Here is a 72,089-nt window from a genome sequence, read left to right on the forward strand (position 1 = left end):
GCAGCGGACTAAACCGGTCAGGGCCCGCCTTAGAGTGGGGGACTAAACTGGGTGGCGCCCGCTTTAGATCGAGGGACTAAAGAGGGTGGCACCTGCTTATACCAGTGGTGCTTCTAGTTTGGTTTTCCAAACACACTCCTACACTCATTTGAAAATTCCTAAACACACCCAAGATATACTTTGAATAATGCCGATCATGAATCAACTCAAAATTAACGTCTCGAGGTCAAGAAGACCAAAATAAAAATCATCGAAGTTTAGGGTTCTTGAAAATGACTAAGTCCTCAAACCTTAGTGAAATTTCCAAGTCTTTGACCCCTTAAACATGCAACTGTAAGCTGAATTGAGATAGGATCTTATGAGGTATTACAATTCTTCAAACTGTTTTAACAAATATTCACGACCTCTATCGGTTCTTAATACCTTTATACTTTTGTCCAATTGATCTCAACTTCAATCATATATCTTTTGAAGCATTCAAGTACTTCAGATTTATGAGATATCAAATAAACATAACCAAAGCGCATGAAATCGTCTATAAATGTAATGAAATATAAAGCATCGGACCTTTTCCTTACATTCATTGGACCACAGATATCATAATAGATAAATTGCAATGGGTATTTAGCTCTTTTATCCTTCCCAAATAGTTTACGTGTAATCTTTCCGACAAGATAATTTCATAAGTTGGTATTTTAATTTTGGAGAAAGAACCTGGATGTCCCTCTTTTGCCAATCTATTCATTCGATCTTGCCCAATATGACCCAATCTATCATGCCATGTAAGTATATCAACATCATTATTACTAGAATAACATGACATTATACAATGGTCAACATAAAAATCATAAGTTAAAGGATTATAATCTAAAACAATAAAGTGATCATAACGATGTCCTAATAATTAAAAAAATATTATTTAGAATTATTCTTACACAATTGTGACTAAAAAACAAATAAAAATCAACATCAAAAAAAACAGACACATGCACTAAGTTTCACCAAATCTCTAGAGCATATAGGATGTCATGCAACATCAGAGACCGGCCTCCCCGCAAATATACCTAGTAAGTGTCAATCCCTTTGACTTCAAGTCTTGCATTATTTACTATATAGATTTACCTTGATCCAGGTGAAACTCGATGGAACTCCATAAACACTTCTCGATCTCAACTCACATAGTCAGTGGCTCCTGAGTCTACAATCCATATAGGATAAGATTCAATTTATAAAGCAATGCTAGAAACATAAGTAGCACTTAGAATTGTGCTTAGAAATGCTACCTTTTTCTTCTTAGGCATTCATGAGAAAAATTCCCCAGAACGGCAATTGTAGCACTTCATCTTGCTCTTGTTTTTCTACTTGAAAAACCTTTTTCCCTTCTTGGAATTTGACTTGTTCTTTTTCTCAGAGGGTCCTTCTTCGATCTCTTTACCCTTTCCGTTCTTTTTCCACTTCTTCTTACGCTTGAATTCTGAAGACTTATTACCACTTGATTCGGCCATAAAGGCATTAGAAGTAGCTTTAGCAGCACCAAGCCGCTCATCTTTAAGTTCAACATGACGGGCAACATTAGAAAAAGTTTTGATGCTATCAATGTGGGTTAAGTTGACCTTCAAGTGTTTCCAACTGTTAGGAAGCTATTGAATCACTATCTAAACCTACTGTTTATTCGAGAGAACATGACCAACACTTTTGAGTTGAGCTATCACATTGGACATAGCCCTAAGGTGTTGTTTAATATTTTGATCATGGCAATTCTTGTAAGTGTCAAACTTCATAGTCAGTTGTCTGAGGTGGGTGACTGAAGTACCCACATATTCTCCTCCCAAGTGTGCCCAGATAGCATTAGCAGTAGGAAATTTCTCACACTCATGAATGAGGTCATCAACCATAGAACTCACAATAATCCAACGTGCAATGGAGTCAGACTTTTTCAAGTCGTATAAGCTTCAAGGTATCTTCTGTGTTGTGCAGTATTACCCCTTTCTGGTAGACATAAGACATGGTTAATAACTTCAATAGCATTTTGATCTTCCAGTACATACCATATTTTACGACTTCAAATATCGTAGTTATCTCCATTTAGTTTTCTCCTTTGTTCAAGTCGACAATTATGCTTTTTGATGTCATGTCTGTTATTAAGAGGCAATCGAGAAAGTATTTTATCAATTATGCATGCAAGTTACAAATTCAATCAAATCATTTCACATAAAGGTTTCATGTTTAGTGTATAATCGAAAGGACATTTAAGAATTCGATCATCTTTTACGAGCCAAATATTTGACAAAAATTAGAAATTAATTTCTTAATGTGTATTAGAACGATAGCTTTCAATTAATCCGTTATAAACTCAAGTAAATGAATGAAATTCATAAACAACTTAATATATTTATAATATAAAGTTAATAAAGAACTTCATGTTACAAGTCAATCTAAAGATAAAAGTCATCCCACAAATATTCGAGATGACTTATATTCACCCAAAAAGGCTCGCTAGGCCAAATCTCGTGGTAAACATTAATTAATCTCTCATCCCAAGAATCACGGAGAGAATTTGCTAAAATAGCCAAAGCTTCCCAATACGAGATTTCTACATAGTTTTCTAGTTCTCGATGTTTTAATTCAAAAGAAGGTATAAGACTAGCAACCATAATACTAGGGGACATCTTAAAAGACTAGAACTCTTTCAGTTTCTTCTCTCTTTCCCTTCGCATATCCCTTTCATTTCGTAACACATTTTTTGTCGCTCTGGGGAAATCATTTCGTGTGATCTCACGACCTCAAAAATATATCCTTTGACGATTTGCTCTTCCACTTTGTCTCTTTGCTCGACATTCATAACTCTCACTTGGAGTGATTTGAGTTTGTCCCCATTCAGCCATGTCTGAAAGAGGAACCAAGAAACAATAAAAATGGTTGAACCATTCAATGTGACCTTTTATATCACAATTTATTGTAGAAGGCAAAATCTGTTTTTTTTTAAATCAGGGATTAATTAAAAAACAAAGATATAAAGATCAATTTTAACCACACATAAAAGCATAATCTTGATAATAAAATTAGATAATTAAAGAAAGTAATTACACTTTCAAACAAAAATATATATCACAATTTCTCAAAATTAATAACACTATTATAAAATAATAGGCTATATTTCAGAAAACACTGTCACAAGTAGTACTATTCTTTTTTTCATTTAAAGATAACTAGTACAACATTTATTTAAAGAACGTAATAATTACTGTTCCTTTTCAATATAAAAGAAACACGATTCCCAATATTATTAAAGGATTCATAGTGCTCAGAACTTTTTAGAGGGTAGTGTAAGTCATCAAAGACTAAAAGTCTCCAACACAAATATTTTTCTCACAACACTTTCTTTCCTTTTCATAAAACTCTTATTTATTAAATTTCTTCTCCACCCAAATGTCCCATTTCTTATCTTCTTCAAAGAACATCAACGGCAGAAAAATAAACACTTTTTTAAAAAAATAAAATAGGATGAACATAATTCTTTAATAGAATTTTGAGAAAAGAAAAAAAAATACCGGATTCAAAACTCAATTATGGGCGTCTGACGGAATCCATAACGTAATTGTTTTCTCACAGGTATATTCATACACAATTTAGAGTTTATCATACTTAAACTTGAGATAATACATGTAAAATTAGGGTAATAAACCTGTCTTCGATTCCATCAAAAGCAAATTCAGAGTAAAAATAGTGTGTATACCTTAACATGTTGTAGGAAAAGTCATTGAATTTGCTACTGACACAATTACCTCAAATCGATCTTTGTCTCTCTTGAAAATGGAGTATTGTTTCACAAACTAAATGCTTTCTTTGGTGTTCTTATTTTTGCATTTTTAGTTGCTCCAGGATTTGTTTTTCTCATCTGTTTTCTTTTCAAGAAGAAGAAGTAGTATATATACAGGATTAGTGGGCGGATAAATAGTTACTCAATAATTGTTCTTCTTATTTTTCAAAAAATAGATTGCTCCTTTCTTATATTCCTTTTATCAGATCATTAAAAAAAATAGGTCGGATCGGATTGGGTCAGTCTACATGGGCGACCCATGATCCATAATCTAACAGTCTTTTCGAAATTTTCTTTAAATTTCTCAAAGAATCAATCCAAGATGCTATATTCTCATAATCAACCAACGCATAAGTCAATGGTAATATGACCAACTTACGCACGCAACAACAAATGATTTAACTAAATTTGATTTTAGAATAAAATATCAAAAAATAATATCAGTAATATACCTATTTCATACTTTAAGTCATAGCATTATATTAATGCAATATATCCTATGACTAGAAACTAAAAAATAAAATACTATTTTACCTCCTAGATTCAATGAGCTTGCAAATAGTATTGTCCCACCATAAAGTGATATTAGGTCAGCACCATCAACAACAATAATTGGTCTACAATATTTTCATCTATGAATTGAAGCATCCAACGAAACAAAAGCATACAAGAAATGATTTTTCTCTATTTTCTCTCAACTTATGACTGATTCAGGATAATATTTTTTCAAAATATACAAATAACCAGGAAGTTTTTGATATGACTTGGCAGGATCACCATGCAACATTTTAACTGATTGGTCTCTTACACGCCATGCTTGGTTATAATTTAACAACACACCATATTGTTTCAACATGTCAAGGCAAGATTATTTGGTTTGTATGTTCTATTTGTGTTTACAAAATTTAGCAATACCAATCAAGCAATAACTTTTTTCATTCCTTGACATCTTGCAAGTTATGATCTCTTACCGAACATGTATGTATTTTACAATATTTTCTTATTTTAAAAATCTTTAATTTGTTTGTACATGAAGTTCTAAGAAATCATGTACAGTCTTCCACAACACATACAAGGTAGTAGTTGTTCAAATATTTTCAGTTGAATCAGAAAGGAGAAAAGGGTCTATTACCCCTCCAACCTTTAGTCGAAATCTCAACTACACACTCAACATTTAAAGGTGACCTATTACCCCCCTAAACTTATTTTTACCGAATTTATTACCCCCCTGAACTTTTATTTTTGATTTTTTATGATCCTAAAATGCTGACATGTCCAAGAAAGTGTATTTACTTCCCTTAGGCGCGTAGGAATTGCCTACAGTACACAAATCTGCATTTTTTAAGCCACGTGTAAATTTATTTATTTTTTAATTTTCTTTTTAAAAAATCCTCATTTGTTAGCCATTAAATCTTCCATCTTCTCCATCTTCTTCCTTTTTATTTTTGCCATTTTCAAAGCTTGAAGTTTGGATTTTGTTGTCTATCATTTCAAAACTTTCAATAGTAACCTCCATTCTAAAATTGAAGCTTTAGGGTTCATAATCGGCTTCAAAAGGATTCAAAACAAAAAGGTTTTGTTGCCTTATACGTTTTGTTTCTTCTTCTTCTTTTTCTCAAGAAAAAAAGATTCAAGAACTCATCAATGGTGTCCAAGATTAATTTCTCATCTTCCTCATCTCCAATTCATTTTCTTCTTCATCTTTCTCTATTTCAATTCATGGATGTGTCCAAATATAAAACCCACAAAAAAAAATCCATTTATTTCACTTTAAAAAGGAAATTCAAAATTTCATAAGAAATGATACAAAGTTACAAAAGTCTGAAGCACTAAATTGATTGTACAGTAATTTGTTAAGTTACAAGGAGTGAGGTTTGTTCTTTCTTCTCAGAACAAAAACCCACACCAATAAGCCTAAAGCACTAAATTTTCTTGAAACAAAAAAAAAATAATGAGAGAGAAAGAAAGAGCTTCCTTCTTTGCAAAATCAACAACAACAACAATAATTTATTTCTTCTTCAGAAACAATGGCATCAAGGACATTCAAGAACTCATCAATGGCATTTTTCTTTCTTCCTCTTTAATTCTTCTTCTTCACAAACAATGGCACCAAAAACTCATCAATGACATTTCTTTTTCTTCTTCTTCTTCTTCTTCTTCTTCTTCTTCATTTTCTTTCTTCTCTTCAACAAAACAGAAAACACCATGATTGCTCCACACACACACACTAGATTCTGAAAGTCCATAAAAAATAACACACCATGGTTGCTCCACACATACACCCCAAATTTTGTAATTCCATCAAAAGGCAACTCAATTAATCATTATTTCAACACACAAACACTAAATGGGTCATCTTCAATTCCATCAAAATAACAAAATTAACAATTACTTCTACCAAAGACTCTAAAATCACCAAATTGGTCATCTTCAATTTCATCAAAACCACCAAATTGGTCATCCCCAACAGTGACACTCACTTGATTAAAATTGATTTTGGCAATTTAACTCAGATTGTTGATCCTAAAAGAGAAAAATTGTTATCGACTTAGCATTAACTGAGGTAGCAAAAGCTATTATTTTTAGCCTTTTTATCTCCATCAAGCATTTGATATAATTCCTTTTTTTATTGAATTTTTCTCAAAGTTATGGCTAAGATTGCTATCTGAACAATGGAAAGAAAAAAGAGAGAATCTGGGAAAGAAAAGAATAATATTAAAGGGAAATGAAAAGGGAAAGAAAAGAAGTGTATATATATATATATATATATATATATATATTAAAGAATAATAATTAATTTTTTTATATAAAAAAAATAATTTTATGTGGAAATTAGGTGGCATTACATGGCAGGTACGCGTTGCTCACTTTCCATTACGCATCTGGGCGTCAGCGTTTGGGGGGTATATATTCCATTTTTAAATAGTTCAGGGGGGTCATAGGACTCCTTCAAAGTATAGGTGTGTAGTTGAAATTTGGGGTAAAGATTGGAGGGTATTTGACCATTTTCTCAATTAGAAAGTGAACGACATACCAATTTAATACCAAAGTCATGTATAAATAAATTTTCAATTCTAAAAGAATGATTACAAAATCAATATCTGGTGGCATTTAATCTCTTCGTACGAAATGAAAATTGATGTAAAAATATGTGCAGCTTCATAACTTTGAAAAATATTTCTTTATTTTTGTAAACCTGTTTTACTGTAATTTTTGAATTTGTAGCTTCTTTAATTATTTTAACTTTATCTTCATCCAAAATTTCATCCCCTGGAGATAATCCAAACAATCTAACTGGATTTGTTAAGTACAAATTCTGCTGATCTATATTTAAATCCTTGCATATGTTGTTACCAACACAAACAACGAATTGTTCAAGTTGTTTTGTAACATCCATTGACATATCATTTGTTGTTACATTTAATGGATATTTAACAAAGAAATCAACAATACTTTTTTTTATCTAAATACACCATTACTCCTGTATCATTGTGTATGAGCATTAGTGGACGTCTATCACTTATCAAGAACTTTATCTTGATTTAAATTAAGTTTAATGTTAATCTTCAATGCTTTTGCTATTGCATTAACCAAATCTTTATATTTTTATATCTGCATCATACATAATCCTATGTACAGCAAAATCTTTAGGTCTCCCTGTAAACATATTACATATTTTATTAGTAGTAATTTTTCGATATTTGATAATTTGACAATATGAAATTTCAGAATTTCAACATAGTTTAATATTGAAAAAAATACACATAAAATAAATTAAAAAATATCAAAAATGAATTTGCAAATGTCAAAATTATTTCTGCTCAATTTAATCAGAATAGAATTACATTAAATGATTAATCTATGAAAAGGTTATGAACAATGTTATTGTTACATGTTTTGGTATGTTCTTCATTACTGAACTATTGATTTTCTGATAGAACAAATTAAATAAAAAAATACTAATTGAATTAAACAAATTAAATACCGTTAACACCTTATCTTTCTCCATGTCTTACTAGTAGTGAATATAATCTATCACCATCCATTAGATCGAATAAAGAACAAAATTATATTTATATCAGGATATTTTTCAAAAAGAAGAAGAGAAAACTTTGAAGAAACTATAATTCTGCTGAAATAGTAAAAATCGCAAGTTGAATATTTTTTTTTTTAAAATCATTTCAGAGAGAATTAAGGAGATGATTGATATCCTGACAATGTAATCCCTATTTTTTTCTTTATAATAATTAAAAAAATATTTTTTCTCCTTATTAAATCATTTTTTGTTGTAACTTGCAAAGTTAAAAATATTGCTATAAGTTGTAATTTTCAATCTAAGGAATGTTATTTGATTTTTTTTTAATTTGCGTATTTTTAGACCCTTGTTCAGAATTTTATTTTGATTTTTGTCTTTAATTTCTGTCAGAATTATTTTTATGTCAATTTTATCAAACTCATTGAATACATCTCCCACAGATATTTATTGCCATTATTTCTATATGACATTTTTTAAAATATATGAAATAATTTTTCTATATGATATTTTAAAAAGATATAAAATAATTTTTTCCACGTTTTATAAATATATGCGTCTATTTATGAAATATTTTAAATCAGTTTTTTTGTTTGATGAGAGCATACTTATAAATAATTTTTTGTTCAACTAGAATAAGATAAAATTTAACTGTCTAAATAAGAGTTTTGAACAAAATTAAGGGTCATATATGCGTTTGACCATAATTTTTTCTTTCCTAACTCCCAAGAAATTTGTCTCTTTTAAAATGGCACCGCAGCCAACGAAGTTTCGACTGCTCTTATTACTTTTTGAGATAAGAGACAAAGACCAAGACAAGCAATGTCGGGAGGTATAGCTCGTGGCCGTCTTGCTGAGGAACGCAAAGCTTGGCGCAAAAATCACCCCCATGTTTGATTTCTTCTCCTCTTTTGAACTTATAAGCTCAGTTTTCTTGATTTTGTATTTGGTTTTTGATGTTTTTTTCGGGGTTTTGTAGGGGTTTGTGGCTAAACCGGAGACACTTGCAGATGGGTCAGTGAACCTGATGGTGTGGCACTGCTCTATTCCTGGTAAAACTGGGGTAAGTTTTCAATTTACTATCGACCCCATCACTATTTAGTTAGTTTCTTTTCTTGGTTTTTCTTATGAGGATTTAAAGATTTCAAATTTCCTACAAAATTGATGATTAGAAAGGCTGATCAATTAAGCACCCAAGGGGCAGCCTATTGGTTAATTAAGTGGGCAAAAACTGCGAGGTCTCAGCTTCAAATCCCAGTAGAGATAAAAACACTACGATGATTTCTACTCGTCTGTCCTACCCCTGGTAGATAGAGTTATCTGATACTTGTTGGTAGATGGAGTTATCTATACCTGTTGGTAGATAGAGTTACATGGTACTTGTTGCTGGTGGGACGTGTCACAGATATCTCCTGGAATTAGTCGAGGTGCGCTCAAGCTGGCACATACACCTCACTTATCACTAAAAGAAGAGAGTGACTGATCAGTTAAAGGGCCAGCCAATTTGGTTCCTTTTATTGATATTACGGTTTCTTATGAATCTTTGTTGAATAACATCTGTTTTTCCTTATTTATGGATTGAAGCCTTTGGAAAGGCATTAATTGTAGCTTCTAGTTTCCAGGGTTTTGTTGATTTGGTAAGCATTATGCTCAATTAAGACCCTGCAAGATTTTGGATGTATATGTTGATCACGATGCTTCTCGACATTGGCTAGGTTTTTTGTGATTATGAACCATCTATGTATACCCTTAGTAGTTCACTAATGGAACTTTACCAATGCCATTATGACTTTTGGAATTCACAACTTTTTCTTGAATTTCTTAGTAGCTTTAAAGAAATGGTTTCTCATTGTTTTGTAAATCTCAACAAGTATGGTATACTTGGGGTGCAACATACAGACATTGTACCATATTGGTGTTTCGTCTATCATAGTTGTGAACAGGAATCTTGAGGGTTTTAGATGTGGTTTCAATGAGTTGCTGCTGTTTCTACCACTGGGCTATGCCTCATGGTTTTCTAATTAGTTTGAAATCTTTACATCACGTCAATATACGACTATCACCTTATGATTAGGATTTGTGTTTTCTTCATACTTAAGAAACAAGTTCTGTTGGCTGCAAATTGAAACCAAATCATTTGGAGGGTTAGCTTTATTTCTCATTTTCATTTGACGGACATGAACTCATTTATTGTCTGAAATGGATGAGTCAAGTTTTAAAAATTATCTACCTCATATGTTTGTAGAACATGGTAGTAGCAAGTGTTTTAAGATGCTTTAAGCTGTGGCATGAGATCTTGAAACTTTACATCTGGTTGTTCATTAGCCTTATTCGGTAAGAAGTGTATAAACTGCATTTAGGGATGAGAACATTGTGGATGCATTTACTGTTACAATTCTCAAAAAGAAATCTTTGTGGATGCATTTGCATGACTGGTTTGAAATCACATTGTCGATGCAACTAGCTTCATTTTCCTTACCATTCTAAGTGTCTTAAGTCCATATGATGCTTGTTACAGAATTTTGCCCAACACCAACAAATCATTTACCTTATGAGGAAAAAAAAGGAACCATATGATGCTGGTTAAACATCCCATTTTCTGATTCTTAATTGTGCACCTTTTTAGTAGTAGTTTTTTGGGTCATTAACATTTTTTGAGTACATGCAGACAGATTGGGAAGGTGGATGTTATCCAGTTACGATTCTCTTCAGTGAAGATTATCCTAGTAAACCACCAAAGTGCAAATTCCCACAAGGCTTCTTCCATCCGAATGTGTACCCATCAGGAACTGTTTGCTTGTCGATCCTCAATGAAGACAGTGTATGTGGAGTGTAACCATTTTTCTGTACTATTTTATTTCTTGTTTTTTGTGGTTACACTAATATGAGGGCTGTTAATTGTGTGTTTTATCATGGGCAGGGGTGGAGACCAGCCATTACAGTGAAACAGATACTAGTTGGCATCCAAGACCTGTTAGATCAACCAAACCCTGCTGATCCTGCTCAAACTGAAGGTTATCATCTCTTCATTCAGGTAATTTTTGTTTCCTCAAATCAGTAAAACTAATTAAGCGTATAAATTCCAAAAAGTTTCTTTTTCAAAGGAGTGAATAAAGGGTAAATTAGTAAAACTACTCATCTTATTTATGATTTCTTAGTGGGAAGGGAAATTGAGGTGGTGGGCATGTGAAGAGATGTGCGGGTGTCCCAATGAGGAGGTGTGAGAGGTTGGATGTAGTGGGTACGAGGAGAGGCAATGATAGGCCGAAGAAGTATTGGGGAGAGGTGATTAGTCAGGATATGGAGCATCTTCATCTTATCGAGGACATGACCTTAGATGGAGATGTGGAGGTCCCAGATAAGGGTAGAAGGTTAGTAGGTAGTTGTGTGTTGTCTTAGTACTCACCTATTCATGTGTTTGACTTGATGGTAGTGCAGAGCATCGTGTTTTCATTGTATTAGCCTAGTCATGTAGTCTTTAGCTTTTGGTATCTTATATTGCCGGTTGTTTACTATGTTTAGATGATCGCACCCTGTTGTGGATGTCCGTTTCTTTGATATATGCTCCGCATTGTTTTGCTATTAGTTGTCATATTTCTCTCCACCACCATTTTTTTCGTTCAATTACTATGATCTGCTTCACTTGAGCCGAGCCCGAGGGTCTTTTTGGAAACAGCCTCTCTAATGCCAGGAGGTAGTTGTAACACCTGCGTACCCTCTACTCTCCCTAGACCCCACTTTATGGGATTTCACTGGGTATATTTTGTTATTTATGATTTCTTAAGGGGCGTGTAAAGGGGAAAGTGGACAACTAATTTAGGACGGAGGGAGTACAAGGCATCCCAAAAAAGGTGGTAAATACACTTTTAAGCTTCAACCATGGACCAATATTTCCTTAAAATACACTAATTTTCATATTGATAAGGGATAACCGTGGTGGATCGGATGAGACAGTTTAATAGGGGACAATTTAACCAAGTCGAGTCAGTGTAGGTCATGGATATCCTCTCTGGCCAAGCTTTTGGAATGCCAAAAGTGCTTGTTTTAGAAAATACTACTTATCTAAAAGAAAAGGGAAGAGAGAAAGCCAAGCTTTTGGGAGAAAATAATTGTGAAGCTAGTAGATTTCAGAAAAATACTTTTGAGAAAATTATACTTGAAGCACTTTAAAAAATTACTTTTTGAAAAGCACTTCTCAAAATAAGTTGATTTCAAAAGCTTGGCCAAAAAGGCTATTGCCTATTAGTATGGGAGTAGTGTTGTCATAACTTTTATTGTTGGCACTATCAGCTAGTGTTGTAGCGCCATTATGTCTCAACAGTAGTCCCCTCTGCATTGGGTATAAAAGTGTACTTTTGGCTTTTGTAGGTGGTTACTTGTTAGGGACACTAATGGTTTGACTACTATATTATTGAAGGAATTTGGAGATCCTTGGAGCAAATAATTGTCTATCTGAATTATATCACATGGAAAACAAAGACTTACTATTCATTTTGTGCTTACACTAATTGTTTCAATTTCAAATTCTCAAACTGTTTGATGGAAATTAGGAGTTTGTTACTGGCTATATAACGTTGAAGACAACAATATTAAGCAATTAAAGGTTTGTTCATCGTAATAGCTTAAACTTTTAAATGGGATAGTCACACATTTCTCAGGCCAAGATCCTACTGTTGGGTTCGAGTGTCATCACCTATCGATTATCAATATAATAATAAAAATAAGAAGAATTTCATGTGCTTGGTCCATGAAAATGGAGGATGCGATCATACCAGCACTAACGCACCGGATCCCATCAGAACTCCGAAGTTAAGCGTGCTTGGGCGAGAGTAGTACTAGGATGGGTGACCCCCTGGGAAGTCCTCGTATTGCATCCCTTCCTTTTAAATTCTATTCCTTTATCTGAATCCACCAGATCCTCTCTCTCTTTCTCCCTACCCCCTCTCTCTAACGGCTCTCTCTCTTTCTCCCTACCCCCCCTCTCTCTCGCTCGCCCCGGCCCCCGGCCCCCGTCGCCGTCGGCGCCGACCTGACCCGACCTCCGGTCCCCAGCGCCGACTTCCGGCGCCGCTCCGACGGCTCTCTCTCTCTAACGGCTTTCTCTCTCTCTCTCTCTCCTTACCCTCGCTCCCTTTTTCTCGCCCCGGTCCCCAGCGCCGACCCGACCCGACCGTCGGCCCCGACCTCCGGTCCCCGGCGCCGACCCGACCCGACCGCCGGCCCCGACCTGCGGTCCCCGGCGCCGACCCCCGTCGGCCGCTCCCCGCCACCCTCCGGTTCCAGGCCGTTCCCCTCCCCCCCCGCTGTTCATACCCCCCACCCTTTTCTGTCCATACCCCCTCCCCCCGGCGGGGTACACCAGCCCTCCCCTCTCCCTCCCCACCTCGGCCGCCGGCCAGCCGCTGCCCGGTCTCCAGCCGCCAACTCGGTCTCCAACAGCCGAAGCTCGATCTTCAGCCGCAGCTCCATCTCAGCACCGGAATCCCCCGGAAGCCGGTCAACACTGGGATTGGTTTCCAGCTTGGTCTACAAGCGTAATCCGGTGACTTCTAACCTTTGTTATTTCGTTATTTCATATTTCATTTTATTTCATTATTCCATATTTCATTCGTCGTATTATGCTAGTAGTAGCCCCTGTGTCTTGACTTGCGTGGGATTTGTGGATATTGTCTGTTGTTGTTGTTGTTGTGGTCGTTTCTTGCACTGCTTTGGATTGGGTTATCGGCTGGGAATCTGTATTTGGGGCTGTGGGTGTTGAGTCCAGTGGTGTTTGCCCCCTAATTGAGTATAGTTTTGTTTCGGGAGTATTTCTTTGAATTTGTGTGAGCCTTGTATTTCTTGCTGCTGCTTTGATACTACCACCGTGTATATCTTTATATTTTCTTATACTTTCGTGTAATTGTGGCTGTGGGCGGTAATGGGTGGATAGGGTCATGTCCGAGGGGGTTGGGGCGTGGGGCCGTGGTAGGGGCGGGAGTGGGAGGGAGGCCAAGGTTTGGAGGCGGGGGGGGGGGGGGGGTAGTAGAGGGCGTGTGGATAGTGACGGTACGCTGAGGGTTGGGTCTTGGAATATAGGGACCCTTCAGGGTAAGTCCATAGAGCTTGTGAAGATTCTTAGGAAGAGGAGGATCAACATTGCGTGTGTTTAAGAGACCAAGTGGGTAGGGTCTAAGGCTAGGGATGTGGATGGTTACAAGCTGTGGTACTCTGGGAGCGAGAGGCGTAGGAATGGAGTTGGCATCTTAGTAGATGAAGAGCTTAGAGGTCAGGTAGTAGAGGTGAAGAGGATCAACGATAGGTTGATGACTATTAAGTTGGTCATTCGGGGGTTTACCCTGAACGTATGTAGTGCTTATGCGCCGCAAGTGGGATCGGAGGGGGAGGAGAAGATGCGGTTTTGGGAGGCTTTGGAGGAAGTGGTGAGAGGCGTGCCCAGTTCGGAGAAGATTGTTGTAGCAGGGGATTTCAACGGGCACATCGGGGCGTTACCGGGAGGCTTTGGTGATTTGCATGGTGGTTTTGGTTTTAGGGAGAGAAATGAAGAGGGGGCTACCCTATTGGAGTTTGCGAGGGAATTTGGGCTGGTGGTGGTGAACTCGGGCTTCCCGAAGAAGGACGAGCACCTGATCACCTTTCGAAGCGCGATAGCCAGGACCCCGATTGACTTTTTGTTGCTTCGGAAAGGAGATAGGGCGTTATGTAAGGACTGTAAAGTCATCCCGAGTGAGAATCTTTCGACCCAGCATAGGCTCTTGGTTATGGATCTGGGTATAAAGAAGAATAGAAAGAGGAGGAGTAAGGAGTGTAGGCCTAGAATTAAGTGGGGCGGCCTGACGCCAGTGAATACGTGGGAGATAGGGGAGAGGTTGGCGGGAATGGGGGTGTGGGAGTGTAGGGGGGACGTGGATAGTATGTGGGATAGGGCGGCAAGGTGCATCAGGGAGAATGCAAGTGAGGTGTTGGGTGTTTCTAGGGGCCAGGCCGGGCACTATCGGGGGATTGGTGGTGGAATGAAGAGGTGGAGAAGAAAGTGGGGATCAAGAAAGGGGCGTATGCTAAGTTGGTGGAGAGTAAGGACGAAGAGGAGAAGCGGGTAAATAGGAAAGAGTACAAGCTAGCGAGGAAGGATGCTAAGTCAGCAGTCACGGCAGCTAAGACGACCACTTTTGAGAGCTTGTATGTAGGGTTACAGGGGAAAGGAGGGGAGAAAAAGTTGTTTAGACTCGCTAAGGCTAGGGAGAGGAAGGGTCGTGACCTCGATCAGATGAGGTGCATTAAGGGGGAGGACTGTAGAGTGTTGGTGGAGGACGGCCACATTAAGAATAGATGGCAGTCGTACTTTCATAGGCTCTTGAATGACGAAGGGGACAGAGCTATTGTGTTAGGGGAACTGGAGCACTCAGAGGAGTGTCGGGATTTTAGCTATTGTAGACGTTTTAAGGTAGAAGAGGTTAGACAGGCTGTTCGCAGGATGCGGAGGGGTAGGGCGATGGGGCCGGATGAGATACCGGTGGAGTTTTGGAAGTTCGTTGGAGAGGCTGGTGTAACGTGGTTGACTGGATTGTTTAATGAAATCTTCAGGACGGCAAAGATGCCCGAGGCTTGGAGGTGGAGTACCATGATCCCTCTCTATAAGAATAAGGGGGACATTCAGAGTTGCAAGAACTATAGGGGGATTAAGTTATTGAGTCACTTTATGAAGATCTGGGAGAGAGTGGTCGAGGTGAGGCTGAGACGGATAGTGTCTATTTCGGAAAACCAGTTCGAATTTATGCCCGGCCGCTCGACGACGGAGGCAATCCACCTGGTACGGAGGTTGGTGGAACAGTATAGGGAAAGGAAGAAGGATCTGCACATGGTGTTTATCGACCTGGAGAAGGCTTACGACAAAGTCCCCAGGGAGGTGCTTTGGAGATGCTTGGAGGTGAGTGGAGTACCGCTGGCATATACCAGAGCAATTAAGGATATGTATGATGGAGCGAAAACCCAGGTGAGGACGGCGGGAGAAGACTCAGAGCATTTCACTGTCCTGACAGGATTGCACCAAGGATCTACTCTTAGTCCCTTTTTGTTTGCGTTGGTGATGGATGTGTTGACGCGGCGTATTCAAGGGGAGGTGCCGTGGTGTATGCTTTTTGCAGACGATGTAGTTCTGATAGATAAGACTCGAGGGGGTGTGAATGACAAATTAGAGGTGTGGAGGCAAACCCTTGAGTCTAAAAGGTTCAGGGTGAGCAGAAGCAAGACAGAGTATGTGGAATGCAAGTTTAATGACGTGAGACGGGAGAATGAGGTAGTAGTGAAGCTGGAAGCACAGGAGGTATGTAAGAGGGATAATTTCAAGTATCTTGGGTCCGTGATCCAGAGTAACGGTGAGATTGACGAGGATGTCTCACACCGTATTGGGGCGGGGTGGATGAAGTGGAAGCTCGCGTCGGGGGTGCTGTGTGATAAGAAGGTGCTGCCCAAGCTTAAAGGCAAATTCTACAGGGTGGTAGTCCGTCCGGCCTTGTTGTATGGAGCGGAGTGTTGGCCAGTTAAGAACTCCCACATCCAAAAAATGAAGGTGGCAGAAATGCGGATGTTGCGCTGGATGTGTGGGCTGACTAGAGGGGATAGAGTTCGGAATGAGACTATCCGGGAGAAGGTTGGTGTGACTTCAGTGAAGTGCAAGATGCGGGAAGCCCGATTGAGATGGTTCGGACACGTGAAGAGGAGGGGCATGGATGCCCCAGTCCGTAGGTGTGAGAGGCTAGCGTTGGATGGTTTTAGGCGGGGTAGGGGTAGGCTGAAGAAGTACTGGGGTGAGGTGATTAGGCGGGACATGGAGCAGTTACAGCTCACCGAGGACATGATCCTAGATAGGAAGGTCTGGAGGACGCGAATTAGGGCAGAGGACTAGGGCCAGTTTGGGTCGCTATTGTAGGGAATTACTTGGTGGGGGTTTTATTCCTGTTATGATTCCGTGGTCTGTGTTCCATGTTTTATTACGAACCTGTGTGCTTTCCTCTGCTTTCCTCTGTTTTATATTACTTATGGGTGACGTATTTATGTTATGTAATCTGCTTCTGTGCTCTACTATGTGTTTGTGTGATATCTCGTGCCTTGAGCCGGGGGTCTATCGGAAACAACCTTTCTACTTCTTTAGAGGTAGAGGTATGGACTGCGTACATCTTACCCCCCCTCCCCCAGACCCCACTAAGTGGGAATACACTGGGTTTGTTGTTGTTGTTGTTGTGGTCCATGAAAATGGAATCATTCTTGCATGTCAGGGGACATTTTTGAAGACAACATAATAAAGTATTAATAGTTTGATCTCTTTAAAAGTTTAAGCTCTTTTAGTTTAGATAATCACACTCTTTTGATATCTATCTTCTATGATATGATATTATTCTCTCCTTTCCTGAATGCTCCTTCTCCTTTAACGTTCCAATCTAACAGTCACTTTTGACTGCCGGCGACGGTGTCGACGTCCTAGAACAGGTAAGGTCCACTCTCTCTCCTTCGATCTCTCCCTCCCCAGCCCCCAGTTCTCCCTCTCCCCGGCACACTCCCCTCCGAGCCCCTTTCTCACAGCGGCACTGAGGGCGGCACCGGTCTGAACCGGTGAAAATAGTTGGTTCGACGACAACCGGTGGCCAGCGTCCGGCAACTACAAAGAGACACGCCGGCGAAATGCTGGCGACATTCCGGTGGTATCTTTTCCAATGAACCTATTCCGGCAATAATTTTCGACTCCAAAATTGTAATATCCAGCAATAGCAGTAGTACTCCCGGTGACTTCTAACCCTTGAACTTGATTTTATTTTATTGTATTGTATTCGTGTAATTTTTTTGGTATTTGCGTTGCTTGTAATTTGTGTGGGATTTTCTATCTGTTAAGTGGGTTTCTAGTAGCTATCGTTCTTAAAATTTGGATTTACTGTGTGCTTTGAGGGTGTTTTTACTATTTTGCTGTTTTTGAACCTTTCTGTTACATCTGGTGAGTAGGGGTTGGGGTGGTAAATGGTGAAGTAGGGTCATGTCCTTGGGGGCCTGAGGGGCTGGGGGTAAGGTCGGGGCCTGGTGTTGGGTTGAAGTTGAGACGCGGAGGCCGGGGTTTTAGGAGAGGAGAGTCGAGAGATGATAAGTTGAGGGTAGGGTCATGGAACATAGGGACCCTTCAGGGTAAGTCGATAGAGCTAGTTAAGATTTTTAGGAAGAGAAAGATCAATATTGTGTGTGTCCAGAAGACTAAATGGGTAGGTTCTAAGGCTAGGGATATGGATGGGTATAAGTTGTGGTACTCAGGTAGTGAGAGGCGCAAGAATGGAGTAGGTATCTTAGTGGACGAAGAGCTTAGGGGGCAGGTAGTGGAGGTTAATAGGGTTAGTGATAGGGTGATAACTATTAAGTTGGTCATGGGACGGTTTACGGTGCACGTCTGTAGTGCTTATGCGCCTCAGGTGGGCCTGGGCGAGGAGGAGAAGAGGAGATTTTGGGAGGTTTTAGACGAGGTGATTCGAGGCGTGCCTAGTTCGGAGAAGATTTCCATAAGAGGAGACTTCAATAGGCACATCGGGCATTTGCCGATAGGGTATGATGATGTGCATGGAGGCTTTGGTTTTGGGGATAGGAATGACGAGGGATTTGCTCTTTTGGATTTTGCGAAGGCCTTTGGGTTGGTGGTAGTGAATTCTAAATTTTCGAAGAAAGAGGAGCATCTGGTTACTTTTCGTAGTAGGATAGCCAAGACTCAAATTGACTTTTTGCTGCTTAGAAAGGGGGATAGAGCTCTGTGTAAGGATTGTAAGGTTTTATGAGAATCTTGCGACCCAACATAGACTTCTAGTGATGGATTGGTTATAAAGATGGTCAAGAAGAGAAAGGGTGGGGAGGGTCGACCTAAAGTTAGGTGGGGTGGCCCGACTCCGGTCAGTGCTTTAGAGATAGAGGCGAAGTTGGAAGGGATGAGGGCGTGGGAGTGTCAGGGGGACGTGGATAGTATGTGGGATAGGGCTGCGGGGTGCATTAAGGAAACTGCTAGAGAGGTTCTGGGTGTTTCGAAGGGCTGGTCTGATCAGCATCGGGGGGATTGGTGGTGGAATGAAGAAGTTAAGAAGAAGGTGGAGACGAAGAAGGCGGCTTATGTTAAGTTGGTTGAGAGTAAGGATGAAGAGGAGAAGCGGGTTAGCAGGGAGGAGTACATGTTAGCTAAGAAAGAGGCTAAGTTAGCAGTTATGACTGCTAAGACAGCAGCTTTTGAGAGACTGTATTCGGGATTAGAGGAGAGAGGCGGGGAAAAGAGGTTGTATAGGCTTGCCAAAACTAGAGAGCGTAAGGGTTGGGATTTGGACCAAGTAAAGTGCATTAAGGGGGAGGATGACAAAGTTCTGGTGGAGGACGTTCTAATTAAGGAAAGATGGCAGTCGTATTTTCATAAGTTCTTGAACGATGTGGAGGACAGGGGTATTGTGTTAGGGGAGTTGGAGCACACCGAGAAATCTCGCGATTTCGGCTACTGTCGGCGTTTTAAGGTGGAGGAGATCTGTAAGGCTATTTGCAAGATGCGACGAGGCCCGATGAGATTCCAGTGGATTTTTGGAAGTTTGCTAGCGGAGCAGAAGTGAGGTGGCTAACACATTTGTTTAACAACATTTTCAAAACCGCTAAGATGCCCGAGGCGTGGAGATGGAGCACGATGATTCCTTTATATAAGAACAAAGGTGACATTCAGAGTTGCAACAACTACCGTGGTATTAAATTGTTGAGTCATACGATGAAGATTTGGGAGAGGATGGTAGAGCAGAGGTTGAGGAAGATAGCACCTATTTCAGAGAATCAATTTGGTTTTATGCCTGGTCGCTCGATGACTGAGGCAATTCACCTAGTGCGGAGGTTGGTAGAACAGTATAGAGAGAAGAAGAGGGACTTGCACATGGTGTTTATTGACTTGAAAAAGGCATATGACAAGGTCCCTAGGGAGGTTCTTTGGAAATGCTTAGAGGCGAAAGGGATCCCAGTGGCGTATATTCATTCGATTAAAGACATGTATGAGGGGGCGAAAACTCGGAGAAGGACGGTGGGAGGGGACTCCGGACATTTTTCGATTTTGACAGGGTTGCACCAGGGATCGACGCTTAGTTTGTTTTTATTTGCCTTGGTGATGGATGTATTGACGCGGAATATACAAGGGGAGGTACCTTGGTGTATGCTTTTTGCGGATGATGTAGTTTTGATTGATGAGTTTCGCTGAGGTGTTAATGATAAGCTGGAGGTTTTGAGACAAATTCTGGAGTCTAAAGGATTCAGGTTGAGTAGGACCAAGACGGAGTACTTGGAGTGCAAGTTTAGTGACTCGAGGCAGGAAGACGATGTGGTAGTGAAGTTGGAGTCGCAGGCGGTTTGTAAGAGGGATAGTTTTAAGTATCTTGGGTCTATGATCCAGGGGAATGGAGAGATTGATGAGGATGTCTCCCACCGTATTGGGGGAGGGTGGTTGAAATGAAGGCTCGCCTCAGGAATTTTATGCGATAAGAAGGTGTCTCTCAAGCTTAAAGGTAAATTCTATAGAGTTGCAGTCCGGCCGGTCATGTTATATGGGACGAAGTGTTAGCCTATTAAGAATTCTCATGTCCAAAAGTTGAAGGCGGCGGAAATGAGAATGTTGCATTGGATGTGTGGATTTACGAGGGCTGACAGGGTTAGGAATGAGACTATTCGGGAGAAAGTGGGAGTGGCTTCGATGGAGGATAAGTTGCAGGAAGTGCGGTTGAGATGGTTTGGCCACATGATGAGGAGGGGCACGGATGCCCCAGTTCGTTGGTGTGAGAGGCTGGCCTTGGAGGGTTTCAAGCGAGGTAAGGGTAGACCAAAGATGTACTGGAGAGGAGTCATTAAACGTGACATGGAGCAGTTACAGCTTACTGAGGACATGACCCTTGATAGGAAGGTTTGGAGGAAAAGTATTAAGCTTGAGGGCTAAGGTGTGTGGTCGAGTGGTAGTCTGTAGATGGGAGGGTTAAGAATAGCTTGGTGGGTAGTGCTAGTTTTGGGGGAGGGGGATCCTTGGTTTGTTGATTATACTTCATTTTTGTGGATGTTGCTTCTTTGTTACTTTATCATGTTGCTCTTCTTTTGATCTACGGTCCTTTGTCTTGGGCCGGGGGTCTATCGGAAACAGCCTCTCTACTCTTTCGGGGGTAGTGGTATGGACTGCGTACATTCTACCCTCCCCAGACCCCACTGTGTGGGAATATACTGGGTTTGTTGTTGTTGTTGTTGTGTATAATCACACACTTCAACATATATTGCATGCTTATGGCGAGTTTTATGCAGGATGCTATTGAGTACAAGAAGCGGGTTAAGCTGCAGGCCAAGCAATATCCACCTCTGGTGTAGTCTAAATAATGTTCGTGAAATCGTGTCTGTGTGTGTTCTAATGCTACTTCAAAGTAAGCTGTTCATAGCCTGCTGATAGCTGACACTCTTCTGGCAAAATGATGCTGAGTGGTTTTTGTTGCAGCAGCAAAGTAAATCCTTTATAGTTGGAATTTATACCTGATTCTGCTTTTCATTGTTCTTAGTCATCTTATGTGTATTAACATGCAAAGCTACAATTGGTTCAGACGATGGAGACATGTTGACATTGTTATTTTGTTTTGTGTTATCAGAGTTCATCTACTATACCTAACTTTTGTTCTGTATTGATCTCATTATGTACTGTGTGCTTTGGGTCCTAAGTCAGCTTCCTTGTTCATTTTACCTTTTTATGATAAGAAACTCTCCTCCCATAGTTGCCTTTGTCAGTGTAAACTATCTAGAACCACTGCTAACTTACGAGTCCGTTGCAGTTTGCATCATATTACAGCGCTCATTATTTCTTAATTTATTTTCTATTACACCGAGATATCATGGAACGGAAGCTGGTGCAAGACTAAGAGTTGCTGTGATTCATGCCATGAAAATAATTTCTATAGAAATGCAAAGTTAAGTGGAGAACCTAGTGTGTTCTTGTCATTCTCCGGGCATACAGCGAACAGCGGGATTTAATAGACGGACTGGACTTCTATTTTGGGGAGATCATGGAAGGAGAATGAGGAAGTGAAATATTGGGAAAATTGTTAGCTTTGGTGGTGAACTCAATCTCTTTTTTTTGTTGGGTTGTTTAATAAAATCCTATAACGTTTGAAGGCTATTGGTTGTTTAATTAGATCTTATAAAGATGAAGGCTAAATTGAGTCTATTGTTAATGGTGTTTTATTAGTCTAAAGGAGCTACATAACTGCGTAATCTATCTTAAGATGATGTTATATGAATTTTTTCTACGCAAGCGTTTTCTTTCAATATGTTGGACTATAATGGTACTTATATTACTGTTGTTTGTTACAAAGAGTCCAACTGTTTGCACTAAAAAGCGTATCTTTGAAAAATGGATTAAAATCAATTTCACCTCCCGAACTTTACTGTAAAAGTCAAAACACTCATAATTTTGAACAATAATCATTCCTTCTTTTTCCTATTTGATTTTTAAAATACTTATTTTACCCTTATATTTATATCAACATTTGTATCTCTTTTAAAAAAGAAAAATTTATAAAAATATTTTTTTTATTTTTTAATCTATATAACATATTTTCTATAAAAGTTAGAAATTATTTTTAAGATAAAAAAATAAAAGTGAGAAATATTAATTGAGTATATAATTTAACGATAAACTATAATGAAATAAATGAGCAAAATAGTAAAAATTAATTTTATTAAAAATCAAAACTCTAATATATATTTATACGTGAAAATAATAGGTAATTATAATTTTATAAATATATTTCAATGTAGGTATACAAATTCTCAAGCCCACCTTTTAACATTATCAATAAATTCTCTTATAATTAATTACAAAATCTAAAGGTATTTTTTACATTCAAATTTTTTATATTATATGTATTAAGTATGTATGTGAGTATGTAATTACGTATATAGATGCATATTTTGATTTTCTCTTATTCGTTAATGTCAATATACATAAATGAGTTTTGATTGTTAATATGAATTATTTTCTAAAAATTTAAAATTCATCAACAACAATCATTTGATTTGTAACAAATATACATCATATCTAGTGAAATTTTTTAAGTGAGGTCTGAGGAGGGTAGGGGTATACAAACCTTACCACTATCTCGAAAAGGTAGAGAGATTATTTCCAAAAGATCCTCGACTATTAATTATTTTGTATACCTACAATGAAATATATTTATAAAATTATAATTACCTATTATTTCACGTATAAATATATATTAGAGTTTTGATTTTTAATAAAATTAATTTTTACTATTTTGCTCATGTATAATATTATAGTTTGTCATTAAGTTATATACTCAATTAACATTTCTCACTTTTATTTTTTATTTTAAAAATAATTTTTAACTTTTATAGAAAATATGGTACATAGATTAAAAAAAAAGAAAATATTTTTATAAAAAAAAAATTTTTTTTTTAAAAAAAGTACAAATGTTGATATAAATATAAGGGTAAAATAGATATTTTATAAAATCAAATAGAAAATAATAAAAAAAAGAATGATTATTGTTCAAAATTTAGGAGGGGTTTGATCTTTACAGTAAAGTTTGGAGGTGTAAACATTTTAACCCTTTGAAAAACACTGTTGAAGTCAAGATACAATATAAGGATTCTTTTTATGTATTTTAAGTTTTCTATAAAAAATGTAAATAATTTTACGCTATTACGGAATTTTAACTTGCTCATCAGTTTAAGTGGATTAGCAATTAATGTTTTCCCTTATTTTAATTCCATTAGTACCTGGTACATCGAACACTTTTCATAATGTCGATTTGTCACCCAAGTAAAAAGCCAATGAAAAGATATCTACATGTTAAGTAAGGGTCTCAAGTGGCTCGGGCTGATCCGGCCCGAATCAGCCCGTCTAAATAAATTAGTCCGATTTGATCCGACTCGATAAGTCCAAGGGTTTTAGAATATCAGGTCCTGGGCCAATTTTTTTAAAAATTTGGGTCCAATTAACTCGGCCCGAACCAAGCCCGGTCTAGGCCCTCCGGTTAATCGGCCCAACCCGGCCCAAAATAATTTTTTTTCTTTTTTTAAAAAAAGTTTTGGATTTTGGGCCAAACTAGTCGTTGGCCCAACGGCTGTATAGCCGTTTTGGATCCAAACGGCTAGTTTGGGCCCATTAATTAAAAAAAAATTACTTTTAAAATAATTTTTTAATCCAAAAAAAAAATTATAAATACCCTACACCTTCAAATCATTTTTCACACAATTTTTCACTCTCTCAAATCTCAATTCTCAAATATTCAATATATTTAATTTCCTAAAGTGCTCACTTTAATTTTTTAATTTTGCGTTTACAAAGTACGAGTGGAAGTTTCTAAATTCGTAACCTTCGGACACTTTCAAAATTTGGTATTGTCGTTCCATCTCTTACGTATAATTTTTATTTATTGCATTACTTGTTGAATATTTAATTTTATTATATTTGTGTATTTTAAATTTTTTTAGTTTAATTTAATTTATACTATGGATAAATTAAGAAACCTCGCTACTAAAGGTGTTAAAAATTTTTGTCACGAAAGCGGTAGTGGTAGTAAAAAGCGAATTACTAGTGGTAGACGTACTTCAACTAGTAGATATACTCGTGTGCTTTCGTCTCCGGTATCACTTGGTACACCTTTTGAGGAAGAAATAGGTGTAGGTGCTCACGATATGGATTATGTAGAAGCTCACAAAAATTATGGTATAGAAGAAGAAAATGAAGTAGATGCGGTTAATTTAGACGAAGATGATGAAAATATTGATGAGACACCCATAATAGGAAATGCTAACGTTAGATCTGAATTGGTTAATCTCCCTCCCCGTCTTCCCCGTGCCCCAAGACCTCGTAAAACAACTAGTATTGCATGGTAATTTTTTGAACGTATATCATATACTGAGGTGCAATGCAATATTTGTCAATAAATATATAAGCATAAAAGCGGAGGCAAGCAAGAGGGTATGTGCACGTTAATGAGACATATAGGTGATACTCACAAAAGAGAGTTAGAAATTATACGAGGTAGTGGGGATGTTGATGGACCAACACAAACTAGAATGGACCCAGCAACCGGTCAGGTAATGAAGAAGTATAATAAATTGAGGGACCGGAAAGAAACAGCTAAAATGGTAGCTGTGGGTTGTTTGCCTTTTAGTTTTCCTTCTTCTGATGCATTTATTCATTATATTCAAGCTATTTATTTATCAACATCCTTAAAAAATATTCAATGTAGATTGTCCTTAACTTCTGATCTTGATCGTGTTGTAAATAAAAATGATTATTTAACTGTTGCTTGTCACTAGATGGATAGTAATTTTGTGATGCAAAAACGTATTCTTTCTTTTTTATATGATGAAGATCGTAAACATACTGGAGATTTTATTATTGATTCTATTAAAGTTTTTGGATTTTATGGTATCGAAATAAAATCTTATGTATTGTTTTTGATAATGCTTCTAACAACAAGACTGCTATCAAAAAAATAAAATCTATGTTATCTCCGTCGTTGCTTGAAATTTTTCATATTAAGTGTGCATGTCATATATATAATTTAATTGTAAAAGATGGTCTTAAATTTTTTGAGCTTTATATTGAAAAAATCCGTCTTTCTGTTGGTTTTATTCAAAGAAATAATCGGAGAAAAAGAATTAGAGAATTTAAAATTAAATGTCAAGAAAATGGACTTGCACCGATATTGATGCCTGAGGAAATTGATATTAGATGGAATTCTATATGATTTTTTAAAAACTTGTTATAAATATAGAGTTCCTATTACACTAGCTTTTAACCAACGTTGCGGTTCATTTACTGATTCTGCTGATTGCGTGCTACATGATTCTGATTGGGTTGTAATTAATGATCTTGTTAAGTTTTTAGAAAAAATTTATGTAGCTACGGTTGAATGTTTCGGTGCGTATTATCCTACTGTTTGTAATATATAGCCGATATTTCTGGTTTGCTTAAAGAATATAAAAATAAAGATGGTTATAAAGAAGCTGTTGGTGCCATATTTACTAAATTTAAAAAATATTTTTTTTCGATTTCCCTTATTTACTTGGTTGGTGCTATGTTAAATCCATGCATTAAATATAATACTATGTGCCACTTTAGTACTATTATTTATGCTAACTTAGAAATAAATACTAACAATGATTCTGAACAAGTACAACCTGATTTGTGGACGGCTATGAATGATGCGAATGAATACATAGAAAAATTATACTATCACTATGCTGATTTATTTGACTTAGCTGTACCTACAAATATCACTCCAACTGTCATTCCTCATCCTCCCGAGAAGCCATCTTCTTCTAAAAGGCCGACACATAGTGGATTTCCTGATTCCTTTTATGATTTACCTTGTTGGAACAGTATTTATGAGAGAACTTACAACTCAACTTATCGGAAAGAGCTGAAATATTATCTTCGATCGCCACCAGAGGATCGCAGACGACGGATCAACACGTTGGATTGGTGGAGGAGAAATAAAACACAATATCCTGTGCTTTCAAGATTAACTAGAGATATCTTGAATGATCCAATGTCAACCGTTGCATCAGAGAGCGCCTTTAGTTAGGGACGACAACAGCTTGGAGACAACCGACACTCATTGGGAAGCAATGCAATGAATGTTCTAGTTTGCCTCAGAGATTGGATCGGAGCAGAAAGAAGAAACCATGAAATAGAACCGAAGCCGAACGACGAGCTGAAACTTGAAGAAATTATGTCTTCACGGGAGAACTCAGCAGAATCAAGTCCAATGTATGATTTTACCCCCGTTGACTTTGACTATCCTATGCAGGTTTCCGTTAATATTAACATGAATGAATTGGAAAAAATGATGCATAATTTATAGATTGTTCATTCATGTAAATTATAAATTTTGAATCATTTCGTAATTTGCAATCAATAAAATTCAACATTCATTAACTCCTTAGTTCTTACTTTATAATTTTTTTCATTTAATGATTTAAATTGAATTTCTAGTTTAAATTTAAAACTTAATTCTAATATTTTATTAATTTACTACCAAGTATTATTAATAATTTATTATATTAAGTAGCATATGTTCTGTATATTTGTGTATATCTTCTATAGACGTGCATATTTAATGTATGCATGCATATATATTTTATAAATTAGTATATAACTATATATATATTGTAGTATATACATATATTGTAATATATGTTTTACTTAAAGTAATACATATATATTGAATGGTGCGTATATTTGTGTATATATCTTCTATAGACGTGCATATTTAATCTATACATGCCTATATGTTTTATAAATTAGTATATAACTATATATATATATTGTAGTATATACATATATTGAAGTATATGTTTTACTTAAAGTAGAACATATTTATTGAATGGTGTGTATATTTGTGTATATATTTTCTATAGAAATGCATATTTAATATATACATGCGTACATGTTTTATAAATTAGTATATAACTATCATATATATATAGTAGTATATATATGTTGTTGTATATGTTTTATTTAAAGTAGTACGTATGGTCATATATATTGAATGATGCGTATATATGTATAACTGTGTATATGTGTATATATTATTTAAATTCTAATGTAGTATATACTATATATATTGTTTAACGTATTTAAAATGTTTATAAGTGGGTATAATTGTGTATATTGTAAAAAAGTTTTTTTTTTTAAGTTTTGACCAGGTTTGACCAGATTTTTAACCGGATTTAGATGGGTTTGACCGGGTTTATTTAAGTGGACCGGGTTAGGGTGATTTTTGAAAATTTTATTGTTGATCCCGGACCCTGCCCGGCCCACAACCCGGTTAATTTTAACGGGCCAATTCCAGGTTGGCCCGGCCCGGCCCACTTGACAGCCATAATGTTAAGTTCTAACCGTGTGCAGAATCACATCAGATTACTTTGAAATACAATACTCCCGCGAATCCAGTTATGTCCTCGTAGAATATACATTAAACAAAAATTGAAGAAGGGTTGAGTCGTTGAGATACTTTTAAACCTGCAACAACTTTGACCAATCCTAGTGAGGAAAACACTCTAGATATTGCTCACCTGCAATCAATCTGTAGTAAAGAATGACAATCTATTTTGATTGTTTAACCAAGTGTTCATGCTGCATCTCCATTTGTAGATAATGCTTCCTCCCGAGTCCCCTTAACATAAAGTGGTACACTCACTCCAAGTTCCCTTAATCGATTTACCATATCATAGGGGAATTCAAAGGTGAGTTTGGATTGTTGGTTGAAATCCTCTCTAACGCTTGGCTGGATCCTAAGCCACTCTCCCAACATTTTGTGCACATGAGAACGGATCATTCGCCATGGCGCTGGATATCTCTCGCATAACTTCAAATAATCTATGAGTAACTCAGCCTGGTCCAGCTTATCATCCCCCTTGATTCCTGCAGTGCTCAATCCCCATTCAGCAGTCCGATATCCTGCAAATAGAGCTGGATTCTCAAGAAGAGATTCTGCAGAAAGTACTCCATCAGCACCAGTCTTTTCCAAGCAGCTCTGTACATCATCCATGTGCCGTATATCACCATTAGCAAGGACAGGAATCCTGACAACATCTCTAACAGCCTTGATGGTCTCCCACTTGGCTCTGAATTTCTTTCCATCTTTTTCGTCCCTTGTTCGGCCATGCACTGCTAAAAGAGAACAACCAGCATCCTCCAACATCTTTGCATATTTAAGTGTATCTTGCAAATTAGGGAAAACTCGGATTTTGCATGATACAGGAACATCAAGATTGTTAGCCAACTTTTTTACCAGAGACTTTACAAGGGGAAGATCATCCATGAGGAATGCTCCGTAATTCTCGCGTCTTGCAATGCGCTGGGGACACCTGTGTGGAAAGTACAAGTTAAGCTAACTGAACTGATAAAGATGCATGGTAAATGATCAAATAAGATAGTCGAGTAAAGGAAGCAACACACAAACTACAGTAACATGCATAAAATGGTCTGCTTAGAAGTGGGGTAAAAACATAACAATAAAAGGACATGCCCATCTTGAACTGCAACAAAAAAAGAAGTTGCTTTGTCCCTGAGCTCTTTACTACTAATTTGACTTTAATACTTCTTTATACTTCAAATTAGCATCTATGCTCTTGCAACGGCACAATCCATCAAGCCGAAGTACTTCTCTGAATTCTACTAGTTAAAAACTTGCAAATCTCACAGTTTTCTGCATCTTGAAACCCAATAAAAGAACTAAAGCAATCCCAAATTTGTCATTATTCTGCTTCCCAACATCTGAAGGTCGTCAAGAAGCAATGCTTGCTCATTAGGTGACCAGGACGTCGTGCCCCAATCACTTCTACTAGCTGAAACCTTGCGAAGCTCAATTATTTTCAGCGTCTTTCAACCCCTTAGAACAGAATACTCACTCCCAAATTTATTCATCCTCTTCAGCTTTATTCTAGGTCAGAGATCCCTTTCTTTGTCCTACATCCAGTTAAGTTAGGTCAGTACCAGATTTATGGCTCCTCGGACAAGAATTTGCTACTACACCATATAAATTACCAAGTCCAAGATGTGACCAAGCTTATAGTTATCTTCATGAATTTCAGTCAGAGACTCGACCAGAAGGTAATTTGGTGGATCAAACTTCAAAGGATATTATTCTCCCAACATTGAGCCTGATATTAGCCGTTTCACTGTGAGAATATTTTGGCACCTACCAGTCCTAATAGAACCGTTTAAGATATTTCTATTACTTGTAAATAGAGAGCAGCGATGCCTTTGTTCAACAACAACAACAACATACCCAGTATATTCCCACATAGTGGGGTCTGGAAAGGGTAGAGTGTACGCAGACCATACCACTACCTCAGGTGAAGTAGAGAGGTTACCGAGGTTGTTTCTGGTAGACCCTCAGCTTAGAACCGATAACAGTATAACAAACACAATAGATAAGTGCAAAATAAACTAACACCGCTAGCAACATGATAATACTACAACCACACAATAAAAAATAAGAACTAACTAACCGAAATCATAAACATCACACAGCACCACAAATAAAAAATTACAGACACAAAAGAACGCTCCCTTATTGTTACCGACGCACTCCCACCTCCTAACCCTCTACCCTAATCCGCGTCCTCCACACCTTTCTATCCAGGGTCATGTCCTCCGTAAGTTGTAACTGCTCCTTATCATGCCTAATCACCTCCCTCCAATATTTCTTCGATCTATGTCTACCCCGCCTAAAGTCATCTATAGTTAGTGTCTCACACCTCCGCACTGGAGCATCCGAGCCCCTCCTCATCACGTGCCCGAACCAATGTAACCTCACTTCTCGCATCTTATCCTCCACCAAAGCAACTCCCACCTTCTCCCGAATAATCTCATTCCTCACCCTATCTTTCCCGGTATGTTCACACATCCATCGCAACATTCGCATCTCCGCCACCTTCAACTTTTGGATGTGAGAGTTCTTAACTAGCCAACATTCCGCTCCATACAACATAGCCGGCCGGACTGCTACTCTGTAGAACTTACCTTTAAGCTTCGGGAGAGCCTTCTTATCACATAAGACTCCCTAAGCGAGCCTTCATTTCAACCACCCTGCCGCAATACGATGCGTGACATCCTCGTCAATCTCACCATTGCCTTGAATCATAGACCCCAGATACTTGAAACTCTCCCTCTTCTAAATGACCTGCGAGTCCAGCTTCACCACCACTCCATCCTCCTGCGACACCTCACTAAACTTACACTCTAAGTACTCCGTCTTGGTTCTGCTCAACCGAATCCAAATCTCCAACTTATCATTTACTCCTCCCTAAGTCTCGTCAATCTGTACCACATCATCCGCAAATAACATACACCAAGGCACCTGCCCTTGAATATGTCGCGTCAAAATATCCATCACCAAGGCAAATAAAAACGGGCTAAGAGTTGATCCCTGGTGCAACCCTATCAGAACTGGAAAGTGCTCTGAATCCCCCACCTACCGTCCTCACACGAGTCTTCGCCCCATCATACATATCCTGGATCGACCTAGTGTACGCCACGGGCACCCCTCTAGCCTCCAAGCACCTCCACAGAATCTCCCTCGAAACTCTATCACCGATGCCTTTGTTATATATCTTTATTTAACATAGGATTCTCAAGATGCAATACCTCATAAAAACAACTGTTCTACTCTCGTTAACCACAGATTTGACTTCAAGCAGGACAAAGACCACGTTAGGTGGCTGCTATTAGTAAGCCATCAAAGTGAAAATAGTTATTTTAGGTAGAGAAGGAGGGTGGAAGCAGAGGAGAGTGATGGATTAGATGACATCTAGGGTTCAGTTACACAATTGTCCTTGGCAAACAAAAAATCATTCTCATTAATTGACATTTCTGTACCTCAGTTAATTGCAAGTTGAAGATCTCATTCTCATTAATTGACATTCCAGTACCTCAGTTAATTTCAAGTTGAAGATAGAACCCATGATGTGGATAAATAGTTCTCAAGCAAACAGAGTCTGGTCTTCAAGAAACTCCAATAAACTAGAATGTAGTATCCGTATCCCTAATTCCTCGGTTAAGTTAGACTTGTTAACTCGAACTACAAATAAATCGAACATATATACTTCGTTCAAATACATTATATTCCTTAATCCCAATAGAGAGTGTCTGATGTCACGAAATATAACTGCCAACAATCTAAGCTGCTGAAAAAGGCTACACAAACTGAGTATAACAAATTATCCACTGTAATCAATAACAAATCCTAAGATTAGACAAAGGAAAAGAATGGGAAAGGAAGCTACCGCAAGTTGATGTCCACATAGTTACAATAAGGCTCTACTCTTCGAGACGCTTCTAGCAAAATGTCTGATCATTTGCGCAGAATTGAACAAAAAGTGGACGGTCCTCCTGCAGTTTACAAATGATGTAGGATAAAGTACAAGATCAGAGCCTTGAAAAACGAAAGGTAACAAATTATAAACAAAACAAGGTAAGCAAGAACTTGACAAATTACAATGTAAATTCTGCAAGTCAAACATATTTGTGTACCATTGTTTAGTTAGAATGTAGATAACACCTCTCTCATCTTAAGCAACTAAAGTGGAAAATGAAGTGATTAACACATTCCATAAAAGCATTCTAGGTGAACTAAAGGTGGCGAAATTAGCCCATTAAATCATAACCTGCCCAAGTTTGGGCTGATTACTGAACGTCATTTATTAGCTCAATTCATTTCAGCCCGACTCATTGAGCTGATATCTTGCCCAAATTGATCCATGAAAAATCTTGTCAAAATATTTTGATTTTCTTTTTCCATTTGATACGTTATATATAACCATAAAAGAAAAACGGCAAAGGTACATATATACCCTTAAACTATAATAAAAGGTATATATATGTCCCTCGTTATACTTTGGGTGCATTTATACCCTTTCCGTTAATGTTTACGTATATATATACCCTTCAACCTAACGGTTGGACACGTGTCCAAATCCTAACAGCTCACCTATTTTATTAATTTTATCTATTTCAAATAATGAGATTACCCAAACCCAACCCAAACCCGACCCGAAAATATGAAATATACCCACTACAAACACACGCGTCTTTCTCACTTTCTCACTCTTCTCTCCCTCACTTCTCTAAAAAAAGAAAACCTAATAACTCTCTTCAAATCGTTGTTTCAATCCATTGGGAGTGACTAGAGATTCATGTATGTTATTTCTCCCTTTCGTTTACTTCTTTTTTTGTCTAGAAAATGTTTTCTTGTTCTGGAAAATCGTAATAGAATGGGTGCGATTTTTAGGTTCATCGGAACATCGTAGTTGTTAAAGAAGCAGCTTTTGGGTTCGATTTTAGGGATTTACTGTTGTTGATTATGGGGTTTGTGCATTTATCTGTCATTGTGGTGAAATTACTCGTTGTTTCACTTCAAGAACTACATCGAACCCGGATCTAATTTGTTTTGGGACTGCTTTGTGTCTGTTTTTGGATTGCTTTGGATCTGATTTGCATCACTTTTGAGCCGTTATGGTGGCAATTGGGTTAAGATGAACCTGTTGATGAAGCTTTTGGTGAAGGAGTTGATTTGGTCAGGTGGGTTCACGGTGCATCTGCGAGAGGAGAAACACCAGAGCAGATACTCGATGCCAAACTTAGCACCATTTCTTTTGCTTGGACGAAAGAAATGGTTGCAACTCTAAAGGTCACATTGATGTGCACGGACACCATTCCTGCAGACGGCCAAGAATGAAGAAGGTGGTAGAAATGCTTCAAGAGGTTACACAAAGTTGAATCATCCAAAAGTCTGTTTAATACAAAACTGTATGAAGTTCAGTGTTCTTAGCCTAGACTAGAGGTCAAAATAGTCAAACTATGTATATTGTCTTGGATTGCTGTTCTTCTCTGATGATCAGCTTCGAGTCTGCAATTTCGATCTTCACATTAGGGTGTATCAGGAGAAGGGTAAAAGTCAGAAAGCAGTTCTTGTTATGGTTTGCTATATGTACCATTTTGTACTAGGTCTGCAATCTCTCTCTCTATATATAGTTCTTTTTCTACAATACGCATAAATGGAGTTTTGGTTTGTTCAAGTAGTTTGAGACCTGTCTTGTTCTTTTAGTTTGAGATCTGTCTGTTTTTTTTTTTTTTTTTTAGAGAAGTGAAAGAGCGAGAAGAGAAAAAGAGAAGTGTGAGAGAGTGAGAGAGACGCGTGTGTTTGTAGTGGATTTCTCTTGAACATTTCATATTTTTGGGTCGGGTTGGATCGGCTTTGAGTTGGATTTGAATAATCTCATCATTTGAAATAAATAAAATTAATAAAAATAAGTGAGCCGTTAAAATTTGGACATCTGTCCAATCATTAGGCTGAGGAGTATATATGTACCTAAACATTAACGAAAAAGGTATAAATGTACCTAAAGTATAACGAGGAACATATATGTATCTTTTATTATAGTTCAGGGTATATATATATTTTGCCGAAAGAAAAATAATAATTTGTTAGGTGCTAAAAAAATATAAAAGAACAAATAAAATAATTTTAAAACTTAGTACGAATTAGACAGGTTGAGTTTTGACCTGCATTTTAGCCCATTTCAGCGGTAGACCCGCCCATTTATTAACTCAGCCAATTTTGAGCCGTCCAAATTTTCAGCTCAACCCTGTCCATTTGTCACCTATAGTTGAAACAAGGTTCATGAATACAATTACTTTTGAAAACATTTTATGAAGGGAAACCCATGAGTACAATTTATGGAACTGAATAAATCAACTGGCCTAACCCTGCTAAACAATTTAAAGGAGAAAAATAAACAGTAACAGACAACTGAAAAGCAACTTCCAAAGCTTACACCTTGATCCAGAACTAGTTGGAACATCTATATGAATCCTCTATCTCTATTCCATTCACTTGACTTGTTTTTTTTTTTCTTATACTCAATATTTGGAAAACCATGAGCACTCTAAATCATACATTTTCCGATACCAACAGAAGTTACTTTGAGGTAAACGAATAAATAATAAAGTAGTTTAGATATCTGAATTTCCATTCAACACCGAAAAAGAAGATACCTTACAGGTACTAAATTCAAGAGAGCGATACTTCTCATTTTCACTGAAAATACGCGAATGAAGCATAGGTGTATAAGCAGCATCAGCACCATACTTTCTACACAGCAATCGAAACGGCAGCTCCGAATTATCAACCATAGGCGCGACAAGAAGTTTCGGCTCTCGTATCTTCTTCCAATGAGCCCATGCTCTCTCAATCGGTGCTTCCCCTTTCAAGTAACCGTTCGCACGGTTCAGTTCAAGACGGTTATCGTCGTCGTTAGTGGAGTAATTTACGATTTGAGTGGCCATGGAGAAGTTTCTGTAGAGGGATTTGTTGTGGTGGGAATTTAAATCGGACAGAAGTTTGAATCTCATGAGGAGACTGTTGGGAAATAACGAAAAAATAATAATAATAACCACAACAAAAAATAATAATAACAATAATATTATTTAACTATTGACAAAATATTATATTAATAATATTAATAATACAATAAAATAATAATGTATAATTTATTGCTACCTTAGTGATAATACTGTAATCAATATGACAACTATAACAGTAATTTAATTATTTTTTAATAAATTAATATATTAATTATACTTGAGTCGTGCTAGACACTGTCCTAAGAAACTATTTCAGCAGTGTGAAATGTTTCCCCAGGATTAAACAAACACTTTTCTGATTAATTAGAGGATATTTTGAGTTAAATAAGTCTTCCTTAATTAACCAAAGGGTACAGGAATCAACAAAATCATTGATACAAATACCAGCAAGTTAAAATAATAGTTGAACCATTAAACAGGACTATATATAAAAAAGAGAAATACTAAAGAGGAAAATTTTGAATTCTTCTGTTTGGAATACCTCATGATTGTAGTAAGTTTAGAATATTTATAGGTAAGACTTAACTTCTCAAGTACACCTCTTGATGATTTTCAGAGTAAGCCTTCTCAAGTCTCTTGATGACTTTTAGAGTAAATCTTCTCAAGTATATCTCGTGATGAATTCTAGAGTAAGTCTTCTCAAGTTCATCACTTGATAGCTTTTAAAATACATCAATACACTTTAAATGTAAATTATTTTGAAATAACTAAATAATTTTCCTACAATCCCCACATTATTTCAAAATAATTTATAAAAGAAAAAAGAATTTTAGCTTGTTGGATTTGCATGGACAAAATGCAGTAGGTTTGGTGTCTTCTGGACTATGAACCAAACTTAGACCAATAAAATTTAACTTACAGAATTACTGATGAAATATAATATTTCTATAAATCGAATAACTCTTGTTGTAAGCCAGAGACTTTATCAATCACATTTTGACCGTAATTTTGTTGTTCAACACGGTTTTGCGTCAATAGGCCATGCGCGTGCCTGGTATTCATAAGAGCTCTAGAGACTAAGACCAAAAGTCTCATAGGAACGACCTCATTCCACTTTTCATATAGGTGAATTCATCAAGTGTACACTACTTTAAATACACCATCCATACGGATTATGAATTCATTAAGAGTTAATAACTCATCCCTCTATTTTAGTAGCAGTTAAAACACTCTCAATAAGTGCGCAGAGTCAATATCAACTTGTTATTACCCATATGAACCTACTTCATGGGATCTTTAATCACATAGGTTGGGTTACCATCTCTATTGACAATCAAATTGGCCTTAACCCCATCTCTTTTGATGTTTGAAGAATTAATTTTCTTCCCACAGGTTTAGTCAGTGAATCAGTTGAATTCAATTCTAACTTCACATAATCAATGGAAATTATTCCATCTCTCAGCAATTGCTTAATAACATCATGCCTCAATTTCATATGTCTGCTCTTACAACTGTAAGATTTATTTTTTGCAATAGCAATTGCAGCTTGACAATCACAGTGTATAGATACAGGAGGCATCAGATCATTCTTGTTTAAAGGGATATTAGACAACAGATCATCCTTTTTTGAAGGGCTATGAGGCAACAGATCATCCTTTTTCAAAGGGTTATGAGGCAACAGATCATCCTTTGAAAAAGGGTTATGAGGCAACAGATCATCCTTTTTCAAAGGGCTATAAGGCAAAAGATCATCCCTTTTAAAAGGGCTATGAGGCAACAAATTATCCTTTTTAAAAGGGATATTCGCTAAGAAATTTCTTAGCCATTCAGCCTCAGTACCAGCTAATTGCAGAGCCACAAACTCTGATTCTATAGTTGATCTAGCAATGATCGTCTGCTTAGCTAATCTCCATGATACTGCACCTCTACCAAGCATGAATACATAACCACTAGTGGATTTTGTCTCTTCCGAATCAGAGATCCAATTTGCATCACAATAACCTTCTAAAGTTGAAGGAAATCTGCTATACAAGATACCATAATCCACGGTTCCTTTCAAATATTTCATCAATCGCATTAATGCAGACCAATGCTCATTATTGGGATTATGAGTATATCTACTCAATCTACACACAACATAGGCTATATCAGGCCTAGTAAAATTCATTAAATGCATCAAACTCCCAATGATCTGTGCATACTTAGACTAAGCAACTGGGTCACCATTATTCCTTTTTAATTTAGAATTAGCATTATAAGGAGTGGCTACAGGAGTTATCTCCCAACATTCAAACTTCTTAAGAAGTCTTTCAACATAATGTTCTTGTGACAACATTATACTATCTTCACTCCTTATAACTTTAATTCCGAATATTATATTCACTTCACCCAGATCTTTCATATCAAAGTTAGTAGACAAAAATAATTTGGTATGTTCCACAATATTTAAACATGTATCAAATATAAGTATATCATCAACATATAAGCAGATTATCACATAATCATTGTCTATCACCTTTGTCTAAATATATTTATCCACCTCAATAGAAGAAAAGTCATCTTGTATTAAGACTTGATCAAATTTCTCATGCCACTGTTTTAGAGCTTCTTTAAAGCCATAAAGAGATTTAATTAATTTACAAACTTTATTTTCTTGTCCAGAACTTACACATCCTTCAGGTTGAACCATATAAATTTCTTCTTCTAAATCGCCGTTTAAAAAAGCTGTTTTTACATCCATTTGATGGATAAACAACTTATGAATTGATGCTAAAGCAATTAATATTCGAATAGAAGCAATTCTTGTTACTGGTGCAAATGTATCAAAATAATCAATATTTTATGTTGTGAAAATCCTTTAGCTACTAACCGAGCTTTATATTTATCTATAGATCTATCCGTATTAAGTTTTCTTTTGAAAATTCACTTACAACCAATTGGTTTTGAACCAGGAGGTAAGTCAGTTAAAACTCATGTATTATTTTTCATAATTGAATCAAGTTTAATTTTTATTGCCTCTTTTCAAATTTAGCATCAGAAGAAGAAATAGCTTCAAAATAATTTAATGGTTCATTATCAACAAGAAAAGTTTGAAAATCATTTCCATAAGGAAAATATTCTTTTTTAAGCTTTGTACTCCTTCTCAGTTCCTCAATATTAGAGGTAGATTCATTTTCTTTTTCAACAGGTGCATGAGAGATTTTATCACATAGTGAAAAAATATGTTCAAAGAATTCAGCATTCTTTGTCTCGATTATAGTACTACTACCAAGTACATCACATTTCAAGACAAGAAATCTGTATGCGGCACTATGTTCAGCATATTCAATAAACATGCAATCAGCAGTTTTAGAACCTATTTTCCTCTTTTTAGGTTCAGGAAGAACTTTCGCAAGGTAACCCCACACTTTTAAATATTTCAAATTAGGATTATAACCTTTTCACAATTCATAAGGGGTTTTGCTAGTTCTTTTATGAGAAATTCTATTTTGTAAATGGCATGCAGATAAAATAGCTTCACCCCACAAATTATCAGGTGCACAAGAGTTAATTAGCATAGAATTCATCATTTCTTTCAATGTCCTATGTTTTCTTTCAGCTACACCATTAGACTCAAGAGAATAAGGCGGAGTAACTTCGTGAATAATACCTTTTTTTTTCACAGAAAGCATTCAAAGATACATATTCTCCACCTCTATCAGATCTAATTCTCTTGATTTTTCTACTAAGTTGATTTTCGACTTCAGATTTATAAGACACAAAAGCATCAAATGCATCATCTTTATTTCTAAGCAAATACAACTTAGTAAATCTAGAGAAATCATCAATAAATGTCACATAATATCTTTTACCACCTCTAGTCATAGTTTATTTTAAATCACCCAAATCAGTGTGGATCAAAAATAACAGTTCAGTTTCTCTATTAGCTGAAAAACATGATTTTTTTAGTAATTTTAGCTTCTGCACATATTTCACATTTATCAAAATCACTTGAGTCTAAACCAGATATTAAACCAAGTTATTGCATATTCTTTACATATTTAATATTAACATGTCCTAATCTAGCATGCCATAAAGAAATAGACTCAATCATATAAGCAGAAGCTAATGCATTATCATTGGTAATATTAAGTACATAAAATTCATGATTACAACGTCCATTTCCAATTAGAATATCATATTTAGTTAATATGACATCATTATTTTCAAACATAACCTTTATTCCAGCTTTTTCTAATAATGCCACAGAAATCAAATTAATTCTGATATTAGGAATATGCAGTACATTACTCAATGCCAAAGTTTTACCAGATGTGAGTTTGAGAAGAACTTTACCTTTTTCAAGAACTTGAATAGTTCTCGAGGTCCCAAGATAAATAATTTCTTCTTCTTTCTCAACTTTTGTGTATGATATAAAATCATTTTTATTTATACAAATGTGCCTAGTAGCACCAGAGTCTACCACCCAATTTCTCACATTAGTCTCAATATTCGTTTCTGAAATAATCGCAATTATTATATCATTCGTTTCAGTCAAATTTATTTTTGACTTAGCGGGATTGTCATTTCTTTCACATTTTCTCTTGCATTGAGATGCATTTTTTATAAACATTTTACTATTAGGCATGTGACCAAGTTTATTTTCATACATGTGTTCTGTAGTACCATAATCTTCTGATAAACTGACTGGAATGGAAACAGCCACAGTGACACCAACATCAGTATTATCAACGATCTTAGGATCAAAATTATATGCAATAGTTTCTTAGATTGTTGGAGAATAATGAAATAATAATAATAATAATAACCACAACGGAAAAATAATAATAACAACAATATTATTTAACTGTTGACAAAATATTATATTAATAATATTAACAATACAATAAAATAACAGTGTATAATATTATTGCTACGTTAGTGCTAATACTGTAATCAATATGACAATTATAACAGTAATAATCTAACTACTTTTTAACAAATTAATATATTAATTATACTTGAGTCGTGTTAGGCACTGTCCTAAGAAACTATTTCAGCAGTGTGAAATGTTTCCCCATGATTAAACAAGCACTTTCCTGATTAATTAGAGGATATTTTGAGTTAAATAAGTCTTCCCTAATTAACCAGAGGGTATAGGAATCAAACAAATCATTGATACAAATACCAGCAAGTTAAAATAATAGTTGAACCATTAAGCAGGATTATATATAAAAAAGAGAAATACTAAAGAGGAAAATTTTGAATTCTTCTTTTTGGAATACCTCAGGATTGCAGTAAGTTTAGAATATTTATAGGTAAGACTTAACTTTTCAAGTACACCTCTTGATGGCTTCCAGAGTAAGCCTTCTCAAGTATATCTCTTGATGGCTTCTAGAGTAAGCCTTCTCAAGAATATTTCTTGATGGCTTCTAGAGTAAGCCTTCTCAAGTCCATCTCTTGATAGCTTCTAAAATACATCAATACACTTCAAATGTAAATTATTTTGAAATAACAAAATAATTTTCCTACAGAGACAATGTCAATAGAAACCATTTCAAATGAGCGGATCTTTGTACGTGTATATGAGATGTCAAATGGATGAATTGAGTTGGAGATTGAAAATATTAAGGATTGAATTACATAATGAGTTGGGTCATAATTCCTTGATCTGTCTAATTTAATTCGTTTAATTTTAAAAAAATATTATATATTAATATTTATTCCTTGTAAACTCAATTCAAGAAAATAAATTTACCGTTTAATCTAAAAAATATTACATATTAATATTTATTCCTTGTACATCCAATTCAAGAAAATAAATTTGAATGGAAATAGAAAATTGGGTGGTGGATAGAGAGTGGGGTGAGGTAAGAATTTTTTTTAATTTAATTTTTTTAAAATAAAAAGTTATTTTTTGGGAGGGCTGTGGATTAGGGGATCAGGGGTTAGGATGGGATTGGGGTAAGAATTTTGTTTTTAAAAATATTTCTTTAAAAAAAAACTTTTTGAAAAAGAGGTATGCCATGGGGTGGGTGGGTGGTGGGCTAGGGGTGGGGTAAGATTTTTTTTTTTACAAAAATTTAAAGCGGTGTAGGGATGGGGTTATGAGGCGTGGGATGTGGGGTGTGGAGGGATAGAAAAGGGATAGGAGTTTGAGATTAAAAAAAATTTCTAAAAAAGAATAAATTAATTTTTTTAAAAAATTATATTTTTTTAGGAGATGGAATATTGTCGTATAAGGGGTGCAGGGATAGGGAGAGATGGAGTTAGGGTAAGATTTTTTTAATAAAAAAATATTTATTTATTTTTAAAAAATATTTCTAAAAGAATATCTTTTGGGGGAGGGATAGAAAATGCGTGAAGAGGAAGGGTAGGATTTGATCATGAGGTAAGAAAAAAATCCTTTTACAAAAATTAAAAGAAATAATTCTTTGGGATGGGTATGGGCGGCGGGGTTCGGGGTAGGGGGGATGATGATGAAGTGGGGTGAGGGCAAAAAACATTTATAAAATAATATATTTAATAGAGGCGGGGTGGGGTAGGGTAAGCTGGGGATGTGGTGGGGTTGGGGTGAGATGGGAGTGAGGTAAGGTGGATCATTTTGAAAGTGCATTACACATTATTGCTTGTTTTTTCTGATATCATTAAGAAAATCATTTTTCTATTAAACAGGTTGAAGCGAAGATTAAATTAGACTCATTTGAACCCAATTTAAAAATGGGTTGAGATTTAACTAATAGTAAATTATCTTGAACCCAACCCATTAAATACTGAACGAATTGAGCGATCGGCTCAATTTAGATTCATTTTGACACCTCTACGTGTATCTTATGTTAATAAATAAATTATACATAAAAAAATAACAATTAATATTAAAATAATACACAGAAAATAAAAATAAAAAATAAAAAAAGAGAAATACTTAATTTATGTATCACATAAGTGTATATAGTAAATTTTGTTCGATCTCGAACTTTGCTGAATATCACGTTTCACTAAACACAATCTTCAAAAAAAGAAAGACATGTCATATCAAATTAAAGCAACAATATTATTAGTACTTTACAATCTAATTAATACTCGTAACATAAAAGATAAATAAAAGAAAGAGAAAAATTAAAAAATCAAAAGCATCAAATAACAAAATACTCTGAGTATATTAGTAATGTTCGATCTTAAAAATATAATCAAGGTAAATAATGGAGTAGAAGAAAGCAGTAACAAAAAAATCTAAAAAGAAGATGTTTGACAATAAATAGAAAGAGAAAATTAATGTTACATGAGAAAAGAGAAGCAAGTAGTTAATTGTCAAGAAAAAAATATACAAATTTAATGATGGCTCAGTATTTAACCATCTTACCAACACACTAATATTCACATATAGGATAAATTTTTAATTTTTCTTGGTTCTTTATTTATCTAAAATTTATTCATCTTTGATGGATAAATTTATGTTGATGAAGCCTCTACTGCATCCATGGTGGGTGTATGTATGAGACAACAAAATACATTGAAGAATTTTTTTTCTCTATATATAAAGAAGTCTTAAATCTAAAATTATAAGGTATTGAAAAAAAAATAAAATTACCTAGTTAAAATAAGAAAATATTTAATACGGAAAATATGATCAATATGAAGTTACTGTACAAGTATGATTTTGTCTACTACTTCCTCTATTTCTTTTTATTTGTTTCTTTTGAGTGTGTGTTTATATTTTCTTTAAGTGCTCATTTAATCTTTCAAGAATAATTTGATCAATATTTTTCTATTTTATTCTTGTTCAAATTATCAGCATCATCAATGAAAAATTTCTTTTTCAATGGATTTAACTACTAATTTGAAAAGAGGTACAAAATTAATTAAGAAATTATTGATAAAATTACTTAATTTTTTAGGAGCAAGGACTTTATTAAGGGATGTGACTAACTTAAAAGGAGCAAATAAAAATAAATAGAGGGAGTAGTATTATAGAATATTTTAATGAAGGACTCAAAGTGATTGTAAAAAATTTGAATTACCTTGTAATTCTCAGATTAATTAAAACAATGTAATTAAAAAAAATAATGAAAACTCATTCGTCTTTACTCAATTTCAAGTACTTCACCCTTTTCGAAAACATAATTTAAATAATTTTGAGCTCAACTTCATAGATAATGAAAGAAATACTATGACAAAATAATATTTAACTCATAAAATTTTATAACCAAAAATGCATTGGAAACTTAATAAGAAAAAGACTCGATTTTTTTTAAAAATAATGTAATAAAAAAAATACGAAAACTTAATTGAAGCATCACAATTAATAAAACTGATTCATCTTTGCCCTTCAAGTACTTACACTTTTTTCGAGAAAGTAATTTAAATACTTATTCTTAGCTCAACTTCATTGATAATGAAAGAAATAGTATGGCGACATAAGATTCAACTCATTAAGTTTTATAAACAAATATTGGTAAGCTTAAGAAAAAGACTCAGAATTTTTTTTTAAAAAAATTCCAAGCTAAAATTTTATAACAAAAAAGTAGTATATGGTCCGTAAATTAAAAAACTCTTAAATCAATTATATTGGAAGGACTTCTAAACTCCATGAGAATTGAAACAAATAATAATAGAGAATCTTTAAAAAATTACAGCATTTTGCTATAAAATCCATCTTCCATAGCCACATTTTACATAATTATCATTTATAGCCGTTATATTCGATTTATGCCTACTGTATACAATTTTACAGATAATATGTATTTATATAAAATATGAATACAGTCCCTATTTAATTGCGCAAAAAATGAAATTCAATATTTTTAAAATGAAAAAAATCTTAATCACGATTATCTTGTTGAACTGAATATTTTCTTGCCTAACACTACCATGATCTTTTTTTATTTTTTGTGTTTTTCCTGTTTTTTCTTCTTCTTTTTTCTATTTTTTCCTACTTTTGTTTTTTTCGTTTCTTTCTTTTTATTTTTTTCCTTTTTTCTCACTTTAATCTCTAACTTTTATTTTTCTTTCTTCTTTTCTTTTCTTCTTTGATTTTTTTATTTTCTTTTTTGTACTTATTTTCTTTATTATTTTTTGTGCTATTTTATATTTTTTGTATTTTTAAAAAATATGACTAGTCGAGCACAAGTCATGGATGATAACGTAAATATCACAATTGTTTATCGTATTTATAGTCATACCGCCATTTATATTTTTGTATTTATTGACAAAACTGTATTTGTATTTGTTTTTTAAAGTTCGCACTTGTATTTATATTTTATAGTTCACATTTATATTTATATTTAATAGTTCACACTTATATTTGTATTTGTTAGTTTGCGCTATCATTTATATTTTATATAATTCACACTTGTATTTTAAAGAACTATTTTGTATTTGTATTTTATAATTGATTGCATATTATACTGGATTATATTTATATTATGGTTTTATTGTGTTTGTATATTTTGATTATATTTGGATTATACTTGTATTTGTATTCTATTTTCTTTATTACCTTTTTATTTTTAAGAAATTATTTTGTATTTGTATTTGTAAGTTGATTGCATATTGTATTTAGCCGTGTCTATGTACAATTTATCATTTGTATTTGTATACAAACAAGTAAGTGCATTAATTGTATTTTCATTATTTTAAAATATATAAATATGTAATGTATCATTTGATACAAATGTACCATTTTGTATTTGTATATCAAAATTATCATTCATATTTGTAAATAAATAAATATCACTTGATACAAATACAATGACAAACAAATGAAACAAATGATTTTACAAATACAAATACAATATGTATTTGTATAAAAAATTGAGTTGTATTTATTTATATAAATAAGTACAACTAGTATCAATAAATACAAACAAGTAGTCGTAGAAAGAAAATCAATCGTTCCTTTTCAATAATTAAAAAATATAAATGGTAGTTCACACTTGTATTTATATGTTATAGTTCGTATTTGTAGTTGTATTTTATAGTTCACACTTGTATTATATGTTATAGTTCGCATTTGAATTTGTATTTTATAGTTTGTACTTGTATTTGTATGTTATAGTTCACATTTGTATCTGTATTTTATAGTTTGCACTTGTATTTATGTTTGCTAGTTCGCACAAATAAAAAGGAGAAAAATTGAAAAGAAAAAAAGAAGAAGGAGAAAAATGAGAGGAAAAGAAGAAGAAAAAATAAAAAAAAAGATGAAAAAGAAAAAAAGGAGAAAAAGGAAAAGGAAAAAAAGAAAAAAAAAAAGAATAAAAAATAAAAATAAAAAAGTGAAAAAGGTGAAAAAATAAACAATAAAGAGAAAGCAACAAAGAAAGAAAAAGAAAAACTGAAGAAAAAAAACTGAAAAAGAAAAAAAGAAGAAAATAATAATAGAAAATAGAAAAAGAGAGAAAATATATGAGAAAAGATATGAATTGTAATTAAGAATAATTAATAGGCAAGAGGGGCTCTGAATTGTAGTTGATTGAAAATTAGGCTTTAAGTGGTAATAAAAGCCCAATAGTGGCTAATCCGGATAATATAGGGAAAACTACCCGGATTGGCCACTATTGGGCTTTTATTACCACTTAAACCCTAATTTTCAATTAATTACAATTCATGACCCCTTCTTGCCTATTAATTATTTCTAATTACAATTCATATACTTTCGCATTCTTTTCCTGAAACTTATTTGTATGTATATTGGATTACTGATTTCTTTGCATCTTGCGAGGGTGCTGATGTTTCCATTTGTTAATAACTCAAGATAAGAATTCAGCTTCTCTTATTTAGTATGAACTTTAGCGGGATTAGTACCATTATGCACTTATGATGTTGAGGCAGGGAGAGGCTGCACAACATGAAGCTTATGCTTGATCTTCAATTATCTCAGGGATTTTTCCAGTGAAGGAATTCACGCTGAGGTCAAATTTTTGAAGAGTAGTAAGGTATCCAATTATTTTTGGGATTGGACCCGTGAATGGATTTTAGCTGAAATCTAAGTGAACAAGATTCTTAAGATTGCCTACTTGGTTTGGGAGTTTGCCTGTGAGGTTGTTGTAGATTAAATCAAGATGTACAAGTGAGTTAAGGGTCAAAATTTATTTTGGTTTTGTGACAATGTGAGGATTTCGAGTAATTTAGGTGATGAAATTTACCATGGTATTGTACTAATTAGTGCAGGATTTGATCTTAAACTGAGTCGTTGGAGTAGTGACGGGGGAAGAATAATAGTACTGTTTTTGCTTGAAAAGAGATTTTGATTTGTGTGTATGTGATGCATTGGATGAAGAAAACAGATTCAAGATTTGGGAATCGTAAAATGAGTGATGGGAATGTTGCTGTTTTCACGTAAGTGGGTCTTGGATGTGTGCCCAAATCAAGTCTAGGGACATGGTAAATGCCATCAAGATTGTTTTTTTTTTTTGCACTCAATTCCAATCCAAGATGAGCCTTGTTGGCATGTATTTGGATGTCAGGTTCTCCAGTTTTGGTCATTGCAAATGGATTCCATGATCTTGAAAAGTGTTTGTAGTTCATTGGGATTCATGTTTGGTTGTAACGATCGATTCTTGATCATATTTGATGCATATTGATTGGTGGAGACATAAGAATAAGGTGAAATTTATATTGTAGTAGAAAGGTACCTATTTCACGTGTAGACTCAAGGTGTTGATGTTTTGTATATATCCTCCAAAGAAACTTTGCTTTGACACAGTCAACTAATAAAAAAGACATTAGCTGTGGACCAACTTACATCATGTATAAGAGAGAGATCTACCCTCTGCCTAGTTGTAGTACCTATCCCTAGGACAACTGCAAAAGCCAAAATAATGTAGTGATAGTTTTGTTAGTACTGATGACAATTTCCTCCGTTTTTTTGGTATGCTGTACAATTGCATGTAGTTGGGCAAAGTTTGTATATATTGATCTTTATGCTAGTAATCTTTTGATTTGGCTCTTTGTTTATTGGATTCTTGTTTATTTTTAAGTTTGTTTTTACAGGGATATGCCGTTTTCCCCTTTCCGCTTGCAACTTTCCTCATTTGCCTATTTGATGTGAGCAATTGAATTACTTATTTGTTATTCTCGCATTAGTTTGATATTTTAAATTTTTTGTTAGTTTTCTCTATTATCAATTATTACTTCGTAGGACTACATCGATTATGTTGTTATTCTCTTTATTATCAATCATATATTCTATCAATCCAATCATCTTTAAGATTTTTTTCCCTGAATATTGTGTGAAACAAAATGGTACGAAAGTAACTATTGTTAATTGGACCAACTAATTTCTCTACACATGCTTCTTTATGATACATTTGAAAATTTATATGAATAAAGGATATATTTTCATCTTGTTGCAGTGAGGGATACAAGGGCAATTCAAGAAGTCAGTAGATATATGGAGCTATTGAAAGGCCTCGGTAACCTAGATCAGCTCCGAGTGCCCTGTCTTTATCCTTCAATATCAGTGAAATATTTGTTGAGCCACTTTGGACAACGTTTTCCTGAGCAGGGAAAGTCTGAAGGTGTAAACCTGTCCAGTGATGAATGACAAAGCTTGGAGATTCTAGAAGAAATTTTGAGGTACTTGTTTAGCGACACTCAAAATATGCTAGCATCAGATGAGAAATTTCTCATGACAAGTAATTCTCTGTGTTGTCTTCTTCAGAAGGATCCTGGAACAACTCATAAGGGTGAGAATTATGGTGATGTTGTAGTTGGTGGAAAGAAAACTAATGAATTGATCAGTTTCTTTCCACCAGCAGCAAGGGGAAAGAAAGTTGAGGATCCTTCTGCAGCAGACGTTAAATCAAATAATCTAGCTCTATCTATGTTAAGAAGAGACTTGGTAGGGGAGCTATTGGTGAATCTACCAAGAATTGAATCGTTGTCTCAGTTTTTGTACAATACCTATGAAGATTCCGATTACCAAGTAAGATAGGAACTACTTAGTTTACCATTGTCTAGAAAAGAATGGTGAAGTTGCTCTTGTTCTTGTATATAGAAGGCTAGGAATGAAACTTTGAATTAGAGTTGTACCAAGATATATATCAGACAGCTACACTATTGCAAGAAAACTAATTATTACGACGACTTTCCCGAAATATCAGATCAATGTAACAAATAACATAGAAAAGATGTCTTAAAAAAAGGAAACAAAAATCCCTCGAGAGGTTCAATATAATATCTTTGTCTGTTAGATTTTGAAAAAAACTTTGAGATAAAAGTATTCCTTGAAAGATATATATGAAGTGACTTGCTTTAAGCAAAAGAGGGTAAAATTACAAACAGAAGAGGATTTCACAAAAATAAGACTATTTTTAAAAAGGCTTACATATATAGGGTTGAAAGTTCCCAGTCAAATTGATTTATTCATAACCAAAGATACATACATTGTAACCATCTTAAATTGAAATAACCATCGGTCGAGCATCGACATAGTCAACACCTGTTAAAAGATGATGAAACTATTATAGGGAGAACAACTCTTCTATTGTTTGTTTGTTTTTTCTCAATCTTAAAGATGCAAGTTCTCAGAGATTGATGATACTCCAAATCTTCTCCCTCTAAAAACTATATTAAAGAGGCACTCTATCGAGAAAGCTTACAAAAGTCAAGATAACATTCAATGACAGGTCAGTCAACCTCCAGAGAGCAGAAAAGACTCAGAATGGCCCATTGGAGGAAAAGAGGAAAAGAATGGCTTAAGGTTGAAATTTCCTAGACATAATTCAGAAGAAATAGAAGCTTACCATGTGACATGACAGCTTATACGTGTATTAGCTCATTTTCAGTCAAGCTCACGTTAGATGAAGGTTTTTTTTAACCTAAGCAACATCAAGTGACATAACTCGTAACAAAAAAATTGGAGGACTAAACTCAACATCCTATACAATGTGGGAGAAGATATGATTGCTACCTAGAATGGCAAAACTGAACATCTTCTATAGTATCATCATGTCCTTGGAAAAAACCTCTAGCTTGAACAATAGGGCCTTTTGCAAAAGGTTTAGGGTTACTTGCTCCAAATCTCAAAGATTTTGCATCTCCCTGGTATGCTACCAAAATAAACACTTGATCATGAATACTCCATAGAACAAATGATTTATCCTTGCCTGCAAAAATGAATCCATGATTGCATTAGATTTATTGTACACAAGCGTGAGAATTATGGTGATATTGCAGTTAGAGGAAAAAGAACTGATGAATTGATCAAATTTTTTTCACCAGCAGTAAGTGAAAAGAAGGTTGAGGATCGTTCTGTATCAGATATTAAATCAAATGATCCTGCTCCATCTATGTCAAGAAGAGACTCGATAGGGGACCTGTTGGTGAATCTACCAATAATTGCATCATTACCTCAGTTTTTGTACAATATCTATGAAGATTCCGATTACCAAGCTAGATAGGAACTGCTTGGTTTACCATTGTCCAGAAAAAGATGGTGAAGTTGTTCTTGTTCTTGTATATAGCTGGTTAGTAATGAAACTTTAGATTAGAGTTGGACCGAGATATATATAAGACAACTGTACTATTGCAAAAAAACTAATTATTATGACGACTTTACCAAAACATCAGATCAATGTAACAAATAACATAGAAAATATGTCTTAAAAAAAGGAAATAAAACTCCCTCGTGAGTTTGAATATAATATCCATGTCAGTTAAATTTTGAAATTTTTTTTGAGAGAAAAGTATTCCTTGAAAGATATATATGCAGTTGACTTACTTTAAGCAAAAGAGGGCAAAAACACAAAAAGAAGAGGATTTCAAAAAAATAAGTCTATTTTTAAAAAGACTTACATATAGAAGGTTAAAAGTTCCCAGTCAAATTGATTTATCATAACCAAAGATACATACGTTGTAACCGTTTAAGACTAAAATAACCATCGGTCGAGCATCGGCATAGTCAACATCTGTTAAAAGACGATGAAACTATTATAGGGAGAATAACTTTTCTATTGTTTGTTTGTTTTTTCTCAATCTTAAAGATGCAAGTTCTCTAAGATTGATGATACTCCAAATCCGATCCCTCAGAAAACTATATTAAAGGGGCACTCTGTCGAGAAAGCTCACAAGAGTCAAGATACCATTCAATGATAGGTTGGTCAACCTCCAGAGAGCACAAAAGGCTCAGAATGGCCCATTGGAGGAAAAGAGGAATAGAATGGCTTAAGGTTGAAATTTCCAAGACATGATTCAGAAGAAATAGAAGCTTGACATGTGACATGATAGCTTATGTGAGTATTAGCTCCTATTTAGTCATGGTCACGTTACATGAAGGTTTTTTAACCCAAGAAACATCAAGTAACACTACTCGTAACAAAAAACTAGAGGACTAAACTCAATATCTTATATAATATGGGAGGAGATGTTATAGCTACTTGGAAGGGAAAAATTGAACATCTTCTACAGTATCATCATGTCCTTGGAAAAAACCTCTAGCTTGAACAGTAGGGACTTCTACAGAATATTTCGGGTTACTTGCTCTAGATCCCAGAGATTTTACATTTCCCTGGTGTGCTGCCAAAATAAATACTTGATTATGAATGCTCCATAGAACAACCGATTTATCCTCCCCTACAAAAATGAATCCATGATTGAATTAGCTTTATTGTACAAGAGGGTGAGAATTATGGTGATGTTGTAGTTGGAGGAAAGAGAACTGGTGAATTGATCAGTTTCTATCCATATGTAGCAAGTGGAAAGAAGGTTGAGGATCGTTCTGCAACAGATGTTAAATCAAATGATCCAGCTCCATCTATGTCAAGAAGAGACTCGGTAGGGGAGCTATTGGTGAATCTACCAAGAATTGCATCGTTGCCTCAGTTTTTGTACAATATCTATGAAGATTTCGATTACCAAGCTAGATATGAACTGCTTAGTTTACCATTGTCTAGAAAAGGATGGTGAAGTTACTCTTGCTCTTGTATATAGCAGGCTAGTAATGAAACTTTAGATTAGAGTTGGATCGAGATATATATCAGACAACTGGACTATTGCAAGAAAACTAATTATTACGACGGCTTTCCCGAAACATCAGATTAATGTAAGAAATAACATAGAAAAAATGTCTTACAAAAAGGAAACAAAACTTCCTCGAGAGGTTGAATAAAATATCCATGTCTGTTAGATTTTGAAAAAAACTTTGAGAGAAAAGTATTCCTTGAAAGATATATATGCAGTTGACTTGCTTTAATCAAAAAAGGGCAAAAACACAAAAAGAAGAGGATTTCACAAAAATAAGTCTATTTTCAAAAAGACTTACATATTGAGGGTTGAAAGTTCCTAGTCAAATTGATTTATTCATTACCAAAGATACATACGTTGTAACCGTCTAAAATGGAAATAACCATCGGTCGAGCATCAGTATAGTCAACACCTGTTAAAAGATGATGAAACTATTATAGGGAGAACAACTCTTCTATTATTTGTTTGTTTACTCTTCTATTATTTGTTTGTTTTTTCTCAATCTTACAGATGCAAGTTCTCAAAGATTGATGATACTCCAAATCCGCTCCCTCCGAAAACTATATTAAAGAGGCACTCTTTCGATAAAGCTCACAAAAGTGAAGATAACATTTAATGAAGGGTCGGTCAACCTCCAGAGAGCAAAAAAGGCTCTAAATAGCCCACTGGAGGAAAAGAAGAATAGAATGGATTAAGGTTGAAATTTCCAAGACATGAAAGCATTCCTGCCAGAAACCAACTATGAAAGAAAAGAATATGTCATTGTAAAATCTCAACTAAATGGTATACAATCAAAGGATATTACAGTATATATATAGTTTACTTCCAATCTATTTATAATGATATAATTAGAGTATGAAAGGACAAAAAAATAAATTAGCAATATAATTATTCATAAATTCATAAATTAATCGACACTAGAGGTTTCTGCAGTTACAAATGAGGAATATGATGGACATAATTAATGAGGGTCAACAATAAATTAGTAATGCAATAATTCAATGAGTAATATACAACTAAAGACACTGAGAGTTATAAATATGAAAGATGAAGGAATAGGTTTTGTATTTACTGTCACTGTTTTCTGACACTCTTGTCGTCTCTAGGGTAGAATGTACGCATATATTGTACCCTTCAGAAATAGAGACTACATATAGTTTGATGAGTGATTGATTTGGTTAAGTTCAATAAAACTACATACCCAGGGTAGTATCACAAAGTGGGGTCTACGGTGGGTAGGATGTATGTAGATTTTACTAAGACCTCAAAGGTAGAGAGGTTGTTTTTGATAATTTGGTGAGTTATACGGTTGCACAATGACTATTTCTAACATGAAAAGTACCAAGAATCATTCTAATCACTTCCAAAAGTAAACTTCATACAAAAAGTTAAGGTCACTCAACTAACATTAGAATCTTAAGCTAATTTGTAGAAAATTTACCAGTTTATAGCAATAAAAGCCAAATTGCATATACAAAGAATCAAAGTACTTGAAGAGAAGAAAATCAGAAAACAAAGTGCTTTGTTGTAGGGTAAAATTCAAGATTTGCAGGATACTTTCAGTTCCTAGAGCTTTCAAACAAGTATTAACACATCGTTGAATGGTTTTTGTATATGTACCAGCAAGAGATCAGAAGGCAGAAGATACTCGCATCAGCACTGTTGGTATTCTGCAAATTGACACAAAAGAGTCAGTAATATTAAGAGGTAGGAACCCACCCCACCCTCACCTCAATAAAAACACAACAGACATAATCCTACAAGTGGGGTCTGAGAGGGTAGAGTGTAAGAAAATCTTACCCTTACCTCATCGAGGTAGAGAGGCGGTTTTCAAAAGACTCTCGTCTCAAATGCATCAAATCAAAGTAGTTATGAAAAAGAAAACATTGTAAGTAGTTATAAAGAAAACATGGCAACTAATAAGGGAAGAAAAGAAAGAAAAATAAAATCAAAACTTTCTTTAATTAGCAAATTAATGATCCCTTTGATCAATAGCAAGGTCGGCGAACATTAATTTTAATCTACCAATTGTCCAAACAATAGTCTTCTCTGCAATCAATTAAGTCTAGCACTTGTTACAGTACATCTCTTAAAATAGAACTGGTTGTAAATATTAGCCTTTTGGTGTATACTAAAGATGTATAATACAGACATTTTACTTGACTTGCTTAATTCCTTATGGTCTAGTCTTTCCCCGGACCCTGTGCATAGCGACAGCTTGTGCACCGGGCTGCCCTGTTTGCTTAACTCCTTACCAAAACAGTTACATTTTTGTAGCTTGTCCGTACCTAGTCAGCACTATCTTTATGCCTTTTTTTCTAGTTTACTTATTAAAAGAAAACCAAAACGTAAACTGAACAAAGAGGAACCCAAACCCAGGTAAGCTTCTTTTTATGAAATTTATGTAAGCATAATAAAAATTGGAAAAGAACACCCCTGACATATATTATGTTTCTTTTACTTCACTATCCTGTCTTGCTCATGTCTGCCCATAAAATGGAGTGGACGCTAATATTATAATATTTTAAGATGCCTTTATCTAGCACTTATATTTGAAGTAACTTTTAAGCGGGATATCAAAAAACTCCAACACGACTATTAGAGGATGGGAAGAAAAGAGGTTCGAGTCAGCAAAAAAATTTTTTACATCAAGCAAATTGTCCTTGAAAACCTAAGTTGCTCGGACTCTCCAAAAAAATTGTCGTACCGGTGTTGGATCCTCCAAATATACACTACTTTTGAAGGATCCGACACGTACCCGATGACATTTCTGAAGAGTCCAAACAACATAGTTGAAAACAATGTAAAAAGTAAATGTCTCTTATTTAATCTTTCCATGCACCTCATATATGAAATAAAAATAGCGGAGAAGAAAAAAGGACCCATCGTAGGGTGTACATATGGGAACTATTCAGCTTCAAATTGAAAATCAAAACTAATGTAAGGATAAAAATCAAATGATTATCTTCACTCAAGATGTTACCAAAAAAGATTCAAAGAAAACAAAGTGAGAAGCAGCATTAGTACGCCAACTTACTCTAACAGAAGTCATTCTTATTTATCTTAATATTTATAACAGGAGCGAGAGAATGAAGAAGCATTTACTTAGAAATTCACATTTGGGAGTTCTAATAGTCTAAATCTTGTGTAAAAGATCCATCATAGACGAACTGCTATTTTCCATGAAAAATAGAAGTCAAAATAATAACACCTATGTTAATTCTATATGGGTTATGAATACCAGAACATGTTGAATAGAGAATTTGGTACCCTCTTACCTGTGAACTGGGACCAGATGACCTCCAACTAAATCTTTTCTAGCAGACGTATCTCCAACCCCAGAAGTTCCCTTAGTGTCTCTCTGACATTAGAAACAATCCTTGGGGCATAGATAGTGACATGTCAAAGGTAAAAACAATAAGCAACTCTATATCATTAATGCGAAGAAGCAATGCATACCTCTGTTAGCCCATATGTTATTGGGCCTTTAGTTTATGGACCTTTAGGTTATTGGCTATGTATATATAGCCTACTTTTGTTTTAGTTAGTTTCATGTTTTTCAGATTATATTGTAAACCTTAGCCTTTCTTTCTTTCAATAAAGTTCTATTAATATGGTATCAAAGCTAGTTCGATCCACGTCCTTTGATTTGTTGGTTGAAGATTTTGTAGCAGGCACCTACTGCGCGGATCGAACTCCGCGGTGAGTTCGCTGGGGGGGTACGGGGGGCAGCGCGCCCCCGTTCGGGGTTCGGGGCGGAGCCCCGAATTTTTTTTGAGGTGCTGTTGTATTCGTTTGCTGTTTTCGTTGGGTTTTTGGTTGGATTGATTCGTTGCTGTCTTCGTTTGCTGTCTGGTATTGTTCGTCTTTCGTTCTTTTGCTTGCTGCCATTGTTGTTCGTTCGGAATTGTTCAACCTAGGGTTTTGCATCTTTTTGTTTTTTTTGAATTGTTTGTGTGTTGCTGTGTTTACAATGACTGGAAAGGATGATTCTCTCCAGTCCATTAGTACTCAATTAGATGGTAAGAACTATGCCTATTGGAGTTATGTCATGAAGAATTTTCTTCGTGGGAAGAATATGTGGGGTTATATCACTGGAGTAAAACCAAGACCTATCGATGATAAAACTGAAAATTTTGATTTGTTGGTGGACTTATGGGAAACTAATAACTCCAAGATTATCACTTGGATCAACAATTCTGTAACTCAGTCAATTGGTATGCAATTGGCTAAGTATGACACAGCAAAGGAGGTCTGGGATCATTTGGAAAGACTGTACACTCAGTCTAATTTTGCTAAGCAGTACCAGTTGGAGTATGATATCCGTGCTCTTCAACAGCATGATCTCAGTATTCAAGATTTTTATGCTGCCATGTCGGATTTGTGGGATCAATTGGCACTTACTGAATCTGCAGAGTTAAAAGGTTTTGGGCCGTACATTGCTAGACGGGAAGAGCAACGCTTGGTTCAGTTTTTGATGGCACTACGTTCTGACTTTGAGGGCCTACGTGGAACAATCCTTCATCGATCTCCCCTCCCTACTGTTGATTCTGTGGTTCATGAACTGATTGCAGAGGAGACTCGTATCAAGTCTCAAGTGGATAAAGGGTCTAAAGTAACTACTACTCCTGTCGTGTTTGCTGCTTCAACTGATCAGTCTAGGCCACCACGTACTCAGACTCGACAATCTCCTAAAGTTGCATTTGATGAGTGTGCATTCTGCAAACAGAAAAATCATTGGAAGGCTTAGTGTCCGTTGTTACTTAACAAGGTCAAACAGCCTCAATCTGGGCAGCAACAGAAATATAGGCAGCAAAAGTCTCCGTCACGCTCCTCTGGTGCTCCTCCACAGTTCGCTGCTGCTGCAACATCTGTAGATGTTGAGTCTGTTAGCACTATGCCACCTTCTGCGTTGGATCCCCAGGTTTTCGAACAGTTCAGACAGTTCTTCGTTTCTAATCCTACGGCCATGTCAGCATCTATGTCTCATTCGGGTTCAGTTTCTTCTAGTACCTCAGGTATTCCTTCCTCCTTGTGGATATTGGATTCTGGTGCGTCTCATCACATGTCCCCTCATTTGTCATCGTTTGGTTCTTTGTCACCCATTTCACCAATCTCTGTTATGTCCGCGAGTGCTGTACCTATGTCAGTCGAGGGTGTTGGTTCTGTTACTACCCCTCACATTGTCCTCTCTGATGTTTATTACATTCCCAAACTTGCTTTAAATCTTGTTTCGGTCAGTCAGTTGTGTAAGGCTGGTAATTGGGTGTTTTTTTCTGATTCTGTTTGTGTTATACAGGACCAACACACTCAGAGGGTGATTGGGACCGGCCGTAGGTTGGGGGAACTCTATGTCTTGGAGAATCTCAAAGTGTCTGTAGTTGCTGCCTCTAGCATAGATTTATCTTCTTTTCGTTTGAGTCCTTTGTCTTCTCAGTTTTATCTTTGGCATTCCAGATTAGGACATGTGTCAGTTTCACGTTTACGTTTTTTGGTCTCTAGTGGTGCTTTGGGTCATGTGAACACTAGTGATATTTCAGATTGTAGTGGTTGTAAACTGGCAAAATTTTCTGCCTTACCGTTTAATAAAAGTGTGTCTTATTCTGTTGCTCCTTTTGATATTATTCATTCTGATGTATGGGGACCAGCGCCAGTATCCACTAAGGGTGGATCGACCTATTATGTTTCGTTTATAGATGACTATACTCGTTATACCTGGGTGTATCTTATGAAACGCAGATCTGATTTCTTTGGCATTTACAACAACTTTAGAGCCCTTGTTAAAACACAACATTCGGCTGTGATAAAGTGTTTCAGGTGTGACTTAGGGGGTGAATATATCTCTAATGACTTCACTCAGTTACTTGCCTCTGATGGTACCATACACCAGTCATCTTGTACCGACACTCCTGAGCAGAACGGTCTGGCAGAAAGAAAACATCGTTATATTGTTGAGACAGCACGCTCTTTACTTTTGTCTGCAGAGGTTCCTAGTATTTTTTGGGGAGAAGCAGTCCTAACTGCTGTATATGTGATTAATCGTATTCCTACTGCATTGACTTCAGGGATGTCTCCGTTTGAGAAACTATATGGTCACCCGCCGAATTATTCTGCATTACGAGTTTTTGGATGTACTTGCTTTGTTCTTCGTCCTCATGTTGAACGAAATAAGTTAGGGTCAAAATCAGCTATATGTGTGTTTTTGGGGTATGGTATTGGACAAAAAGGATATCGTTGCTATGATCCTGTAAGTCAGAAATTATATGTTTCACGACATGTCACTTTTTTGGAACATATTCCTTTTTATTCCATTCCAGCTAAAACCCATGATGTGACAAAGTCAGATATTCGGCTTATTGATCCCTTTGGGATTGACATAGAGGTTCCAGTTCCGGATTCATCCATGCCATCTGGTGTGCCACCTGATAGTGCTTCAGCCTCGCCTGTGCCTGAGTCTGCTCCTTCGACTGTTGAGACTGGAGACCCACCACCTCTGAGGAGGTCTACTCGACCTTGTAAGTCCACCAAACTGCCAGATTTTTACTATTCTACATATTCAGCCTCATTTGCTTCCTTTATTGCAAACATACATCATTTGTCTGAACCTGAGTCGTATAGAGAGGCTGTGTCTGATCCTCTTTGGCAGAATGCTATGGCTGAGGAACTTGCTGCTCTTCATCATACACATACATGGGATTTGGTTACTCTCCCACCTGGTAAGCATGCGATTGGTTGTCGATGGGTGTATAAGATAAAAACAAAATCTGATGGGTCTGTTGAGCGATACAAGGCAAGACTTGTGGCAAAAGGGTATTCACAACAATATGGTATGGATTATGAGGAGACTTTTTCCCCCGTAGCAAAGATGACGACTGTTCGCACTATGATTGCTGTTGCATCCGTTCGACAGTGGAAGATATTTCAGATGGATGTCAAGAATGCTTTTCTGAATGGTGATCTCCACGCGAAAGTTTATATGACTCCTCCCCCAGGTATTGACCACCAGCCAGGTGAAGTTTGTCGGCTTCGAAAAGCTTTATATGGTCTCAAACAAGCCCCTCGTGCTTGGTTTGAGAAATTCTCCACTGTTATTACTTCCCTTGGATTTGTCCCGAGTAACCATGATTCAGCGTTGTTTGTTAGATGTACAAGTGCAGGGCGAATTCTATTGTCCTTATATGTAGATGATATGATTATTACTGGTGATGATCATAGTGGTATTGAGTTATTGAAGCATGATTTGGATCATCGATTTGCAATGAAGGACTTGGGCTTGCTGCATTATTTTCTGGGTATTGAGGTGGCTAAGTCTAAGAAAGGGTATCTTCTTTCTCAGACTAAGTATATATCTGACTTGTTTACACGGGCGCGTCTTTCTGACAACAGGACTGTAGATACTCCCCTTGAAACCAATGCACGTTACTCTTCTAGTGATGGTGTTCCATTATCCGATCCGAGTCTTTATCGGACTATTGTGGGTAGTTTGGTTTATCTTACGGTTACTCGTCCAGATATAGCACATGCAGTTCATGTTGTTAGCCAGTTTGTTACTGCTCCTACTTCTGTGCACTGGGGAGCTGTACTTCGTATTCTAAGGTATCTTCGTGGCACTCAGTTTCAGAATCTCTTGTTTCCCTCGACGTCATCTCTCGAGTTGCGAGCCTATAGTGATGCTGATTGGGATGGAGATCGCAATGATCGTAAATCCACCACTGGTTTTTGTGTGTTTCTTGGAGACTCTTTAATCTCGTGGAAGAGCAAGAAACAAGATGTTGTCTCTAGATCTTCCACGGAGGCTGAGTATCGTGCTATGGCTGTGACTACATGTGAGATTATTTGGTTACGTTGGCTTCTTGCAGATATGGGGGTTCACATTTCTATGCCTACTCCCCTGTATTGTGATAACAAAAGTGCGGTACAAATTGCAAAGAATTCTGTCTTCCATGAGCGTACGAAGCACATTGAGATTGATTGTCACTTCACCCATCATCATTTACAGCTCGGGACCATATCGCTTCCTTTTGTTCCATCGTCTTTGCAGATTGCTGACCTTTTTACGAAGGCTCAGTCGGCGTCTCGATTTCGTTTTTTGTGTGACAAACTCTCAATGCTTATTGCTGTTGCATTGTGAGTTTGAGGGGGGATGTTAGCCCATATGTTATTGGGCCTTTAGTTTATGGACCTTTAGGTTATTGGCTATGTATATATAGCCTACTTTTGTTTTAGTTAGTTTCATGTTTTTCAGATTATATTGTAAACCTTAGCCTTTCTTTCTTTCAATAAAGTTCTATTAACAACCTCCTTCTGCAATACCACAATCAACCCATACCCTAGCACATAGAATAATTCAATCACCGAAAAAAAGAGACATTGATCAGTTGATAACCAAATAATAACACGGGGTCAAATTAGAAGTTGTTTGAAACTACAAAGGAAGTAAATAGATAGACCACAGATACCCAAAAAATCTTCCAAACAAGCAGAAAATAACTATTCCATCTCTCTTTAGTTGTCAATGGTAAACACGCGAGCAATAACATCAAGAACTATTCATATAAACAAGCTTATTTGTAATAGGTTAATGAGGAGGAACTGCAATTACCTCTCGGTACCTAATCAAATAGCCCTTTAGTGGCTCAATATAGTCCTCGAATCCTAAGATGGTCAGTGCCCATATCAAATTATCTCCATTAGTCGTCTTTCTTCTCTTTCTGATACTTGTCACTTGCCTTGTAGAAGAACAGAAAACGCATTTAAAATCCCATGCAAGACCACAAACTAAAACTTCTACATCCATTACTAAATATCGAAATCTACGTTCAAAGAAAGCTGCTATCCCAAAAACATCATGAATCAACATTATTTCGATTTGGAATCATCTATTAACATATACATGTATACAACATATCCTCTCACTCAAAGACTCGGCGAATATAGTTGGATTGGAATTCATACCTCGACTATTAAAACAACAATATCTATATCCATAAGAAAAATAAAATATCACATAAAATTCTCTAATCTAAAGAAAGAATACAATAAAAACACACAAACACAGTAAAGAAAAACAGACAAACATTTTTGATATAATGGAAGCAGCAGAAAATGCTTTATTGTGCTCCACCATCCCATGAGTTAATTTCTTAATGGTAGCCCTAGTAAGCTTTTCAACACAGGTTAACCTGAATCAAATACCAAAGAAGATAAATGAATTCAAGACGTAAAGTAAAGCACACACATTAGGGGTGTCGAATAGGGGGGTTGAACTAAGTTTGGACGGGTAAAATGGGTTGTGTTAATAAATGGCAGTCTAATAACCCATCCAAAGGTTACTTCCATGGAAATGAGTTGAGTCAAATGGGTTAAACAGTAGTTCATATCTCAATCCGCCTAACTGTTATCAAATTGTAATTTCTTTGTTCTCTTATACAACAGTCCCAAATAAGTTGGGATCAACTACATAAATCTCCATTTTTTCATTTAAGCTCATGAATCAATTTGGGCTACATATCAGGCCAACTTTTAACTTTTAGATTAGCTAAATCAGGTGGGTAAAAATATATTGAGTTAATAAATAGGCGATCATATTTTCATGGGCTAATTTTGCCACTCATAAAGAGCAATAAATTAAAACTGTAAGTGCTTCCAACATAAGAGTTTTTCATAGTCGCTAACAACACCTAATCAATGACCTAGACTCCTAGAGACAACCACAGTTAGCATGGTTCTGATTGCTTGCTTATGGAAAAAGTACAGTTCACTAATTACGTCTTTCTTCTTCTAGGATTATTTATATTCATTAGAAATATTGGTTTTGTTTACTTTTTGATTGGGTTCATGATGCTATAGCAGATCAATGCAAAGGAAAAATAATGAAAGAATAAATAATGATTGATGTAACATAAAAAATGACACAAACCTCTAGAGGCCCCCCCTTTCTAAAGATATATTCCTTAAAATTATGCATCCCACTCCTTTCCCAAGGTCATTGCTAGTATTATCTATTCATTTTTGCACCTTGCACTGCCAATCTATGTTGCTCAAACTCTTCAAAAATACCATTGGATGATGATCGGATCCTGTAAAAATACTGCATTATTTCAGGATTCAACGTGGGCGTGGCAGTATTTGGAGAGTCCGAGCAACATAGTCTCCAATAACTATGAGTGCTACCTGAAATTCTCTTTAATTACAAATAAAACTCCATAAAGTAAGATGGGGACAAAATAAGATCAAGCTTTTTTCAATAAGTTATTTCTTCCTGTGCCGATTGATAATTAATCAAATCCCTATAATCTACTGCAGCTGAACCACCTTTCTTATTTTTTTGCGGTCTAACTATACACCATCAAAAGTATAAGATAATCTTGCTTAAGATGGCATACATTCTAACATTACGACCACTTAGACCTGACAAATTTTGCTTATTACTCTATCCGGACATCAATATTCCTATTTTCCATGCAGCAACCAATGGGAACAACTTTGCTAATATCAGATGCAAAACCAGTATGCATTTGACTCGGTAACAAATAAAAATATTTCAAAAACATTATTTGAGACATGCAATTTACCGAAGAATGAGATATTCAAGAGCAGAATTGACCTTAACTTCAGATATAATTGTTGTCTGGATCAAAGAACAGAATTGACCTTAACTTTAACTTAGAAAGATCTAGTGAGAGGTACCTTTGTACTTGCCCAAGAATGGCATGTCTGAGACAAAAATAGGATATAGAGTGCTTTCTTGGATCATAAATGTCAAGAAAGTTTACCTTCGATGCCTTTTTACGGCAAGATCCTGAAGTAAATCATGAATCTTACATTCAAAAACTTTTTCCCAAAATATACTTACCACTTCAACTAAGCTTCGTCTTATCAGCTTATTCAAGTGAACCCGTAAGTCAAAAGAACATGGCTAGTTCAACTTGCATAATCTCCCAGACTCCCATTTTTAAGCAGATGGAACCTCAGCAATGTGTTTATCCATCTCTTCACCATCATGCACCAGAAACATCGGGATGATAGCAAAATATAAAAGAACCCCAATAAGATCACAACTTTTACTCCTAGAAGCAATATATAATATATCAGCGACACCATATTCACTTTCTCCAAATACCAAAAGTGGGCTTCTTTCAAGCACTTCTTGAACAAAAGCCAAGTCTCCAACAGAGGCAGTAGTATATAAAAGGCATCTACCATAGCCTGCTTTAAGAAGTGAATTTTTCCCTTCCTTGGTGTCACATTAAAATATCAGCTTACTTACAACTTGGACCGACATCTAGCCACATAATCAAACTGTTCTTCATCATCCTAAATAGACTCAAGCCTTTGGATCCTATGCAGTGAATTAATATAATCTAATATAATTTAGAGACAATGTTAAAAGAGCTTACTTTTTTTCTGGCATAGTCCAAGTAAATTTAAAACTATTGCTGGAGCAACTCACACGCTTCCCTCATCCTACGCACCTTCATATACCCATTAATCATTGCATTCCAACACATAATATTTCTCTCATCAATTTTGTCAAACTCCTTCCGTGCACTCATAAAATCATCAATACCCAAATACAAACTCAATATTGCATTATGAGACTCGATATTCTTCTCAGGCATTGCTTCAAACACATCAACAGCATCACAAAACCTCCCTTTTTTGCATACCCAAATAACATCGAAGTCCATGTCCTAATATTAAAATTTATCTAGGATTGAAATTGGAATATCATTCACACTATTTCTCAAGATTGATTTGGAAATATTCTATAATTGTGCATATATGCAATACCGTGAACGTGTAAGAATGGAGAATTTGAAAAGGCAAAATTCATATTTTTGATTTTGCGAAGCCTTATTTTAAAGGGAAAAATGCAAAACAATATGGTAAAATTTCAAAAAAAAAACCAGAAATTAGATAAATATGAATGCTGTATTTTGAGGCATGTGATATCAATATGCTTCTATTCCTCTTTTATACATATATACTCCCTCAGTTTCATTTTAGTTGACCCTCTTTCAAAAATATTTGTTTTAATTTACTTGTCCTTTTGATGAAATCAAGAGGATTTTATTATGTTCTTCCCATGCTACCCTCAATATTAAATAGCTAAACAAAGTGTATCTACTCAAATTTATACTTTCAAAGCGTAATTAATAATAGGTTTAATTAATGTCCAACCAATGGCTTTGTATTGTTGTCCAAATGTAAATAACAAGTGTCTATTTTCTTTAGTACTCACCAAAATATGATCGTAATTTGTGTGGTCTGGCTTCTTCCAGTTTTTTTTATGGTTAAATCTTTCTTCCATGCTTTAATCGATCCAAAAAATCAACCACGTCTCCTATTAATGGCTTGGATATAACCATAACCAAACAACCACAACCAAATATCCAATCAATACCAATACAAATACCAAGGCTAACACCAGTACTGACACTACACATACCTATAGTAGTCCGACAAAGCCTTTATCCAGAATAAAAAAATATCCAGATGGGACATGCCCCCGACCATAGCAAAAACCAAAACCAAAGAAATAACAATAATGAAAAGAAGTTCATAGAATGAAATAGAGTCTTTCGGAGTATGGGATCTCACCACTTTAATCTGACTAAAAGCTGTCCCCGAATCTAAGTCACTGAACAGGAGGAATAGTAGTATGGCTGGTTCTTGCATTGCTTGGAATACAACACCTGAAGATGATTAGCGGAGTGAATGCTAGCATATAACTCAGGGATAAAGATAAAGAAATGCCATCATTCAAAACCAAATCAAATAACCATATGCAAACACACATATACATATATATATATATATATACATACACACATATATATATACACACATACACACACATATATATAGTGTCAGGGTAGGGAACAAGGTTTAGCATGCATTTAAAACCTTAACCTGAGTTGTGTAGCTTGATCATCCTAAAATAACCCATGAGCTATATGGGTTCAGCTCCCCCTGATAAATGGCCCTAGTGAGTGTTAGCCACACGATCGGAGAAAAAAACCTGAGATGACTAGTACATCTCAAAAATATAAAGTGTGACATCATGCACACAGTCACCAAGACCACCCTTACATTGGCAAATATGAGTTTCTAGTGTTGGTCCCCCGGGACCCCCCACCTTCCACGATATTGCTACTCAACCCCCTTTAAGTCCATATTAAATCATTTACATATTTCCAACCATTTACCAAAGTCTTTTAATTAGGCAGTAAACATTGGTATGTCATACCAAAATTAGAGCTTGTAAGTCTATTACCTTATGCCATATAATCAATTAGACCAAAATAGACTCTATTGTTTCAAATTAACCAAAACTATTTATAATCAAACCATGGCCACCAAGGCCTTTCCAAAACTATATGAAACTAACCAAAACCAATTCCTGTTCCATTTACCATTTATGCAATGCAAGATTCCAAGAATAATCAAACTATGTGACAAAAATCATTCTCACTGGCAATTTCACAAACAGGTTGAGGGCATACCATTATCAAAGACAAAATCATCAAATTTGGCTTTCAATCATGCCCCGTAGTTAAATCATAATTCCTATGCACCGATATTTGGAATGCCATAAATAAAACATGGAAAACCATAAGTAAATTATGAGAACACTAATCAACCATGAACATCCAAAACCCCCAACCATTATTTCAAAACCACAATAATACTATAAAAATTGTACACTAAAACATATGCTTTTAGTAAAATAAAAATGAGGGAAGAGTCATATGCCTAAATTACAAAGATTCACGACGAGAAATTGATCCTTAAGCCCTTATATGGCCACTTTGGAGAAACCCTAGCCAATTAGTCCCAACCATGACCTGACCATATGACTCGTATGGTCTAATCATATACAAGATAGAGCCCTAAGAATTAAATACTAGACAACATACAACTCAACCCTACCACTCGTAACCTATACTCACGTCTCTTAGTGAGCAACTCGTACTCAGAGCCAAGTCAAGTGACTAAGTTTTTGATTTAGTTAAGGATCATCCTAAAGACTCCTAATGACCAGTACCACCAAACTATTTCCATAATAGAACCCTAACCACCATCCACTGGACACCTAATGATTTGGGTCACCTGACCCGTACCCACACCATACGACTTGTATGATGAGTTGTTAATAGTACAGTAAGCTCAAAGCTTAAGAATTTTCCTCGGGCCATAAACTAAGGTGTTTCAATTCTTATTCATCCCCGAATGATGGAACAAGGCATTGACTAGCACTATCAAACCCCAAATGGCTCTACTCTTACCTTTAAATAAGTTTAAAATTTTTTTTGTTAATAATAACACATACCTTATACACGTTCTTCCAGAGCGGAAAACAAGAATAGATACTTGGACTTTATGTCCTCTTCAACACCCCAAGTAGCCTCTTTAACCCTGTGGTTCCTCCACAGAACCTTTACCAAAGCTATGTCTTTGGTCCGCAACCAACGAACCTGCCTATCCAAGATTTCAACCGGGACCTCCTCATAAGACAAGGAATCTAAAATACCAATATCCTTAACAGGCACAATTTGCAACAAATAACACACACTTTTTAAACATAGACACATGGAACACTGGGTGAATAGAGCTCAAGCTAGAAGGCAACTCTAATTCATAAGTAATGTTACCAATCCTTCTCAAAACCAAGTACAGACTAACATACTGGGGAATAAGCTTTCCCTTCTTCCCAAACCGCATCACTCCCTTTATGGTAGACACCATCAAGAATACCCTACCACAACCTCAAACATTAAATTCCTACGCCTCACATCTACATAAGACTTTTGGCAACTTTGGGTGGCTTTAAGCCTATCCCAAATTACCTTTACCTTCTCCAAGGCTTGGTGAACCAAATCCAGACCAAACATCTCTGCCCCACCTACTTCGAACCAACCAATAGGAGACCTACACCTCTTACCATATGAAGCCTCAAATGGAGCCATCCTAATACTAGAGTGGTAGCTATTATTATACATAAACTCTATAAGAGGAAAATGCTCAACCTAACTACCACTATAGTCAATCATGCAAGCTTGAGATCTTTCAATGTTTGAATAGTTCATTTTGCTAGCCTTTCCAACTGCAGGTGAAAAGCTGTACTAAGGATCACCATAGTCCCTAAACCATTCTAAAATGATTTCCAAAAGTGAGATGAAAATTACGTACCAGGATCTAAGATGATAGAAATGGGAACCTCATGAAACTTCACAATCTCTTCGAGATATAACCTTGCATAATCCTCTGCCGAAAAATTTGTCCTTACTAGCAAAAAGTGAGTAGACTTTGTCATCTTATCCACGATGACCCAAACCGAATCAAACTAATTTCGATAAAGAGGAAGACTGGTAATGAAATCTATATTGATCACTTCCCACATCCACATAGGTAACTCAATTTCTTCATTCAATCCTCTGAGCCTCATGTGCTCAACTTTCACTTGTTGGCATACCATACACTTAGCCAAAAAAATAGCTACATACCACGTCATATTATTTAAGTGATACATCTCCTTAAGGTCATGATACATTTTTGTCAAGCCAGGATGGATAGCATAGCGCGACTTATGCCCTTCAACCAAGATCCTCTCTCGTAATCCACCTATATCTGGAACACACAATCTTCTTTGGTACAACAAGGTACCATCACTACTAACCTAAAAAGCTACTACTTTTTGTCCACCCATATCACCCTTAATCCTCATCATGATAGGATGTAACACTTTCTTCTCCTTTACCTCAGAACCCAAGGACGACTATGCCCCTTTTCTTCATAAACACGCCACCATCCTTAGAGTCCAAGAGGCAAACTCCAAGGTTAGTCAAAGGTGAACATCTTTCACCAATTCTTACTTTCCCTCATCCACATAAGATAGACTCCCCATGGATAGCCTGCTAATATCATCAATAATAATATTAGCTTTACTTAGATGGTTGTGAAGACTCATGTCATAATCCTTGAGTAGCTCAAGCATTCTTCTTTGCCTGAGGTTCAGCTTTTTCTGAGTAAATACATATTGCAGGCTCTTCTAATAGGAAAAGATATCCACATGCACTCCATACAAATAGTAACGACATATTTTTAATGCGAACACCACAACCAATAGTTCTAAGTCATGAGTTGGATACTTCTTCTCATGCACCTTTATATATCTGGAGGCATAAGCTATCACCTTACTATGCTGCATCAAAATACAACCAAGCCCCATACGGTATACATCACAATAGACCAAAAATCTATCTGTGCCTTTGGGCAAAGTCAAGACTGGAGTCGAAGTCAGCTTATCCTTCAACTTCTCAAAACTATCCTCGCAAGCATCAAACCACAAGAACTTCACCTTTTTTTGGGTTTAGTTTAGTCAACGAGACATCTATAGAAGAGAAACTTTACAAAAACCTTTTGTAGTAACGACTAAACCCAAGAAGCTCCAAATATTAGTTGGAGTCGTGGGTGTAATCCACCTTTTAACCACTGCAACTTTCTATGAATCCATCATAATCCTTTCACTATAAATAACATGACCTAGAAAAGTGACAGCGTTCAACCAGAATTCACATTTCAAATATTTGGCATAAAACTGCTGCTCCTTCAGAGTCTATAATACAATGCGGAAGCGATTGGTATGATCCACCTCAATCTTAGAGTGCACCAAAATATCATATATGAACACAATAATGAACAAACCCCAAAACTGATAAAAGACTATATTCATCAAGTCCATGAATGCTGCTGGGGCATTAGTCAACCCAAAACACATAACTAAGAACTCGAAATGACCATACCAGGTATGGAAGGCCGTCTTAGGAATATCCACCTCCCTAATCTTTTACTGATGATACCTGGATTGAAGGTCAATCTTGGAGAAAAACTTGGTACCCTGAAGTTGATCAAACAAATTATTTATCCTTGGAAGAGGGTATTTAATTTTTAACATTCCCATATTTAATTGTGGCAATCAATACACATTCGAAGAGAACTATCCTTCTTATGTATGAACAATACTAGTTCACCCGACAAAGACACATTAGGATAGATGAAACCCTTATCTCAAAGATCCTTTAGTTGCTCCTTAAGCTCTTTTAACTCAGTTGAAACAATTTTATAAGGGGGAATAGAAATAGGTTGAGTGTCTAGAACAAGATCAATCCCAAAATCAATCTCCATATCAGGAGGGACACCAGGAAGGTCATCAGGAAAGACCTTCAGGAATTCATTCACCACCTAGATGGAATATAAAAAAGGACCCTCCAAATTAGAATCTTTGACTTTGACCAGATGATAGAGACACCCTTTGGAGATTAATCTCCGAGCTCTAAGATATTATATGAACCTTTCCTTAGGAGCTAGGGAACCACCCTCCAATTCAATAATTAGTTCATTAGGGAATTTAAAGACGACCTTACAGGTTCGATTGTCTAAAGATGCGTAGCATGAATGGAACCAATCCATCCCTAATATGTCAGCAAAATCAACCATTTCAAACTCAAATAGATCCGTTAAAGACTCCTAACCTTCCATAAATACCACACAACCCTTATAGACTCTCCTAAAAACCACAGAGTCACTGGGGTAGAAACAAAAAAAGGGTTTAAAATATACTTGAGACTAAAACCAAATAATTTAAAGATATTAGATGAAGTCTATAATAATAAAAAAACAACTACAACCAAATTTCCAACCAATACTAATCCCCATGCCGATACCAATACCAAGGATAACACCAAAACTGAAACCTCTCATGCCCATAGTAGTCCGATAAAGCCTCTATCCAAAATCAAAGAATATCTAGTCAGGACATGCCCCCAACCTAAGATAAAACCAAAACCAAAGAAATACCAATAATGGAAAAAAGTCCATAGAATGAAATAGAGTATTTTGGAATATGATCACCACTTTAATCTGACTCAAAGCTGTCCCCGAATCTAAGTCACTGAGCAAAAGGAATGGTTGTATAGATGGTTCCTGCATCACGTGGAGATATAACACCTAAAGATAATTTATAGAGTGAACCCTAGCATGTAACTCAGGGATAAAGATAATTTAATGCCATAATTCAAAACCAAATCAAATAAACATATGCAAACACATATATATACATACATATATATCATGTCGTCGTAGGGAACAAAGTTTAGCATGTATTTAAAATCTTAACCTGGGTTGTGTAGCTTGACCGTTCTAAAATGACCCATGCTCTATATGGGTTCAGCTCCCCCTGCTAAAAGAGCCCAATGTATTTTAGCCGCACTGCTGGAGAAAAAAAACATGAGATGACTAGTACATCTTAAGAATATAAAGTGTGACATCATGCACACAGTCACCAAGACCACCCTCATATTGGCAAACATGATTTTCCAGTGTCGGTCCCCCTGGGACCCCCACCTTCCAAGACTTTGTTACTCAACCCCCTTAAAGCCTAGTTTAAATCATTTACACATTCCTAACCATTTACCAAAGAGTCTTTTAAATAGGAATTAACCAATGGTATCATCATACAAAAGTTAGAGCTTGCAAATCTATTAACTTATGCCATATAAACCATTAGACTAAAATAGACTCCATCCTTTCCAATTAACTAAAACTATTTATAATCAAACCATGGCCACCAAGGCCTTTCCAAAACTATATGAAACCAACCAAAACCAATTCATGTTCCATTTACGATTTATGCAATGTAAGATTCCAAGCATAATCAAACTGTGACAAAAATCATTTCCATTAATAATTTCACAAACAGTTTACGAGCATACCATTATGAAACACTTGGTTTTTGATACTTAGAAATTTCATGTGTTTTGTGCTTCTGGACATCATACAACTTGTGGGTAGTAGTCGTATGATGTGGATACGATTTAGGGTGTCTTGGTTGTATGGTACTTAGTGTGGTTTTGGGTAGTTACTATCCAAGGTACGAGTGGACACCATACAAATTTTATGGAGATGATATGAGTGAGTGAAACCCCTTGTATGATGATCAGTGCATTATTCTCTTGGTGGGTGGTCTAGGGTACGATTTATGGGTACTTTTCATCTGCTTGGATACTAGTAGGCCTTGGTTGTGTTATGTTGGATAGTGTAAGGGTCAAACTTGATATCCAGGATATGAGTGGTGGGTATCAGTCGTATGTTTGTGTATGGTTTGGGAGGTAAAGTGGTACCCACCAGTGGGAATTTTTTTTACAGTTTAAGTTGGGGGTGTTCTGGATATTTCCCTTCTTAACCCCTTATGACCCCATGACATAAACACTATTGAAACTTCATTCACCCTATTATTCTAATCTTAAACACTCCAAAACACTCTCAAATCTCTCTCAAGCTTTGGGTTAAGCAAAGGCTGAGGTTTTGTTCAAGGTGGTCAATTAAGGCTCTAAAGGTTGATTTCTCTCCATCTTTTTTATAATCTAAGGAATGTTACTCCACCCTCATTGTTAGTTCAACTAAAGGCATGTTTATGAATTGTTTTCATGGTATAATTGTTACATTATTTTGGGTTTTGAAACATATGTTGGGGTTTTTCGTTATTAATGGTTGATTTATGTTTTTCCATGTTTTTACTTATGATTTTCATAATTATAATGGTGGTTTGAACATATATTTGCATGGGAATGGTCAGTTTGTACTTGGTTTTGGTTTTGGAAATTATATGCCCTCAACATGTTTGTTAAAATGCCTATGAGAATGCTTTTATTACATAGTTGGACTTTTATTGAAAACTTGCAAGGTTTAATATTGTGTTGGAACCTAAATTTGTTTAAATCATTTTACTAGCTAAATAATAAGGCCTGGTGGCCGTGGCTTGAATTTAAAAACCTTGTGGGTACACAAGAATCCCCCAAGTGAATCTAATAATAAAAACTACAGGGTACATGGGAATTCACTAAATGATTTACTAAGGACTTTGGTTACACGCTATAGTCGGTGTAATGATACCACTTCTCATAGCCTTGGTTAATAATATATGGAATTGGTGGTTTGGTTGTGTGCTAATTGTTTTAATTAGGTAATAATGGCAGGTTGTGATAGCTAATTGTGAAGGTGTGAGTCTAATGGAAGGACACTGGAAACTCATGTTAGCCGACATGAGAATTGGTTATGGCGACTATATACTTATGGGGTACATAAGAATCCCTTAAGTGATACTGTATATATGTATCATGGGGGTGAAGGGTACATGAGAATCCCCAGCCCCTATAGTAGCGCCTGTTCTTGCCACTACCCACATTGGGATCATTCAGGGGGTAATACTGGACCCATATATCCGATGAGTGGTTCTAGGATAGTTAAGCTATACATACCCAGGTTAATGGTATTAAATGCATTCTAAAACCGTTTCCTTTCCTGGCATAAACTATATATATGTATGGATGTGAATGCATATAGTTATTTACTTAGTTTTAAGTGTTGGCATTATTGTATCCTTATCCTGAGTACATGCTAGCATTCACTCGCTAATCAGTCTTCAGGTGCTATATCCTCTTGCGATAGAGGAATCGACCATACTACTCCTTTTGCTGAGTGATCGAATTCAGGAACTACTTGGGTATCAAGGGTTATCCTCAGTCCTTGTTGGACTTTGGATGCCCATTATAACAAGACCCTAGTTCGGGTTATGTCAAGTAGGTATCAGAGTCCTAGGTTCATGTTCAATTAGAGGTCCACAAAGTCGTGTCAAGTAGAGTCTCTTTTAAGGGTATGTAGTGCGCCACACTCATAAGGGAGATGCTACAAGACATTTAAGAATGTTTCTCTTTCTTATGTTCTATTTTCAAGCGTTGGAGTCTAGTACTGGAATCTTCTCTAATTATCGTTTGTTCACTTTTAATATCATGCCTCAATGATCTAATGCTCAAAAAACTCTCTGTCCCAATTGGGAAAGATGTTGATGGGACACGCTCTACTCAGAGGATCCATACTCGGTCTAGGGGTCCAGTTCCAAATCATCCTGGAGTTCTACTAGTTCCCTCTAGTATTTCTCAAACTTCTAAGGCTAATGTGACTAATGATAAGTTTCATTAGTTTATTCATATGTTGGAACAACTTTTAGCTACTTAGTATGAGCGTGCTGTTCCTGTTATTCCATCTTCTGAGGCCACAAAAGTTGTTTAGTTCATGAGGTTAAACCCTTTGACCTTTACGGGTGTTAAGGTAGAGGAGGATCCTTAGGGTTTTCTAGATGAGATGGAAAAGGTTTTCCATGTTATGCATGCCAAGAATGTGGAAAGGGTGGAGTTCGTGGTCTATCAACATAAAGATGTGGCATACCAATGGTACGAGGAATGAGATCAGGCAAGGGGTGACACGGATAAGTCATCACTGTGGGAGGATTTTACTAATGCATTCTTGGACCGCTTCTTTCC

General features: G+C 35.9%; 1 protein-coding gene, 2 non-coding genes and 1 pseudogene across 4 annotated transcripts; 2 read left to right on the top strand and 2 right to left on the bottom strand.

Moving 5' to 3' along the window:
• Window positions 1-3,300: 3,300 nt before the first annotated feature.
• LOC124898356 lies at window positions 3,301-3,378 on the bottom strand. The gene has a single exon (XR_007055326.1). It is a non-coding gene; the product is annotated as a small nucleolar RNA U61 (small nucleolar RNA).
• Window positions 3,379-8,502: 5,124 nt separating this feature from the next.
• LOC107868157 (SUMO-conjugating enzyme SCE1) lies at window positions 8,503-22,084 on the top strand. Of its 2 annotated transcripts, none has more exons than XM_016714760.2 (5): window positions 8,503-8,744; window positions 8,833-8,916; window positions 10,522-10,674; window positions 10,774-10,887; window positions 21,171-21,574. In XM_016714760.2, the coding sequence occupies exons 1-5, from the start codon at window positions 8,676-8,678 to the stop codon at window positions 21,231-21,233; spliced, it is 483 nt and encodes a 160-aa protein (XP_016570246.1). In that variant the 5' UTR covers window positions 8,503-8,675; the 3' UTR covers window positions 21,234-21,574. The 2 variants fall into 2 exon arrangements, with proteins under 2 accessions (XP_016570246.1, XP_016570245.1); XM_016714759.2 differs by lacking the exon at window positions 21,171-21,574 and adding an exon at window positions 21,741-22,084 and having other exon boundaries at window positions 8,584-8,744.
• LOC124898201 lies at window positions 12,612-12,730 on the top strand. Its single transcript, XR_007055177.1, has one exon. It is a non-coding gene; the product is annotated as a 5S ribosomal RNA (ribosomal RNA).
• A 5,696-nt stretch (window positions 22,085-27,780) lies between the features above and the next one.
• LOC107868156 lies at window positions 27,781-34,812 on the bottom strand (annotated as a pseudogene).
• Between the last annotated feature and the right edge of the window lie 37,277 nt (window positions 34,813-72,089).

This window comes from Capsicum annuum, chromosome 4 (genome assembly GCF_002878395.1).
Source record: "Capsicum annuum cultivar UCD-10X-F1 chromosome 4, UCD10Xv1.1, whole genome shotgun sequence".
NCBI classification, from domain to species: Eukaryota; Viridiplantae; Streptophyta; class Magnoliopsida; order Solanales; family Solanaceae; genus Capsicum; species Capsicum annuum.

Bases quoted from the DNA above. Each gene is read 5' to 3' on its own strand.
- LOC107868157 (XM_016714759.2), top strand. From the start codon at position 8,676: ATGTCGGGAGGTATAGCTCGTGGCCGTCTTGCTGAGGAACGCAAAGCT. The intron at 8,745-8,832 runs GTTTGATTTCTT...GGGGTTTTGTAG, and splicing joins GGCGCAAAAATCACCCCCAT to GGGTTTGTGGCTAAACCGGA. The intron at 10,888-21,740 runs GTAATTTTTGTT...TATTACACCGAG, and splicing joins GTTATCATCTCTTCATTCAG to ATATCATGGAACGGAAGCTG.